The 72,089-nt window shown below is 37.1% G+C and overlaps 5 protein-coding genes across 5 annotated transcripts; 4 read left to right on the top strand and 1 right to left on the bottom strand.

Annotated features, from left to right (window-relative positions):
- The first annotated feature begins 5,632 nt into the window (after nucleotides 1–5,632).
- On the top strand, nucleotides 5,633–6,547 carry LOC140147067 (uncharacterized). The gene has a single exon (XM_072168839.1). It carries the CDS (start codon nucleotides 5,633–5,635, stop codon nucleotides 6,545–6,547), a length of 915 nt encoding a protein of 304 aa, XP_072024940.1.
- Nucleotides 6,548–10,067: 3,520 nt separating this feature from the next.
- On the top strand, nucleotides 10,068–10,646 carry LOC140147066 (uncharacterized). Its single transcript, XM_072168838.1, has one exon. The coding sequence runs from the start codon at nucleotides 10,068–10,070 to the stop codon at nucleotides 10,644–10,646; it is 579 nt and encodes a 192-aa protein (XP_072024939.1).
- Nucleotides 10,647–13,979: 3,333 nt separating this feature from the next.
- LOC140147065 (uncharacterized) lies at nucleotides 13,980–15,626 on the top strand. The gene has a single exon (XM_072168836.1). The coding sequence runs from the start codon at nucleotides 13,980–13,982 to the stop codon at nucleotides 15,624–15,626; it is 1,647 nt and encodes a 548-aa protein (XP_072024937.1).
- A 5,488-nt stretch (nucleotides 15,627–21,114) lies between these two features.
- On the top strand, nucleotides 21,115–25,486 carry LOC140148043 (mitochondrial potassium channel-like). The gene is given in 4 exon segments (XM_072169881.1): nucleotides 21,115–21,491; nucleotides 23,375–23,515; nucleotides 23,517–23,726; nucleotides 23,728–25,486. Coding segments are annotated over 4 exon segments (1,062 nt in total). The 5' UTR covers nucleotides 21,115–21,149; the 3' UTR covers nucleotides 24,097–25,486.
- Nucleotides 25,487–40,156: 14,670 nt separating this feature from the next.
- Nucleotides 40,157–56,809, bottom strand: LOC140148042 (5-aminolevulinate synthase, non-specific, mitochondrial-like). The gene is given in 12 exon segments (XM_072169880.1): nucleotides 40,157–43,400; nucleotides 44,282–44,356; nucleotides 44,358–44,411; nucleotides 45,131–45,270; nucleotides 46,205–46,369; nucleotides 48,324–48,503; nucleotides 50,922–51,106; nucleotides 52,100–52,337; nucleotides 53,150–53,296; nucleotides 56,611–56,745; nucleotides 56,748–56,793; nucleotides 56,795–56,809. Coding segments are annotated over 12 exon segments (1,698 nt in total). The 3' UTR covers nucleotides 40,157–43,082.
- Nucleotides 56,810–72,089: the final 15,280 nt, after the last annotated feature.

Raw genomic sequence — 72,089 nt, 5'->3', positions numbered from 1 at the left:
ACAATTATCTTCTGCTGATAGCACATTACTTTACAACTATCTACTGCTGATAGCACATTACTTCATCAACTATCTACTGCTGATAGCAGATTACTTTACAATTATCTTCTGCTGATAGCACATTACTTTACAACTATCTACTGCTGATAGCACATTACTTCATCAACTATCTACTGCTGATAACATACTACTTCATCAACTATCTACTGCTGCTAGCACATTACTTTACAACTATCTGCTGCTTATAACATACTACTTCATCAACTATCTACTGCTGATAGCACATTACTTTACAATTATCTACTGCTGATAACATACTACTTCATCAACTATCTACTGCTGATAGCACATTACTTTACAACTATCTACTGCTGATAACATACTACTTCATCAACTATCTACTGCTGATAGCACATTACTTTACAACTATCTACTGCTGATAACATACTACTTCATCAACTATCTACTGCTGCTAGCACATTACTTTACAACTATCTACTGCTGATAGCATACTACTTCATCAACTATCTACTGCTGATAGCACATTACTTTACAATTATCTTCTGCTGATAGCACATTACTTCATCAACTATCTACTGCTGATAGCACATTACTTTACAACTATCTACTGCTGATAACATACTACTTCATCAACTATCTACTGCTGATAGCACATTACTTTACAACAATCTACTGCTGATAACATACTACTTAATCAAATATCTACTGCTGATAGCACATTACTTTACAACTACCTACTGCTGATAACATACTACTTCCTCAACTATCTACTGCTGATAGCACATTACTTTACAACTATCTACTGCTGATAGCATACTACTTCATCAACTATCTACTGCTGATAGCACATTACTTTACAACTATCTACTGCTGATAACATACTACTTCATCAACTATCTAAAGCTGATAGCACATTACTTTACAACTATCTACTTAATGATAACATACTACTTCATCAACTATCTACTGCTGATAGCACATTACTTTACAACAATCTACTGCTGATAACATACTACTTCATCAACTATCTACTGCTGATAGCACATTACTTTACAACTATCTACTGCTGATAACATACTACTTCATCAACTATCTACTGCTGATAGCACATTACTTTACAACTATCTACTGATGATAACATACTACTTCATCAACTATCTACTGCTGATAGCACATTACTTTACAACTATCTACTGCTGATAGCATACTACTTCATCGACTATTCACTGCTGATAGCACATTACTTTACAACAATCTACTGCTGATAACATACTACTTCATCAACTATCTACTGCTGATAGCACATTACTTTACAACTATCTACTGCTGATAACATACTACTTCATCAACTATCTACTGCTGATAGCACATTACTTTACAACTATCTACTGCTGATAACATACTACTTCATCAACTATCTACTGCTGATAGCACATTACTTTACAACTATCTACTGCTGATAGCATACTACCATACTTCATCAACTATCTACTGCTGATAGCACATTACTTTACAACTATCTACTGCTGATAACATACTACTACATCAACTATCTACTGCTGATAGCACATTAACTATCTACTCTCGTAAAATATAACTTCTTGTAAAAAGGAATGGGGTGTCCAACGGGAAATAGCATCTGATGGGCTGATATAGTGGACATTTTGATGTAATGTTTCCTGTAGGTGGCTTAAAAACCTAAATGCAAAATGAGGTTTAAAAAATTATTTTCAGAGTCAAGCCGCAGCTATCATTATGCCTCAAATCACTTAGGCCTATTTAGTGTCAAATCAATGCAAAGACAAATTCTTGTTGAGATATTATCCTGCTTTGCCAAATGAAACATAGCAAAATCCCAATCCTTAGTTAGGCCTAGTTCTATAAACTGGCAATGAAAGTCAAATTTTAATATTTGGTCAATTTTTCGAAAAGGGCCAAAAACATGCATAGTTTCAAAATAAGGGCAAAAATATGCATACCAAGTCTTAGACTTTTGTGACTACAATAAGAAAACATTCGAATTTGCACGATTTTGGCTCATTTTCCGTCAAATTGAAAAAGTATTAAAAATGCTTATAGGCCTATTGCCAGTTAGAACTAACTATTAAGGATTGGGATTTAGTAAAGTTTCATTTGGCAAAATAAGATTCCAAAAAATAGTGATTTTGGAATAGGGAGTAGGCCAAAATGGAACTAATTTTTGGACCTGTTTATCACGGTGCCGAGTAGGCCTACGCTACTGCATGCAGTTCAGCCTTTTTTTTTTTTTTTCCGGGGGGCAGGTCGATACTACTATAGGCCTAATGGGGGGGGGGGAAAGGTTTTTTAATTTTTATAATAATGGCCTATCGAGAGGGAAACATTGTTGGGATGCTGATTTGCCCACCCGACGGACAAATTCTTGCACAGCCTCTAAAACTTGACATCTCCTCAATGTGGTTTGATTGGATCGCTTGTTGCGACGAGCGATCTTTACAACTTCTCGCGAAGAGGTCAAAGGTCATTATACAGGGTGTTTAGTTGGGAAGTGGAAGTAGGGAAGCTTACTGCTGCTTTCAAAATGATTTCAAACACGTGTGTACGTTCGGTCCTGCGAAATTTGGCAGCAAGAAATAGCATGATATTGTACCAGCACTCACGTCTACGTCCAAATGTAGGCGATCAGTCAGTTATATGCTTAACAACAACTACACTTCGTTACCAAAAAACAACGAACCTGTCGAATTCGACAGACATGGCAAATAAGAAAGTATCTGTTGCAAGCTCAACGAACCAACCAAATGGTATGAAGGAGAAGTTGGTTGAGAAAATGACTACAGGTCGAGTAGGGGAATTGGTGTCAGCATTTGAAGAGTTCTTGGGCATTGGGGATGTAAAAAGAGCACAAAGTAGGCTCATTGAGGTGAGTTCAGCTATAAACATCATACATGATAAAAAAAAAGGCAAACAAAGCTCTTAAAGCTAAAATAATTAATTAGGACAAAGGTCGTACAAAGTAGGTCAAGTAAAATAAATAACAAATTTAAAAACATATATCATCCGAACTTTCTCATAAGTTGGTGAGGGAGGCCCTTACTTTGTTAACTTGTTACAAATTGATGTGACCAGGCATTCATTTCTGCGTAAAATTGCAAAATTTTGCACTAGAAGTTGTCGATACAATCATAAATTTATGGCGCTTTACAAAATATAAATTTTCATATTAAAAACACAAAACATCATGCAATTTTTTTTTTTTTTTTTAGGTCAACCATGAATGATCCTAGCATTTAGGTCTAGGTCCAGGGACACTACAAAACCCCCAAAAATAACTTTTTTTTTTTTTGCAATTTCGTAGGCCTACCCGGGTACCCGCCCGAAAAATAAGCGGGTACCCGGGCACAAAATTACCCGAAAATCCCAACCCTAATTCCGACTGAAGAGGGCGTATTATCAGCCAGGAGAGGGAGTCTGAGGATCATACACATCACTAAGTTACAAAATGGCAGCCCGAAGTCGATCTGCATTCGTATAACACGGAGTGCGTCCTGAAAATAAAAATAATAGTTACAGACAACTTGGAGGATAAATCTATCGGGTGTTCTTTTTCACAAGGCAAAAACCACAAATACAGAACTTGTGTGGCACAGCCGATACAAAGACAAAGTTTTAAAAGTCCAATTTGCCTGTCAACCATCAATATGACTTCCACATTTTTGATATATGAGACTGTACTAAAATAGTCGCCTCCCCATATACATGTACTTACATGAAATTTATATTAAAAAAAAGGAAAAAAAACCGCATTCTGCATTAGGTTTTTAAAGACTGAAGAGGTTTGAGACAAACATAGCCTCCCAATGTCACTTTACATTCAAAGGTGTAACGCATGATCGTTCCCAAAGTCAAAAATATTTTGCACGGATTCAAGAACATTTTCGTCATTTGTTACCCCTACTTTACACGAAAACAGGTACGGTACAAATTAGCCTTAAAAATAAGTACTATTTTTTTGCATTCATGTACACTTTTACAAAAGCACCCTTTTTAACATTTCAAGAACACTCACAAAAAACACTGGTTCTGGATTCACCAAAATATGCCATATTTTTTAATATCGAGTACACCGTCGTCAAAAACAACCCTATTTTTTAAACACCGCGAACATAAATTGTTTGCGAAAATAGTTTACAAATAACCTCTTTTTTTGCGAAATTGGGAACGATCATGCGTACACATACATGTACACTGTGTAGTCAATGTTAAGTGACAACACAGGGTAGGCCCTATAGCCTTAGCAAGTTTGAAATAAATGCTCCTGTTTTGAGCAATAACATTCCAAAGTTTTGTTACAGACGTTACAAAAGGCATTTTTGGCATGGAATTGGCCAAATGTGTAATTTACAATCATTTGTAGAGCAAAGATTTCTTCGTTCCGATTTCTATAAGTATGCATGTGAATGCCTTTAAAAAAAATCTTAAATCCATACATGTACACACTAAGTTTAACTTTCTATACTTACAATCAAGGATGCACCGATCCACCCTTTATCTGAATCAGCCGAACACCAATCAGTTTGTTTTCTAAATCAACTAATCGGATACCAATCCCTACCAGTACTAGACCAAAAGTAATGCGTACGTCCTACACGCCTTGTGTAATCGGCGATCACCAATTAGGATTGATGGCAAATATATTCATAGTTATGCACAGGCAATGCAGTTTAGTTCTGCTGTCTTAGGGCAGATGGCTTGAATATGTGTTTAATTCCAAATGATGATTGAAAATTTACCCAAGGTACAGACTTTCCCTCTGAATTTTTGTCAGTTTACCAAGACAAAGTCAAGGAATATAGTGCAAAATTGGCTAATCTCCTTTTACCCGAATACATCCGTATCATCGACAATCTATCCTTAGAAATAGATCTCGAGGTTCACGAAGCTGAAGACTCTCTTGCATCCATCACCGACGAAGAAGAACGAGGAAAGGCCATTGAGCTTTTCGGCATCAAGCACAAAGGGGTACTCCGTCGCCTTGAAGATCGCCGTAAAAAGGCAGTAGCTGAGAAGAAGAAAAACAAGAACAGCCGCCATCCTTATCGCCGTCATCATCACAACCGTCATCATCGTGCTAAACCCTTTTAGCTAAATAAACCAAACGGCTCTTTTCAGAGCCACCAATACTTCAAAAAAGAGATATTGCTTTGTATGTCAACAATTGGTTATTATATATATTTAAATAAAATATCATCCTAATAACCTCTTGATTGTATCACTTATTATCCTTTAAGTTCTAAATATCATATAAATATATCAAAGCCACCCATCTCTGATAGTTAATAATGGCTAGAAGGGAAAGAATAAATCTAGACTTGCTTATCATAAAACTAGAGTTGATGTCAACAAAACATCAACATCAAATCATATATCTAAAGCTAAGGCGAATATCAAAGCCAAGGCTGATTTGTGTAAGCGGTTCATCTATAATTATTCAGATTACCAATTATCCGATATGCAAATCATTGCACTATCTAAAGGCTTCAAATTTATACCTCTGGGCCGTAGACCACCACGTACTCAAATTTTGCAAGATTTTCATCAACTTACACGTAAAATGAGAATGAAATATATCATGCGTGGAAAGTCGAAAAAAAGACCATTATTCAAATTACCATCTACGTGGGACCCACGATCCTCTGATAATATCAAATTAGAGGAATATCTCGATGAAACTAAACTTGAACTCTCGAAGTTAAAGCGCAGAAATCCTAGTGAAAACATGTCTAAAGCTGAAAAAGCTGCATTAAATCAACTCAAAAACAACAAATCTATTGTCATTAAACCCCTTGATAAGGGTAAGGCATGTGCCGTGGTCTCTCGTGATCAATACATCAAAGAAGCGCATAGACAACTGTCGGCGTTTCAATACCAGAAAATCGATCATGACATGACAGCGGACACCGCCAAAATGGCGGATGAAATAGTTGAAGATTTGTTTGCTGAGAAATGCATAGACAAACATGCAAGAGAATATCTACTTTCTGATAACAATGACATCAAGGTACCAAGCCTATATCTACTGGTCAAAGCCCATAAACCTAAACCCAAAGATAGTGATTTTTGTGGCAGACCAATTATATCAGGATGTCGGTCACCGACCAAACTCTTATCAGAATACTTAGACTATTTTCTACTACCACTAGTCCAAGAACAAGAAACGTATCTCAAAGACTCGCCTGAACTTATCAAAATTCTAGCAAACTTAAAACTCCCGCAAGATATAACATTAGTAACAGCGGACGTTACAAGTTTGTATACCAATATACCACAGGATCAATGTCTTGAGATTGTTGTTGACCGCTTAGAAAAATCAAACAAACGCTACCAAATTCCGAAACCCCCACCACATCTAGTACGAAGAATTCTTGAACTTATCCTCAAACGTAACTGCTTTGAGTTTAATGATGAATTCTATCTTCAGATTGTAGGTGCGGCTCAGGGAACATCCTATCCCCGAAATATCGGATTTGGTCATGTACGTTATTGAGAAAGAGTTCATTTTAACCGACCCAAACATAGTGTTCTATCGTAGATATCGGGATGATATTTTACTCTTTTATCAGGGTAATTGCAACGAGTTACAGAACTTAAAGGCACGCATGAACAATGCTCATCCTACTCTGAAATTTACCTTTGAGATATCCGACAACCTTGTCACATATCTAGATCTTCAAATTTACAAAGGGAACAGGTTCCTAGAACACGGCCTACTTGATCACAAGATCAACATGAAAAAGACAGAAACTCATCAGTGGTTATGCCCCGAATCGGCGCATTGCCCATCTGTTTTTACAGCCTTAGTTCTAGGGGAAACGATTCGCTACTGCCGCGGTCATACATCCGAATCCAATTTCGTTAACAAGGTCAACTTCTTCACAGATAAACTTGTGGAAAGAGGTTATGATCGGCATTCAGTTAATGAAATAACCAGCAAGGTTAAATTTGAAGATCGGGACACATATCTCAATAGCTCAAAGGAGAGTAGGCCTGACATGAACAAGAAAAATATCCCTCTTGTTTTAGTAACTACGTACACACCATATATCAAAACCCAGGATCTCAAGAAAGTTCTATTAAATCATTGGCATAAAATTGAGCAAAATCCTACATTAAATGCTCTTTTTCCGAAACCACCATTACTGGCTTTTAAACGTGCCAAAAACTTGGCAGATACCTTAGTAAAGTCTAAGCTACCACAACTTGATGAGCCGGCTGAGATCAATCAAACCGCGCTTCCTAACACACCCCAGGAGGCCATGCCGCTCATCGACCGACCAGCATCAAGTAGCCAGATTAGCACGGTGGATTTCAATGCAAATGATCATGCATTGTTACAATGTTTATATGAACTAATGGATGAATAATTGGTTTATTTACACGCCCGTCTAAACCAGATATTACTGGTTTTTTCCAGCCTACATCTTATATCGGAGGCCAGAAACAAGGCCCACACCTTATTGGTTTTAATTAATTAATTAATTAATTAATTAATTTGTTGCATGACGCATATTTAATCTGAACTTATATTTTGGTTCACATCCACATAATTTACAGCTGATGAGTCCCCATGTATCCGAGGACGAAACCGGTCCTGTTATTTAAATTATTATGTTTAAATGACCACTATACTAAAATATTGTATAGGATTCCAATTATATCATGCCTATTAACTAATAGGCCTACTACTTAGCAATTTATCAGCATGATGCTGGGTGTATACCGCGTCCCCATGTCGTTTTGGGCCGTCCCCTTATTCATTTTGATTTCTTTTCCCCTTCTTATTTTATAAGTCGGGGCGACGGCTGCACGGAGGTCATCAGTTATAGTTGATCCGTGGGTTGGCGGTTTATCCTCAAATTCCACTCACCATGCTAGATTCTTTGCTACGCTTTTAACTATACGGTCTATCCTATACTCTATTTTACTGTGTGTGATATCCTACACCATTTTATTATGATTTACCGTAATCTACATACTATACGTTATTTTCTGTACGGCTCATTATGTATATACATAATAATATTATTACCAATATTATTATTATCATTATTTAATGATAACCTATATTGCCTAGCACATGTAAGCACATGCTTATTATTTATATTTTCCGATAATCTAACCGATTGTTGGTAGTGCATGGTTTATATATTAAATTAATATGCAATGCTATTAGCTATATACCCGATATACAGTTACTGTGGCCATGTTTACTTTACGTATTTTTATCTTTAAATGTATTACGTATGGTACACTGTATATGATTTGATTACCCATCAGGCTTTGCGCCCTTTACGTGGGCGGCTCACTTCTGGTAGTTGCTTTCTCTCACGTCCGCAATAACGGCATATTATCCGTGCCGCTAGCGGATATGTGTCACTTGTTCTGTGAGCACATCACAAGCAACATCGCTACACTGACATTATGTCCAAGCGTCCTTCAACGTTCCAGAAGTTTCAGCCACCGGCAAAAGTCGGGAAGTTGGAAGAAAGCAAGAAAATAGACGGCAGTAAAGAAGACGGCAGCAAGAAAGACGGCAGTAAAGAAGTAACAGCGGGCGGTGTAGTCCTATCAAAGGTCAATATCATCTTGGCCCCCGACAGCGTTGGTGCACCGGTAGCAGAGAGTCTCCAAACATCTAAAAAGTTTGAACCTTCGAAAGAGAGAAGCCTCCGTTTACAAAACGAAAACTATAAGTCTGTGTCCAAATTTATATCAAACATTGATTCCCTGATCAGACGCCGTGAGTCAATTATCCAGACACACGAGACGACTGTGACAGAAATCAACAGTGGTGTTGTTCCCAATGTAACGCGCATCCGAACAGAACCCACGCCACCCCAAGGTACAGACTTTCCCTCTGAATTTTTGTCAGTTTACCAAGACAAAGTCAAGGAATATAGTGCAAAATTGGCTAATCTCCTTTTACCCGAATACATCCGTATCATCGACAATCTATCCTTAGAAATAGATCTCGAGGTTCACGAAGCTGAAGACTCTCTTGCATCCATCACCGACGAAGAAGAACGAGGAAAGGCCATTGAGCTTTTCGGCATCAAGCACAAAGGGTACTCCGTCGCCTTGAAGATCGCCGTAAAAGGCAGTAGCTGAGAAGAAGAAAAACAAGAACAGCCGCCATCCTTATCGCCGTCATCATCACAACCGTCATCATCGTGCTAAACCCTTTTAGCTAAATAAACCAAACGGCTCTTTTCAGAGCCACCAATACTTCAAAAAGAGATATTGCTTTGTATGTCAACAATTGGTTATTATATATATTTAAATAAAATATCATCCTAATAACCTCTTGATTGTATCACTTATTATCCTTTAAGTTCTAAATATCATATAAATATATCAAAGCCACCCATCTCTGATAGTTAATAATGGCTAGAAGGGAAAGAATAAATCTAGACTTGCTTATCATAAAACTAGAGTTGATGTCAACAAAACATCAACATCAAATCATATATCTAAAGCTAAGGCGAATATCAAAGCCAAGGCTGATTTGTGTAAGCGGTTCATCTATAATTATTCAGATTACCAATTATCCGATATGCAAATCATTGCACTATCTAAAGGCTTCAAATTTATACCTCTGGGCCGTAGACCACCACGTACTCAAATTTTGCAAGATTTTCATCAACTTGCACGTAAAATGAGAATGAAATATATCATGCGTGGAAAGTCGAAAAAAGACCATTATTCAAATTACCATCTACGTGGGACCCACGATCCTCTGATAATATCAAATTAGAGGAATATCTCGATGAAACTAAACTTGAACTCTCGAAGTTAAAGCGCAGAAATCCTAGTGAAAACATGTCTAAAGCTGAAAAAGCTGCATTAAATCAACTCAAAACAACAAATCTATTGTCATTAAACCCCTTGATAAGGGTAAGGCATGTGCCGTGGTCTCTCGTGATCAATACATCAAAGAAGCGCATAGACAACTGTCGGCGTTTCAATACCAGAAAATCGATCATGACATGACAGCGGACACCGCCAAAATGGCGGATGAAATAGTTGAAGATTTGTTTGCTGAGAAATGCATAGACAAACATGCAAGAGAATATCTACTTTCTGATAACAATGACATCAAGGTACCAAGCCTATATCTACTGGTCAAAGCCCATAAACCTAAACCCAAAGATAGTGATTTTTGTGGCAGACCAATTATATCAGGATGTCGGTCACCGACCAAACTCTTATCAGAATACTTAGACTATTTTCTACTACCACTAGTCCAAGAACAAGAAACGTATCTCAAAGACTCGCCTGAACTTATCAAAATTCTAGCAAACTTAAAACTCCCGCAAGATATAACATTAGTAACAGCGGACGTTACAAGTTTGTATACCAATATACCACAGGATCAATGTCTTGAGATTGTTGTTGACCGCTTAGAAAAATCAAACAAACGCTACCAAATTCCGAAACCCCCACCACATCTAGTACGAAGAATTCTTGAACTTATCCTCAAACGTAACTGCTTTGAGTTTAATGATGAATTCTATCTTCAGATTGTAGGTGCGGCTCAGGGAACATCCTATCCCCGAAATATCGGATTTGGTCATGTACGTTATTGAGAAAGAGTTCATTTTAACCGACCCAAACATAGTGTTCTATCGTAGATATCGGGATGATATTTTACTCTTTTATCAGGGTAATTGCAACGAGTTACAGAACTTAAAGGCACGCATGAACAATGCTCATCCTACTCTGAAATTTACCTTTGAGATATCCGACAACCTTGTCACATATCTAGATCTTCAAATTTACAAAGGAACAGGTTCCTAGAACACGGCCTACTTGATCACAAGATCAACATGAAAAAGACAGAAACTCATCAGTGGTTATGCCCCGAATCGGCGCATTGCCCATCTGTTTTACAGCCTTAGTTCTAGGGAAACGATTCGCTACTGCCGCGGTCATACATCCGAATCCAATTTCGTTAACAAGGTCAACTTCTTCACAGATAAACTTGTGGAAAGAGGTTATGATCGGCATTCAGTTAATGAAATAACCAGCAAGGTTAAATTTGAAGATCGGGACACATATCTCAATAGCTCAAAGGAGAGTAGGCCTGACATGAACAAGAAAAATATCCCTCTTGTTTTAGTAACTACGTACACACCATATATCAAAACCCAGGATCTCAAGAAAGTTCTATTAAATCATTGGCATAAAATTGAGCAAAATCCTACATTAAATGCTCTTTTTCCGAAACCACCATTACTGGCTTTTAAACGTGCCAAAAACTTGGCAGATACCTTAGTAAAGTCTAAGCTACCACAACTTGATGAGCCGGCTGAGATCAATCAAACCGCGCTTCCTAACACACCCCAGGAGGCCATGCCGCTCATCGACCGACCAGCATCAAGTAGCCAGATTAGCACGGTGGATTTCAATGCAAATGATCATGCATTGTTACAATGTTTATATGAACTAATGGATGAATAATTGGTTTATTTACACGCCCGTCTAAACCAGATATTACTGGTTTTTTCCAGCCTACATCTTATATCGGAGGCCAGAAACAAGGCCCACACCTTATTGGTTTTAATTAATTAATTAATTAATTAATTAATTTGTTGCATGACGCATATTTAATCTGAACTTATATTTTGGTTCACATCCACATAATTTACAGCTGATGAGTCCCCATGTATCCGAGGGACGAAACCGGTCCTGTTATTTAAATTATTATGTTTAAATGACCACTATACTAAAATATTGTATAGGATTCCAATTATATCATGCCTATTAACTAATAGGCCTACTACTTAGCAATTTATCAGCATGATGCTGGGTGTATACCGCGTCCCCATGTCGTTTTGGGCCGTCCCCTTATTCATTTTGATTTCTTTTCCCCTTCTTATTTTATAAGTCGGGGCGACGGCTGCACGGAGGTCATCAGTTATAGTTGATCCGTGGGTTGGCGGTTTATCCTCAAATTCCACTCACCATGCTAGATTCTTTGCTACGCTTTTAACTATACGGTCTATCCTATACTCTATTTTACTGTGTGTGATATCCTACACCATTTTATTATGATTTACCGTAATCTACATACTATACGTTATTTTCTGTACGGCTCATTATGTATATACATAATAATATTATTACCAATATTATTATTATCATTATTTAATGATAACCTATATTGCCTAGCACATGTAAGCACATGCTTATTATTTATATTTTCCGATAATCTAACCGATTGTTGGTAGTGCATGGTTTATATATTAAATTAATATGCAATGCTATTAGCTATATACCCGATATACAGTTACTGTGGCCATGTTTACTTTACGTATTTTTATCTTTAAATGTATTACGTATGGTACACTGTATATGATTTGATTACCCATCAGGCTTTGCGCCCCTTACGTGGGCGGCTCACTTCTGGTAGTTGCTTTCTCTCACGTCCGCAATAACGGCATATTATCCGTGCCGCTAGCGGATATGTGTCACTTGTTCTGTGAGCACATCACAAGCAACATCGCTACACTGACATTATGTCCAAGCGTCCTTCAACGTTCCAGAAGTTTCAGCCACCGGCAAAAGTCGGGAAGTTGGAAGAAAGCAAGAAAATAGACGGCAGTAAAGAAGACGGCAGCAAGAAAGACGGCAGTAAAGAAGTAACAGCGGGCGGTGTAGTCCTATCAAAGGTCAATATCATCTTGGCCCCCGACAGCGTTGGTGCACCGGTAGCAGAGAGTCTCCAAACATCTAAAAAGTTTGAACCTTCGAAAGAGAGAAGCCTCCGTTTACAAAACGAAAACTATAAGTCTGTGTCCAAATTTATATCAAACATTGATTCCCTGATCAGACGCCGTGAGTCAATTATCCAGACACACGAGACGACTGTGACAGAAATCAACAGTGGTGTTGTTCCCAATGTAACGCGCATCCGAACAGAACCCACGCCACCCCCGGGTACAGACTTTCCATCTAAATTTTTGTCAGTTTACCAAGACAAAGTCAAGGAATATAGTGCAAAATTGGCTAATCTCCTTTTACCCGAATACATCCGTATCATCGACAATCTATCCTTAGAAATAGATCTCGAGGTTCACGAAGCTGAAGACTCTCTTGCATCCATCACCGACGAAGAAGAACGAGGAAAGGCCATTGAGCTTTTCGGCATCAAGCACAAAGGGGTACTCCGTCGCCTTGAAGATCGCCGTAAAAAGGCAGTAGCTGAGAAGAAGAAAAACAAGAACAGCCGCCATCCTTATCGCCGTCATCATCACAACCGTCATCATCGTGCTAAACCCTTTTAGCTAAATAAACCAAACGGCTCTTTTCAGAGCCACCAATACTTCCAAAAAGAGATATTGCTTTGTATGTCAACAATTGGTTATTATATATATTTAAATAATATATCATCCTAATAACCTCTTGATTGTATCACTTATTATCCTTTAAGTTCTAAATATCATATAAATATATCAAAGCCACCCATCTCTGATAGTTAATAATGGCTAGAAGGGAAAGAATAAATCTAGACTTGCTTATCATAAAACTAGAGTTGATGTCAACAAAACATCAACATCAAATCATATATCTAAAGCTAAGGCGAATATCAAAGCCAAGGCTGATTTGTGTAAGCGGTTCATCTATAATTATTCAGATTACCAATTATCCGATATGCAAATCATTGCACTATCTAAAGGCTTCAAATTTATACCTCTGGGCCGTAGACCACCACGTACTCAAATTTTGCAAGATTTTCATCAACTTGCACGTAAAATGAGAATGAAATATATCATGCGTGGAAAAAAAAAAAAAGACCATTATTCAAATTACCATCTACGTGGGACCCACGATCCTCTGATAATATCAAATTAGAGGAATATCTCGATGAAACTAAACTTGAACTCTCGAAGTTAAAGCGCAGAAATCCTAGTGAAAACATGTCTAAAGCTGAAAAAGCTGCATTAAATCAACTCAAAAACAACAAATCTATTGTCATTAAACCCCTTGATAAGGGTAAGGCATGTGCCGTGGTCTCTCGTGATCAATACATCAAAGAAGCGCATAGACAACTGTCGGCGTTTCAATACCAGAAAATCGATCATGACATGACAGCGGACACCGCCAAAATGGCGGATGAAATAGTTGAAGATTTGTTTGCTGAGAAATGCATAGACAAACATGCAAGAGAATATCTACTTTCTGATAACAATGACATCAAGGTACCAAGCCTATATCTACTGGTCAAAGCCCATAAACCTAAACCCAAAGATAGTGATTTTTGTGGCAGACCAATTATATCAGGATGTCGGTCACCGACCAAACTCTTATCAGAATACTTAGACTATTTTCTACTACCACTAGTCCAAGAACAAGAAACGTATCTCAAAGACTCGCCTGAACTTATCAAAATTCTAGCAAACTTAAAACTCCCGCAAGATATAACATTAGTAACAGCGGACGTTACAAGTTTGTATACCAATATACCACAGGATCAATGTCTTGAGATTGTTGTTGACCGCTTAGAAAAATCAAACAAACGCTACCAAATTCCGAAACCCCCACCACATCTAGTACGAAGAATTCTTGAACTTATCCTCAAACGTAACTGCTTTGAGTTTAATGATGAATTCTATCTTCAGATTGTAGGTGCGGCTCAGGGGAACATCCTATCCCCCGAAATATCGGATTTGGTCATGTACGTTATTGAGAAAGAGTTCATTTTAACCGACCCAAACATAGTGTTCTATCGTAGATATCGGGATGATATTTTACTCTTTTATCAGGGTAATTGCAACGAGTTACAGAACTTAAAGGCACGCATGAACAATGCTCATCCTACTCTGAAATTTACCTTTGAGATATCCGACAACCTTGTCACATATCTAGATCTTCAAATTTACAAAGGGAACAGGTTCCTAGAACACGGCCTACTTGATCACAAGATCAACATGAAAAAGACAGAAACGCATCAGTGGTTATGCTCCGAATCGGCGCATTGCCCATCTTTCTGTACAGCCTTAGCTCTAGGGGAAACGATTCGCTACTGCCGCGGTCATACATCCGAATCCAATTTCGTTAACAAGGTCAACTTCTTCACAGATAAACTTGTGGAAAGAGGTTATGATCGGCATTCAGTTAATGAAATAACCAGCAAGGTTAAATTTGAAGATCGGGACACATATCTCAATAGCTCAAAGGAGAGTAGGCCTGACATGAACAAGAAAAATATCCCTCTTGTTTTAGTAACTACGTACACACCATATATCAAAACCCAGGATCTCAAGAAAGTTCTATTAAATCATTGGCATAAAATTGAGCAAAATCCTACATTAAATGCTCTTTTTCCGAAACCACCATTACTGGCTTTTAAACGTGCCAAAAACTTGGCAGATACCTTAGTAAAGTCTAAGCTACCACAACTTGATGAGCCGGCTGAGATCAATCAAACCGCGCTTCCTAACACACCCCAGGAGGCCATGCCGCTCATCGACCGACCAGCATCAAGTAGCCAGATTAGCACGGTGGATTTCAATGCAAATGATCATGCATTGTTACAATGTTTATATGAACTAATGGATGAATAATTGGTTTATTTACACGCCCGTCTAAACCAGATATTACTGGTTTTTTCCAGCCTACATCTTATATCGGAGGCCAGAAACAAGGCCCACACCTTATTGGTTTTAATTAATTAATTAATTAATTAATTAATTTGTTGCATGACGCATATTTAATCTGAACTTATATTTTGGTTCACATCCACATAATTTACAGCTGATGAGTCCCCATGTATCCGAGGGACGAAACCGGTCCTGTTATTTAAATTATTATGTTTAAATGACCACTATACTAAAATATTGTATAGGATTCCAATTATATCATGCCTATTAACTAATAGGCCTACTACTTAGCAATTTATCAGCATGATGCTGGGTGTATACCGCGTCCCCATGTCGTTTTGGGCCGTCCCCTTATTCATATTCACTATCTACTGCTGATAGCACATTACTTTACAACTATCTACTGCTGATAACATACTACTTCATCAACTATCTACTGCTGATAGCACATTACTTTACAACAATCTACTGCTGATAACATACTACTTCATCAACTATCTACTGCTGATAGCAAATTACTTTACAACTATCTACTGCTGATAACATACTACTTCATCAACTATCTACTGCTGATAGCACATTACTTTACAATTATCTACTGCTGATAACATACTACTTCATCAACTCTCTACTGCTGATAGCACATTACTTCATCAACTATCTACTGCTGATAGCAGATTACTTTACAATTATCTTCTGCTGATAGCACATTACTTTACAACTATCTACTGCTGATAGCACATTACTTCATCAACTATCTACTGCTGATAGCACATTACTTTACAATTATCTTCTGCTGATAGCACATTACTTTACAACTATCTACTGCTGATAGCACATTACTTTACAACTATCTACTGCTGATAACATACTACTTCATCAACTATCTACTGCTGATAGCACATTACTTTACAACTATCTACTGCTGATAACATACTACTTCATCAACTATCTACTGCTGCTAGCACATTATTTTACAACTATCTACTGCTGATAACATACTACTTCATCAACTATCTACTGCTGATAGCACATTACTTTACAATTATCTACTGCTGATAACATACTACTTCATCAACTATCTACTGCTGATAGCACATTACTTTACAACTATCTACTGCTGATAACATACTACTTCATCAACTATCTACTGCTGATAGCACATTACTTTACAACTATCTACTGCTGATAACATACTACTTCATCAACTATCTACTGCTGCTAGCACATTACTTTACAACTATCTACTGCTGATAGCATACTACTTCATCAACTATCTACTGCTGATAGCACATTACTTTACAATTATCTTCTGCTGATAGCACATTACTTCATCAACTATCTACTGCTGATAGCACATTACTTTACAACTATCTACTGCTGATAACATACTACTTCATCAACTATCTACTGCTGATAGCACATTACTTTACAACAATCTACTGCTGATAACATACTACTTCATCAACTATCTACTGCTGATAGCAAATTACTTTACAACTATCTACTGCTGATAACATACTACTTCATCAACTATCTACTGCTGATAGCAGATTACTTTACAACTATCTACTGCTGATAACATACTACTTCATCAACTCTCTACTGCTGATAGCACATTACTTTACAACTATATCTGGTGTGGTGATAACATACTACTTCATCAACTATCTACTGCTGATAACATACTACTTCATCAACTATCTACTGCTGATAGCACATTACTTTACAACTATCTACTGCTGATAACATACTACTTCATCAACTATCTACTGCTGATAGCAGATTACTTTACAACTATCTACTGCTGTTGATAACATACTACTTCATCAACTCTCTACTGCTGATAGCACATTACTTTACAACTATATCTGGTGATAACATACTACTTCATCACCTATCTACTGCTGATAACATACTACTTCATCAACTATCTACTGCTGATAGCACATTACTTTACAACTATCTACTGCTGATAGCACATTACTTTACAACTATCTACTTAATGATAACATACTACTTCATCAACTATCTACTGCTGATAGCACATTACTTTACAACTATCTACTGCTGATAGCACATTACTTTACAACTATCTACTTAATGATAACATACTACTTCATCAACTATCTACTGCTGATAGCACATTACTTTACAACTATCTACTTAATGATAACATACTACTTCATCAACTATCTACTGCTGATAGCACATTACTTTACAACTATCTACTGCTGATAGCACATTACTTTACAAGTATCTACTGCTGATAACATACTACTTCATCAACTATCTACTGCTGATAGCACCTTACTTTACAATTATCTTCTGCTGATAGCACATTACTTTACAACTATCTACTGCTGATAGCACATTACTTCATCAACTATCTACTGCTGATAGCACATTACTTTACAACTATCTTCTGCTGATAGCACATTACTTTACAACTATCTACTGCTGATAGCACATTACTTTACAATTATCTACTGCTGATAACATACTACTTCATCAACTATCCACTGCTGATAGCACATTACTTTACAACTATCTACTGCTGATAGCACATTACTTCATCAACTATCTACTGCTGATAGCACATTACTTTACAATTATCTTCTGCTGATAGCACATTACTTTACAACTATCTACTGCTGATAGCACATTACTTTACAATTATCTACTGCTGATAACATACTACTTCATCAACTATCCACTGCTGATAGCACATTACTTTACAACCTCCACTGCTGATAGCACATTACTTTACAACAATCTACTGCTGATAACATACTACTTCATCAACTATCTAAAGCTGATAGCAGATTACTTTACAACTATCTACTGCTGATAACATACTACTTCATCAACTATCTACTGCTGATAGCACATTACTTTACAATTATCTTCTGCTGATAGCACATTACTTTACAACTATCTACTGCTGATAGCACATTACTTCATCAACTATCTACTGCTGATAGCAGATTACTTTACAATTATCTTCTGCTGATAGCACATTACTTTACAACTATCTACTGCTGATAGCACATTACTTCATCAACTATCTACTGCTGATAACATACTACTTCATCAACTATCTACTGCTGCTAGCACATTACTTTACAACTATCTGCTGCTTATAACATACTACTTCATCAACTATCTACTGCTGATAGCACATTACTTTACAATTATCTACTGCTGATAACATACTACTTCATCAACTATCTACTGCTGATAGCACATTACTTTACAACTATCTACTGCTGATAACATACTACTTCATCAACTATCTACTGCTGATAGCACATTACTTTACAACTATCTACTGCTGATAACATACTACTTCATCAACTATCTACTGCTGCTAGCACATTACTTTACAACTATCTACTGCTGATAGCATACTACTTCATCAACTATCTACTGCTGATAGCACATTACTTTACAATTATCTTCTGCTGATAGCACATTACTTCATCAACTATCTACTGCTGATAGCACATTACTTTACAACTATCTACTGCTGATAACATACTACTTCATCAACTATCTACTGCTGATAGCACATTACTTTACAACAATCTACTGCTGATAACATACTACTTAATCAAATATCTACTGCTGATAGCACATTACTTTACAACTACCTACTGCTGATAACATACTACTTCCTCAACTATCTACTGCTGATAGCACATTACTTTACAACTATCTACTGCTGATAGCATACTACTTCATCAACTATCTACTGCTGATAGCACATTACTTTACAACTATCTACTGCTGATAACATACTACTTCATCAACTATCTAAAGCTGATAGCACATTACTTTACAACTATCTACTTAATGATAACATACTACTTCATCAACTATCTACTGCTGATAGCACATTACTTTACAACAATCTACTGCTGATAACATACTACTTCATCAACTATCTACTGCTGATAGCACATTACTTTACAACTATCTACTGCTGATAACATACTACTTCATCAACTATCTACTGCTGATAGCACATTACTTTACAACTATCTACTGATGATAACATACTACTTCATCAACTATCTACTGCTGATAGCACATTACTTTACAACTATCTACTGCTGATAGCATACTACTTCATCGACTATTCACTGCTGATAGCACATTACTTTACAACAATCTACTGCTGATAACATACTACTTCATCAACTATCTACTGCTGATAGCACATTACTTTACAACTATCTACTGCTGATAACATACTACTTCATCAACTATCTACTGCTGATAGCACATTACTTTACAACTATCTACTGCTGATAACATACTACTTCATCAACTATCTACTGCTGATAGCACATTACTTTACAACTATCTACTGCTGATAGCATACTACCATACTTCATCAACTATCTACTGCTGATAGCACATTACTTTACAACTATCTACTGCTGATAACATACTACTACATCAACTATCTACTGCTGATAGCACATTAACTATCTACTCTCGTAAAATATAACTTCTTGTAAAAAGGAATGGGGTGTCCAACGGGAAATAGCATCTGATGGGCTGATATAGTGGACATTTTGATGTAATGTTTCCTGTAGGTGGCTTAAAAACCTAAATGCAAAATGAGGTTTAAAAAAATTATTTTCCAGAGTCAAGCCGCAGCTATCATTATGCCTCAAATCACTTAGGCCTATTTAGTGTCAAATCAATGCAAAGACAAATTCTTGTTGAGATATTATCCTGCTTTGCCAAATGAAACATAGCAAAATCCCAATCCTTAGTTAGGCCTAGTTCTATAAACTGGCAATGAAAGTCAAATTTTAATATTTGGTCAATTTTTCGAAAAGGGCCAAAAACATGCATAGTTTCAAAATAAGGGCAAAAAATATGCATACCAAGTCTTAGACTTTTGTGACTACAATAAGAAAACATTCGAATTTGCACGATTTTGGCTCATTTTCCGTCAAATTGAAAAAGTATTAAAAATGCTTATAGGCCTATTGCCAGTTAGAACTAACTATTAAGGATTGGGATTTAGTAAAGTTTCATTTGGCAAAATAAGATTCCAAAAAAATAGTGATTTTGGAATAGGGAGTAGGCCAAAATGGAACTAATTTTTGGACCTGTTTATCACGGTGCCGAGTAGGCCTACGCTACTGCATGCAGTTCAGCCTTTTTTTTTTTCCGGGGGGCAGGTCGATACTACTATAGGCCTAATGGGGCCGGGGGGAGGGGGAAAGGTTTTTTTAATTTTTATAATAATGGCCTATCGAGAGGGAAACATTTTTGGGATTCTGATTTGCCCACCCGACGGACAAATTCTTGCACAGCCTCTAAAACTTGACATCTCCTCAATGTGGTTTGATTGGATCGCTTGTTGCGACGAGCGATCTTTACAACTTCTCGCGAAGAGGTCAAAGGTCATTATACAGGGTGTTTAGTTGGGAAGTGGAAGTAGGGAAGCTTACTGCTGCTTTCAAAATGATTTCAAACACGTGTGTACGTTCGGTCCTGCGAAATTTGGCAGCAAGAAATAGCATGATATTGTACCAGCACTCACGTCTACGTCCAAATGTAGGCGATCAGTCAGTTATATGCTTAACAACAACTACACTTCGTTACCAAAAAACAACGAACCTGTCGAATTCGACAGACATGGCAAATAAGAAAGTATCTGTTGCAAGCTCAACGAACCAACCAAATGGTATGAAGGAGAAGTTGGTTGAGAAAATGACTACAGGTCGAGTAGGGGAATTGGTGTCAGCATTTGAAGAGTTCTTGGGCATTGGGGATGTAAAAAGAGCACAAAGTAGGCTCATTGAGGTGAGTTCAGCTATAAACATCATACATGATAAAAAAAAGGCAAACAAAGCTCTTAAAGCTAAAATAATTAATTAGGACAAAGGTCGTACAAAGTAGGTCAAGTAAAATAAATAACAAATTTAAAAACATATATCATCCGAACTTTCTCATAAGTTGGTGAGGGAAGCCCTTACTTTGTTAACTTGTTACAAATTGATGTGACCAGGCATTCATTTCTGCGTAAAATTGCAAAATTTTGCACTAGAAGTTGTCGATACAATCATAAATTTATGGCGCTTTACAAAATATAAATTTTCATATTAAAAACACAAAACATCATGCAAATTTTTTTTTTTTTTTTTTTTAGGTCAACCATGAATGATCCTAGCATTTAGGTCTAGGTCCAGGGACACTACAAAACCCCCCAAAAAATAACTTTTTTTTTTTTGTTGCAATTTGGTAGGCCTACCCGGTACCCGCCCGAAAAATAAGCGGTACCGGGCACAAAATTACCCGAAAATCCCAACCCTAATTCCGACTGAAGAGGGCGATTATCAGCCAGGAGAGGGAGTCTGAGGATCATACACATCACTAAGTTACAAAATGGCAGCCCAAGTCGATCTGCATTCGATAACACGGAGTGCGCCCTGAAAATAAAAATAATAGTTACAGACAACTTGGAGGATAAATCTATCGGGTGTTCTTTTTCACAAGGCAAAAACCACAAATACAGAACTTGTGTGGCACAGCCGATACAAAGACAAAGTTTTAAAAGTCCAATTTGCCTGTCAACCATCAATATGACTTCCACATTTTTGATATATGAGACTGTACTAAAATAGTCAGCCTCCCCATATACATGTACTTACATGAAATTTATATTAAAAAAAGGAAAAAAAACCGCATTCTGCATTAGGTTTTTAAAGACTGAAGAGGTTTGAGACAAACATAGCCTCCCAATGTCACTTTACATTCAAAGGTGTAACGCATGATCGTTCCCAAAGTCAAAAATATTTTGCACGGATTCAAGAACATTTTCGTCATTTGTTACCCCTACTTTACACGAAAACAGGTACGGTACAAATTAGCCTTAAAAATAAGTACTATTTTTTGCATTCATGTACACTTTTACAAAAGCACCCCTTTTTTAACATTTCAAGAACACTCACAAAAAACACTGGTTCTGGATTCACCAAAATATGCCATATTTTTTAATATCGAGTACACCGTCGTCAAAAACAACCCTATTTTTTTAAACACCATGAACATAAATTGTTTGCGAAAATAGTTTACAAATAACCTCTTTTTTTTTTTTTTTTGGAACGATCATGCGTACACATACATGTACACTGTGTAGTCAATGTTAAGTGACAACACAGGGTAGGCCCTATAGCCTTAGCAAGTTTGAAATAAATGCTCCTGTTTTGAGCAATAACATTCCAAAGTTTTGTTACAGACGTTACAAAAGGCATTTTTGGCATGGAATTGGCCAAATGTGTAATTTACAATCATTTGTAGAGCAAAAGATTTCTTCGTTCGATTTCTATAAGTATGCATGTGAATGCCTTTAAAAAAATCTTAAATCCATACATGTACACACTAAGTTTAACTTTCTATACTTACAATCAAGGATGCACCGATCCACCCTTTATCTGAATCAGCGAACACCAATCAGTTTGTTTTCTAAATCAACTAATCGGATACCAATCCCTACCAGTACTAGACCAAAAGTAATGCGACGTCCTACACGCCTTGTGTAATCGGCGATCACCAATTAGGATTGATGGCAAATATATTCATAGTTATGCACAGGCAATGCAGTTTAGTTCTGCTGTCTTAGGGCAGATGGCTTGAATATGTGTTTAATTCCAAATGATGATTGAAATTTTTCTTCTCTTAAACAGCTTGAGGGCCAGTTCTTGGATGCAAGAAAAGATGTCAAAAAAGCTTCTGAAGAAGTAACCAGGCTACAAGGTGAACTACGAATAATACGGGCAAAGTTAGATCGCACACCTCGTGAAGATCCTCATTTCCTAGAGTTAGCAAACCGAAGAGCACCATCTATTGAAGACAGAGACTCGTCAGAGAGAGTTGCATGATCGCACCATTAGTGAAGAAAGAAGTATCTTCCAAGAGATGGGCATAGCATTACGGGACAGTTACGAGAAACAAAGGGTGCACGAAGAGCGTTCTAAATACTGGTCACTGATGCTAGGTTTGACAACCGGTATCATCGCATTCAGAGGAAGCACGATATGTTAATTACCGCAAAATGCGGACACTACAAACATTGGTGTTAGATCAAATAAGCGCAATCACAGGTGACAAACCAGTAGAAGAAGGTACAAATCTTGGAACAGCCTTAGAAAACTTATCTCATAAACACAATGCAAGTCTGGAAGCGCAGACAAAAACATTTCAAGATTTATTAGCAAAGCAGGAGGATAGATTTGCGCAAGAGCTCGGTAGGATTACGGGACGGGAACCAGGTGGTGTAGAGGAAATGCTGAATGAGAATCAGGCGAAACTAGAATGGGAAGTCAAAATGAGTACGCTATCAACAGTAGTTTTAATTTATGGTGCATTTGCATTGACACTACCTATACTGTATACCATATTTAAGTGATGTGTATTGCTATAATGGGCTATTCCAGTTGAAATCCATACACCCCCTGTGGAAGATAACCTTCAATAATCTTCCACACATGGGGCGGAGTCACCCATTTAGGTATACCTCCATTTATAATTCACACTCCCTGTGTGGAAGATTGTGTGGATGAATGGATTTCAACTGGAAGAGTGCAATTCACTGTACCTCATACATGTAGAACATTTAAATTGTTATTTATAAAACTGCAACTTATTGTTGAATTTCTCTGCTTAAAATATCCATAACTTGCAAACAGTAAAATGTTTAGCCACAGCAAAGTGTAACATTGCCTGGACACTTACACAGTTTGATCAATGACCCAGCCACCCCACTCCCCCCATTCAATGTTGTACATGTACATGTATAACCTCAATTTTGTGCTATCATGTTTGCTCCAACACTGGTTGGTATAGGGGTGTGATGAGATTCAAAATAGGTTGGAATCTATACAAATAAAATATCATGTAAAACCCCTATGCATGAAATATGAACAAGTGTCCCAGGGTTCCAATTTACAATGAGTTTTGGACTTTATTGTGGGCTTTACAAATAGTTTTCAAAATGTTTTACCAGTAATATTTAAACATTAAATGTTATGTTATGACAATCATGAAAACAAAACATTTTGTATGAAAACATACTCAACTATATGACAGAATGGACATGGCATTATGTATTCTTGTTAACCATCATGTCATGTCTGTCTGTAAAATTTATTTAGTGCACAGTACCGATATAAATGTAACTACCGGTAAGTAAATTTGACATGATTTATATAATACTGGGCAAGCATAATTAAACATTATGTATAGTATTTTTGTTTAAAACTGAATTTAAGTCCACTTCTGTTTTAATGTACACTTGCATATGTTACATACAATTGGACATTATATCTATGGTGTTATCACATATATAGTACATGTAGGTGAATTACATAGGGCACATATTGTAAACCTATATACCGTATTGTTTGTAATAAACGCCGGGGGCGTTGCATTTTTCCAAAAGGGGGGCGTTTATTGGAAGTGAATTGTCAGTGAAAAAAGCTTTAAAATCGTGTTCAATTTCCCGATGGTGCTCCTATTAAAAGGAGGATTTACACTATACATGATGATGGCGCCCACGGAAAATGATATTTTCGTGGGGAATACAACAAAATTACACCTGTAAGTGCATGGAATTAGTGAAATTCTACCATAATTAGGCAATGAAATGGTTGGGAGTTGAGTCATATTTAGGTTTTGTCCATTCAATTTAGCGATCGTGACTGACATGACGGATGCAAGTTTTAAGCTTACCTACACGATATGTCATGGAAATGTTCGCATTTTTGTCAATTTTTCACAGAAAAATTGGAGGGGGGCGTTTATTATCTGTATCTGTAGCAATACTGCTCAACGCTTCAGGTGAAGCCAGACGAACAGGAAATGGTTGTGCACATGCGGAATGCTATTTATTGTAGTTGCTTTAGGTGGTTGCAATTGGTTGCTTGATTCTTGAATTCTTTTGAGTCTTGTATCGTGGTGATGTGGTAGGGTAGTTTGTTCCAGTCTTGTACTGTCCTTGGCCAGAACGAGTACTTGTAGCAGTCCTTATTTGCTGTTATAATTTGATATGAGTTCTGATGGGAGTGCCTAGAAGGACGTTGGACCGGCCGAAGGAGGTCGTCGACAGGTAGGGGCAGGAGACCCTCTCTAGCCTTGTGGAGGATGGTTAACCTATTGGCTGTTCTACGATCTTTAAGAGAACACCAATCCAGCTCCTTCAGCATGTTAGTGACACTACTAGTTCTTTTGTGGTCATTCATAATAAAGCGCCATGCCGACGCTGCACCATCTCAATTTTGTTACTTAAGTCCTTTTGATGGGGTCCCACACTGAACTGGCATATTCAATGTGGGGACGTACAAGTGACATGTAGGCATTTTGTTTGATTTGTTTGGTGCAAGAGTATAAGTTCCTTCTAACAAATCCTAATTGTCTGTTTGCAGATGATGTGTTGCGTTGATGTGATTTGACCATGAAAGATTGTTGGAAATCTCAACTCCTAGGTAGGGATGGCATTTTGTCTCTGCTAAAATGCTGTCTCCTAGTTTGTAATCAAACATTTTAGTGGAACGTGCATGGGTGATCCTCATGACTTAAACATTTTGGATGTTGAAATGTAGTTGCCAATCATTCTGCCATTTGACAAGTGTGTTTAAGTCATCCTGGAGTTGAACATGGTCATGATTGTGAACTATTTGCCTATAGATAACACAATCATCGGCAAAGAGCCGGACTTCAGACTGTATGTTTTGTGGCAAGTCATTGATATATATGAGGAATAGCAAAGGTCCTAGCACCGTGCCCTGGGGAACGCCAGATAACACATCTGTCCAAGCGAGTGTTCACCCCGACAACGACCCTCTGCTTACGGTGCTTAAGGAAGTTTGCTATCCATGTATGAATGTTATTGCGAATGCCATAGTGTTGTAATTTAAGCAGAAGGCGATTGTGTGGTACCGTATCAAATGCCTTGCTAAAATCCATAATTACAAGATCAGTTTGTTGTCTGTTATTTAGTGAAAGGGCCAGGTCATGAGTTGTTAATAAAAGTTGTGATTCGCATGAGTGGTTGCGTCTGAAGCCATGTTGTTTTGTGGTGAGAACAGAATGTTTATCAAAATGATGCATGATGTGTGAATGGATGACATGTTCTAAGACCTTGCAACATATGGCTGTGAGAGAGACGGGCCTATAGTTCGAGGCAGCTGTTCGGTCTCCTTTCTTGAAAATCGGGCTAATATTGGCACTAAGCCAATCAGGTGGTAGTTCGCCAGACTCTAGGGATCTTTCAAAATCATACATAATGCCGGGCTATCTCCTCGGCTGCAACCTTGAGTATATAGGCAGGAATACCATCAGGCCCTGGGGCTTTGTGAATCTTGATGTTCTGTAAGAGTTTAATGATGCCCTCTTGTGAAATTTGAATGTCTGGTATTGTGGGATAATTACTAGGTCCTAATGTTGGTAATGTGTCATCTTCATTGGTAAAAACAGATTTGAATTGGTCATTGAGAATGTTAGCCTTGTTATGGTTGTCAGATTCCAGAACACCTGAGTTTGATCTCAGGGTAGATATGCCAACAGAGTCGGTCTTCAAATTCTTCATGAAGGACCAGAACTTTTTGCTGGAATCTAGACAAACAGAGTTGATAAACTCTCTGTGAGCCTTCCTCGTAGCTTTCTGAGTGGCCTTGCGCAAATCATGGAAGCGATCAAGAGATTCCTGGTCCCCATATTAGAGGGGGAGCGTTTATTACAAACAATACGGTATGCCAGTAATGTTTGAAAATTTGTGTATCTAAAACGTAGACATTTCCAAAGTTCCATTAAATATTTAAATATATACTTCTCATATGTATTAGATTGCCAAAGTTATCACTATGTGATGATATTAAATTGGAATGATAAAACTACATGTGCATGTATATGTGATGCTGATATTGTGATCAACAGGCCAACTACAAGTAGAAATACTTGTCAAAAGATAAAGCTAGGTTTTTTCCTTTTCACTGAGTTCAATTGTTGAGTTTTTATTGAAAAAAAAAAAAGAAGTTTTAAGCGACCTTTTCCTGATGGACTTTTAACTTCGTAATTAGACATAGAATATTGAAATTGTGAATTATGGTGGAAAGGGTCAAAAAATGATCTGCAAAATGTTATTACTCCATCTTTGTTTAATCATGGCTACCATGGTGCTTTAAATAGTAAACAAGACATACTACAGAGTGCAAAGTTGTATGATATTTCCAGGGGAGGGGAGTGGCAACTTTTAAGGGGGAAAAACTTAATGGCAAAATAAAATCTAGATCATGGCAGTCAGTATGCGCATCCCACAGGGGGAGGGCACAATAGCTCCACTCCTGGCTATCACACTGCCAATGACCTGTTTCAATGCGACATATCTGCATTAAAGTTTTCTAGGCTACAGCACATTGTCATGGAAAATACATGTAACTGTAAATTCACCACGTTGACAATCATCAAAGTATGTACAACATAAGTTTACTATGTTTTTTATGTTAAAGTGCAATATGTTTTGTAATCATGTTTCTTCCACATTGCGCTGTTTTTCAAATGAGTTGATGAGTAAATGGGAAAATGTATTTCTATTGGCAACTCATCTGATGGTTCAAAGCTATTTTATGTAAACTAGGGTAAGGCTGTACTCCATAATCCAAGTCAAACATTCAATGTCACATTGTGTCTGTTTTATCTTATGGTGTGAATGCAAGAAGTCGTATGTGCAATATGACTGCCTCATGTTAGATTTTAAAATTACAATTGCAGAGGAATCCAATAACTTGACAATAATATTAAAGTCATTACGGTATTGAGTTTGAGATTGTTCATCACATTATCAAAGCTGGTTCCAGGAGCATCTCAAGTCATACATACATACAAAAGTTATTTATGACGCAATTCGCCGCAAGGCAACATTGCGTTTAAGTCAAACTACCGTAAAACCCTGTCTACAAGCATATAGTATTTTTTATAAAACCTTAATTAATTCAAAGCAAGCTTTAATATACCAATACAATAGATCGGTCTTAAAATAATACTTGTTTGTAGCACTTGGATCCGTAATTTATTTGCTCAAACTCCATAATGGTGACTGGATTAATGTAGCTTTCATCAGAAGCACACTATATGTATGCTTGTAGACGGGGTTTTACGGTATTCTCAGACTTGACATCTTACAATGAAAGACAGAGATAAAAAGACTAGTTCGCGTCTGAAATTCTGACTAGACAGAAAATGCCGTAAGTACTGCGCATGTCGGCAACCAATCTTTGCCCTGACGTCAGACGCGATTTAGTCTTTTTTCTCCGTCTCAAATAACATTCTTGTTCATTTAAAAATGGCAAAAGGCAGCCATTGCACATTTACAACTTTCTTGCACTCACATGATAATCTGTTTTTAACTCTATGAGTACTAACTGCTGAGTGCTGATTGGTTACAAAGAAGTCTATTTAGCCAATCAACAACATGGTAAGAAGGGCAAAGAGGATTGGATTTTAAAATTTAGCTCTGTATTCTAATTGGTTACTGAAGTGATAATATGTATGTTATAAGATGTACAAATAATAGGGCCTACTAAATAATTTCATTTCAACTCAAAAAGATGAACATTAAGGCAATATTGAGAATATTCACAAATTTAACATTACATGTGTAGGCCAAGTAAAAAAACACTGACTTTTTCAAAAATCGGCCAGGGAGGTCTTTATATTATTATTTGTTATTATGTTATTTTTTTACCATTCATTTCTATGTAAAATTGCAATTGCAAAGTTTGTCAACACATAAAATTGGGGAGGCCCCCTGATATTTCCCCAAAGCCCTACCCCTAGCTTGAAGAAAGTTTTTGCAATATGTTTATAAGGCCATGTGTTTTGAACTCGCCACACAAAAAGGTGCATGGTGGTGTTGCATTTTTCCAGATCCTTCTGCCAAAAATGTTTATAACTTGACAACCACATGTACTACAGACATAAGTGTGGTGTCAATTTAAAGCTGAAACTCCATATTACATGCTGTGCGTAAATTCATTAATGTGTGTTTTAGGGTGTTGGAGACATGTCCATTTGTTTTTGGAATATTCAGGGTGGCGGTGGCTGAGGAAGCGGTGGCTGAGGAAGCGGGCTGTACAAACCCTATGGAATGCACAGCATCATGAGCATTGCAGTTATATTTTTAAATTGCTCCCATTTGCAAATTATAAGGCCCCTCTCCATGTAACTTGGACCCAAGTGTCCATAAGTAAAGAGGTATTAGATAAGCTATGTTTTAGGTCAAAGGCAGGGTCAAAGGTCACAGGTCATTTTCCGAAACAGTAAGAAAATAAGTATATATGCCCTACCCCTATACAAGTATACATTTTCTGAAGGGAAATTTCATGGGGAGTTCAAATATGATGAGCAATTAAAGAGAGGCAGAGGTTAAAAAAATATGTCTTGAAAGATAAAAAATGAAAAAGTAAAATTTTAGCTGACAATTTCAGTCCGGACAACTTAACAATACCCCCTACAATTTTTTTAAATGGCGTATTTGGATTGCTCATGCAATTTCATTTCAGGAAATGTTATTTGTATGGGGTGGAGTGCATATTTAAAATTTTATGTCAATTTCAACCTCAGAAGGCGTAAATAAGCTCAAAAAGGCTGCGCAACACAAAATGGGGCGAGTTCAAGACACATGGCCATAAATGATAACCAAGAACTTCTTAACATGTCTTTTCATCACAACAATTTTAGAAACAAAGTAAGGAAGCAAATAGGAAAAACAACAAAAATTTTTTTTTAAATGTTATTTATTTTACTTGGCCTTATAAGTTTTTATTGCATGTTAATTTCAGTACACTGAAAATGAAGCGTTCTAATGCAAAAAGTAATACTCCATGGCTGCCTTTTGCTGTTTTAATTATTTGATAATTGAATTCAGCTAACTCATAATATGTGACACGGTAAAGATTTCCCAATGTAAGATGAATAGTGTAATTCATAAAAATAGAATAACCATATAAAAACCCAAAATAAACACACAGAAATATTTGGACAAAAAAGAAATTAATTTCAATATTTATAAAACTAACACAAGGCAGTGTACATGGATGTTGCATTTTGCATTTGAACTCATCAAATATTTTATGCACAGATCTGATGTGGCTGATGTATGAATAAGTGTGTGATATCCCCCTCCCATGTAGGCTATACCCTTTTCCTACTGATGGCTCTGAAAAGAGTCCACTGAAGACTGCCCCTTGTGTGGCTCTGAACTAGAGCTGTTTACTGGAGATTGCCCCATGTCAACAGAACAGCAGATCTCGCCTATCTGCTAATGTAAAAAGTTTTAGTGGCTCTGAAAAGAGCCATTCACTGAAGAATGTCCCTTGTCAGCAGAGAAGAATTTAGCAGACCTCGTCTATCTGCTGATGCAACTGCAGAGAGTTTGCAACAAAGTAGGTTGTCCTGTACCTCTTTGTGTGATTATTAAATAAATAGACTGCCCTTTGCCTATGAGGTCTGTGATCATACAGACTCAAATGGTCAAATGATGTATATAATAATAATAGTCGCCCCCCTCAAATAAAGGCCCCTTCAAATAAATGCCCCCACCACTTTTTTCAACCAAGATGTTTCAAAAATGCCGATATTTCCATGCTATCTTGTGTAGTAAGCTTACCAAGTTGAACACATGGTCGATAATAGCGTCACTTTTTGGCGAAAATCTGGATTGGAAACCCGGAAGTGAACCAGAAGTCAAGTGTTTCTAGTTCATAGTTCGTCATTTTAGCGTGAGTTTTTTAAAACTCAAAACTTAAAAGTTTACCCAATGATTTTAACGGGAATTATCGTTCTAAAATTGACCTTGAATAAACGCCCCCCGTTTGGAAAATGTAACGCCCGGGGGCGTTTATTTGACAAAATACAGTATTTGAAAAATAACTGCTACCGTACTATAGAAAGTTTTTACAAGAGTTATCATATTGAGCTAATTCCAGTTTGAAATTTATGGATGATGTGACCTTAGGGGCTGGCATTTTCTTCGAAGGGGGGTCCCAAATATGTTGGTGACCGAGTCAATTTTTTATGACCCCCTATCTCGGGCAAATTTTTTTTACTACCCCCCCTATCGCTGGTCGAAAAATTTTATGACCCCCCCCCCTTTCAACTACGCAGACTCAAGAAAAATTATTCATTGCTGGAACTAAGGCGCGGAGCGCGTCAAAACTTAAAAGTGAAGAAAGTGTGTGGAGCGTGTTAAAATTTTTATTGTAAGTGTAAAGAAGGCGCGCGGAGCGTGCGATTGAGTCACCAGCCCTTAATAATTCTATAACCCCCTATTTTGGGTGTTAAAAAATTATAACCCCCTATTTTTGGTCTGAAAATTCTATGACCCCCAGTATTTTTGGGACCCCCCACTTCAAGAAAATGCCAGCCCCTTAGTCTCCCACACAGGGGTGCAGATTTCAAATGGAGTCACTCATTCAGGTTACCCCATTTGAAATTCACACTTCCTGTGTGGAAAATTGGAAGATGAAGGTTATGTCTTCCATAGGTGTATGGATTTCAACTGGAATAGCCCATTACTATTGGCTCAAAACAAGCTTGTTTCCTGCATGCAGTACACATTTCATTTTTAAGAGCAATTTTACCACATTCTGGTTTTCTATGAGAAATCCAGAAGAAATGAAATTTTAAAGCAGATATTTAGGGATTGAGTTTTAAGGCGCAAGTGTGATCGCACACCATCACACACCATTGCCTGTCCGAGTGCGATTTATAGCACACCTCAATTCCTAATCTTCTTACAGAGTGCAGTTTAATAATAGCACGTACATCTGACGGCCCTTAACATTTCTAGAAGTGCAATTTGTTGCACGCCTGTTATTTTTCACTAAATATATAATTAAACTATCGGTAATCGCATCTATATACCGTAAGGATTCGCCTAATGGTGCTGTGCATGCAGGCATCCTTGACATGACTGGAATTTAGGCACAAACTAAAAGTGCCCTTATCCCAACAGCAAATAAGGGCACAGACCTCAACTCTTGTTGGGATTTTCAGAGGAGGAATTTCTCTAGATTTGTACACAAAAATTAAAGGAGTTAATGTGCGCCATTAGGCAAGTCTTTACAGCATGTATAAAAACAGGAAACAACTTTTTTTAGGGCTCCTTATATATCACTTCGTTTTTGAAACTTGTTTTAATTTTTTCATACTTTTTAAAAATGACGTGTTTCATTTTGCACCAATTATTTATTTTTTAGTTATACCAGTGCCAAAGTTTGCTGTCCTGTCTCAAGTTGAGAGTAACGCCATGTTGGATTTCGTAGTGGCAGAATCCCGCGGGGCGTATGCACATGCGTAGAAGGACGATTTGTCTGTACGCTGAGAGTCAAATCTGCAACTGTGAAATCCAACATGGTGTCACACTCAACTTACGACGAGACACTATAGTAAGCAAGCATACAATAAAGACGGTAAGCACAAAAGCAATATATTTTATTATACTCCCTGTTCTTAAACATTGAGGAGCTGTGCAATAATTAAGAGCTCTGGAGTATGGTAAATTTGGGCAGCAGGGTGGTCAAGGATTTTATGGCAAGCCAAAGGGAGAGAGCAAGTAATTGTTTTGGCAGATTGAAAGGGAGCAAGTGATTTTTGGCACACATTTATTGGGCACCTTCAAATAACACGTTCTAGGAAAATGGTACAAAAGTTGGTGAAATATGCAAAATTTCCTGATCGCTACGCACACATTAAGTTTGCAAATTGGGAACCCAAAATTTAGCATGTGCAATGGGGAGCAAAGATTTTATGGTAGGCTGGGGGGTAGGCAAGTGAATTTCGGCATGCTGTTTGGAAGTTTTTGGGGTTCATAATTATTGCACAACCCCTGAGGCAGGTATACTTGTGTGGAACAAGACAAGGGCAGTGGAAGATTGAAGCTAGGTAGCAAGCAAAATATTTAAGAACAGCGCCAAGAAAAGCAGCGTCTCTATAGAAAGAGGGCTAGCTGACTTGATATATAGCTTAACTTCATTTGCAGTCAATGCAAACACACACTACACCCCCGTCACACATACAAACCCCACACAGTAGAATGCATGAAAGCAGATACACAAAGCTAGCAGCCCTAGCACTACTTTATATTTATATATAAATGCACTTCAATCATATTATTTGAAAATAGACTAGTTTATATATTTTTGTATTCTTAGTTTGCTCATACCAGTCATGCAATACGAATTTTGTATGCAGATTATGTTGAACTATTTGAAATAAAACCCACCAACCTGATTGGTTTTATGGATTTATAAAAACATGGAATGTGTTTTACTGTTTTATTGTCACTTGTTGCCAACTTGTTTTTCTTCTTCTTCTCCAGGGGAAGGGAGGGAGGGGAATGCTGATTAAAAAAAAGAAGATAAAAAGTGCAGTGATTTATAGCACAATGCCTAGATGTAGATCCACAAGCCTCAGCACAGGTTGTCGCTGACCACTACGGCCCCACATCATTCCATAAACCATTTACCAATTCAGGGACTTTGCTGCTTCAAGAGCGCACACCCTCGACATTCAAAAAATAACCTTCGCAACCAGCATCAGCTCCCCGAGTTTCGTACGGGTTACAACGAGACAAGTAGCAGCAAGTTCCTTGTCCAGGGGAATTTCAAGCTTACTCAATTTTTCCATGAGAGCGTACTATAGGCACTGCCAGGGTTCGAACCCGCAACCTCTCGCACCATATTCGAATGCCTTATCGATTGAGCTAACTTGACTTGACTGATAAATCATCCCGTACTCAGAATCATCCCTTCAGGGAACACGGTGGCCTATAACATTATAGGGCATTGGAGGTTCTAATCCCATGGCACGTATGGCAAGACACTTTCTTAGTCTAGATTATCCACTCCACCCAGGTGTATATGGGTAGTCATACCTGCGCCCTTCTTGTTGGCAGCCACATTTGGCAGTGGAATAATTGTACACCACTGTGAACAAATTGAAAAGGCGTTATTAAATGCTGCCATTAAATTGTACTATTTTCAAAGGAGTCGGATGACCTTTTACGTGCCATGTAATTAATTGCTCTCTGCTGTACATGATGAGGCCAATGGCTTAAAATTTTACTCGGATTTCGACTTTTTGCCTAATTATAATGCCCAGTGGTGTACTAAAATACCACGTAAAAGACTAAGCCTGAAGTGCTTTAATAACAGTAAAATTTAACTTTGTATATTAAAATTGGGTCGACCCGGTTTTATTCAGAGTTCATCAATTGACTGCTTGCTAACATCTCCGTGGATGCCAGCTTACGTGTTCAAACATCGAGCGCGATGCTCCGTGTAGTATTACATGTTACGATCGACGAGCGTAGTACACGCATTGTAGGTGCTGGAATGAAATCGCAATTTTCTTCGTTATACCTCATTTAAATGTTGGCTCGAAATTAAAAGGGGATAATGTGATCAGTGAAAACAAACATTTAAATAGGAATCTATTCTTTATGCAAATCACACATTATTGCTTTAACATGCCTATACTTCAATCAACAGTCTGAAGGACGCATGGGGAGGCCTAAAAAAATAATCAGAATTTATGGCTAAATTTTACCAACAAGCATTTTGGTTTTCGACCTGATATGGGAACATTTTGTTTTGAAACTAATGCACTTAAAATGCCAATCCGAAAAAAGGTCCACTTGACAGAATACAGTTCATATTGGTGGGATGTGATTGCCAGGTTACATCAAGTGCTGTTCTCGGTTGTCTTGCGTAGCAACCGTCAAGCACCTTCCTGAACTTTGATGTAATTGACCAGGTTTCTGCACACCATATATCAGCCTCAGGACTGATTCAACTGTAGTACTTACTGAAAAGCTTGGTTTTCAGCTGCTCTGCCAGCTACCCCGTAGGACAGGGGTGTTTTTCACAGGAAATGAGTCGAGGAAGCCAACAATCTTGTTTACATTTTCATAGGTCTTGCGGTTCTTGATTTACAGCCAATAAATTATAATATAACAAAATGAAAGCTCTGGGCATTTTCCCCTTGCAGGGGAAATCAAGTACATTGGGCAGAAATGACACCCATTATAACTGTCAAGCCTTGAGATCTTTATATATCGTTATGAACACGGCAGAGTGCCGAATACGCAAAATTGCTGTTCTGAGTAAACAGCGTTTGAAAATCTTGGTATCATTCCATTGGTCCTTCTAAAAATTTAGAACATTCGTGAGCACTCATTTGAAATGCATATTATAGAAGTGAATGTACGCAAATTATTGGCAATACTTGCATGTTCTGAAATAATCGATATATCCCTCAAAACGCGTTTTAACAGCTATTCGGCTTTATGCTGTATCCCAAATGTCTCTACCCTGCGCAGAGAGAGGTCGAATACCCATTCAACTACGTGTAAACCATAGCACGCATTCTTGATTTGGGGCTTTTGTGTAGAAATTGCTGGTTGTCCTAAGGCTATGTAGACTTAACTTGCTATATAAGTTATAAATAGTCATCCCTGTTATATTTAACAAAAACTCGAGGATTTTCAAGCAAAAATAACAATATTGGCCTATATTTTGCATATGATTTTCCGGGATTTTCCTATTTCACGGGCACACATTCACATTCTTAAACCACAGCAACATCATGTGGGAAATGTTTGTATTTATTTTGGTATCACTGGATAGAAGATACCTACAGCTATACGTTTGTATCAAATATATTAGTATAGGACATGTAATATAGAAAATTCGAGGTTTCCCGCTATACAATACTATAGATCAACATGATATGTACAGCTGTATAGCTAAGTATTATGGCACTCAGACGCGATTCGTCCAAATCAAAATTTCAATAACTACGTCGGTGAGTAAGATTTACCATTAATTTTTGGTGGAAATAAAAGATAACCTGAAACATAATCATAAGCATACAAAAGCTCAATTTGCTCAAAATGCTCGATTCGTCACTCTGCCGAATTCATAACGATATATTTGCTGTCGAGTGTTGCGTTATAATATGACCGTTGCTAGGCCAACTGGATCACGCTTTCTTTGTTACGAACCACTGATCGTAATGATCACAACACAAAGCCTATGGCATATCAAAATTGAACAGGTGTATGGACCAAGGCTTGGAGCAGTAACCAATAGCGTGCACTACGACAGCGAATAATACTATTCCTCTTGTGTGTCAGCTTTATCTCAATATTTGAGTGCAAATACCAGTCGGTCATGCTCCCCTCCGACCCCCTAACATTTTAAAATTAGTTTCGAGCATTACTAGTTTAGTTTGTGGTACAACAATATTCCTTCTTAACCTACTTTGTCACTGAGGAATAAATATTTAAAGAAAGTTTTTTATGAACCTTGGACTGATTTTTATCTTCAGCAAAGAAAATCACAAAATCACAACACCAGTTCCCCATTGTTTATACGAGGGGCAGTCAGTATGTTTTAAGAGTTGTCTCGTGACGTCATTTATGGATTGTTTTCATGGCATTTCTCAATGATTACATAAATACTGTACCTTTGTCTTTCATACAACACATGTAAAAATTATATCATACACATTATTACGTAACAGCATTAGCATAAAATCAATAGTCTAGGGACACTGCCAAATCACGCAAAAAGGCGGGCCTTTTAAATTATAGAAAATACACATGTTTACAATGTCCGAGAACAGCAAAAGTACAAGGTGCACATGGCTAGTTTTGGGCAGGAATAAAAAGTAGGTCCTCAGTTTGCATTTGGTAAAATATGAGACTTGTCATTAAACTTTGGTGGAAATGGGACGTCTGGAAACTTCAACAACTTTAGGGCTTGAATGGAAGCGAAATTATTCTGCAAAAATGGCGAAAATGAAAAAGCAGTTATTACAAATGACATCAATTATCTCCAAAATTAAACATACTAAAATATAATGACTGGTCACGTGTGAGAGCTGGTACTCGGTGCGATGATAACTGGTGCAAATCAAACAACAATCTGCGCATGCGTAAGTGGGATGACCGATACGACATGGTGGAAATGCACGAAAATTGCAAAATTCCGTGTAAATAGGGCCTAAAATATTACAAAATGCTATGAAAATTGTAATTTAAATATTCATATGAATTTTTATGGATGATCTCAACCTGAAATGAACAGAAAAGTTTAAAAAATTAATTTCTCATTAAAACGATGGTCTCTCTCTTTGTACCACTACTTTTTGTATAAATGTAACAATGGTAGAATAACAGTTATATTTTAATCACGGATTCAAATATTTTCTAGGGAGACTCCCGTTTAAATGTTTAGAGATTAGTCAACAGAACTGGTAAACGTTTGCTATTTTTGGCAATATCAAGATTTTTAAAGAAAGGAAAGCCTTGTCTTTGTCAAAAATAAGACATATTTGACCACGCATTTTAAATAAACTAAAACCTTTCGAGCCCAACAAACATGGTTAATGAACTGATAGTTTGTGTTCTATTACTGTTCCAAACGGCAGCATTCTGCATTCTTTAATTCCCAAGAAAATATAGAAAATACAACAATACCTCATTTCGCCTCTTATTTCCCTTAACAAAACGACTCAATTTCACCAGGTGACTCTAGACCATTGATTTTATGCTAATGCTGTTACGTAATCATGTGTGTGATATAATTTTTACATGTGTTGTTTGAAAGACAAAGGTACAGTGTTTATGTAATCATTGAGAAATGCCATGAAAACGATCCACAAATGACGTCACGAGTCAACTCTTAAAACATACTGACTGCCCCTCGTATAATTTATTATGTGCATTCTCAATCTAAATTGAACAACACTATAGTTATATTCCAATTCATACAAATTTTAATATATAAATTATAATAAGCTTTGCTGATTTACCAATAAAAATATATATTTTAAGTATTTTTTTCAACCACTTCCTCACACTTTAAACCTTGTCTTATGCAAGCGGGTTACTTGCAACCCAGCTTCATCTTGTAGTCCCTTACTTTGCATATAATGTAAGTGCTAAATCTGACAATCACCTTTACACAATAATTATTGTCAATCTTAATTTCCAAGCACATTTAAGAGAAGATGGCCCATAAGCTTAAATGATATAAGTTCATTTTAGAATACACTCATTTACTTTTTTTTTTTTTTGTTTAGGTCTTCTTCCAAATTTACTTAATTTTATATAATTTTGACCAATTCAGCAACAAATAACAAATCCATTCATTGGTCAGCCATTTACTCCAAGTGATACATAATATTGCTTTTTGACCAATGAACTGAGTTGTACTTTTGGTCACAAGGAGTGATTTCACCTCATTGGTCAGATATTAACAATGGTAACAATTTAATTACATGAATTCAGCTTTAAGGATGTTTAACATTTTATTTTCTGGCAGTGACGTTAAGGTAAAAGCATTTAAACTAAGTAATCGTAAAATAACATGAGCCATACTAGCTCTTTTGACCAAGTCACACACATAAAACCATCACAAACCATTTAAAATAAACCTTTCTATCATAAAATACAACATATTACATTAACTGTGTCATTTTTGACAATGACAATCTATTTATATAATTTTATTTATTGCATATAACCAATTACATCTTGCATCCATTGTAAGTCTTACCAATCTATATGCTAACACTTGACATATAACCATGACTATGTGTTACTTGAGAAGGTGCAGTAATAGTAAATGCATCACATGGGTGATTCCGTACACCAGGGTTGTCACTAGACTGAATTTAGTGCCGGCTAAATTTCCATGATATTTGTCCAAAATACTCTCATGCGCCACTTTCCAGCAGTTTTTAGGGTAAAAAGTACAATTTCTCTACTTTAGTGCCGGTTGGCAAGTCCTCATATTCCCTTGAGTGCCGGTTGGTCTGCCTGAGTGCTGGTTACTACCGACCGGCACCGACCAGTGTAGTGACAACCCTGCCGTACACCCAAATGGAATAAACTACCTTAATCTTCCACACAGAGAGTGTGAATTTCAAAAGGGGTTACCCGTATGGATAACTCCATTTGAAATCTACCCCATCTGTGTGGGAAATTAAGGTTATGTCTTCCATAAGGGGTGTATGGATTTCAATTGGAATAACCTGAAGCAACCTATATCCAGTAAAACTAATTACAGACAGATTCTTACATATTAATTATGTAAACTATAAAAGACTTATAAAAATATGCCTACTAATACCCATGGACCTTCACACGGTCCTGCCCCTGAAATTTGTTTTGCAACCATAATGGGCTGCAGTACCACTAACCCTTAGGGTTAGGGTTAGCGTATCCTTGGATTTCACCCATTACTAGCTCCACTACATACACAGTACAAGTCCTAGACCATTTGTTGACAGTGACACACTAAGGCCACCAAATCCTAGTTTATGATTTTATTTGATACTATTTTAACAATGAACCAACAAGACAACAGAGACCTACATTTCACTTCATCAATGTAAATTACTCCACTGGATCCATCCCCTATAGAAGACATGCCCTTAAATAATCTTCCACAGGGGGTATCTTCATTTGTAGCTACAGCCTGTGTGGGAGATTACGGTCTATGTTTTCCATAAAGTGTATAGATTTCAACTGGAATAGCCCATTATTTTTGGTAGATAAAATCCTTAGGATTCTTATTTCAGTTGCCTGCAGGGTTGCCAAATATTTCATCTCAAATCATCAAAAAATTGCCCAATTTTTTTCTTAACCATTGGTTTGTATGGGACACTAAACTACTAAAAATCGCTGGAGCCAGTGTGAAAAGTCAAACAATTTGCTAGGAAAATCGTAAGTCCCATATCAAATAAATGTTAAAAACTTGATCATAAAGCCATTGCCATATTCCATCTCTCCACGATTTACAACTGCAATGCAATGGGCAATTCCATTTGAAATCCACACACCCCATATGAAAGACATAACCTTAATGTCCACACAGGGGGTGTAGATTAAAATGGGGTCACCCATTCAGGTAAGGGTGTATGGATTTCAACTGCATTAGCCTAATGTTTAATGTCTGCTGGTAAAACTAATAATATCACCATCATTATCCTGATACACAAATGGATATAACACATCTGTGATGTGATCAAGTTAAATAAGTTGTTTGTCTTTGATTTTGAGATACATCCAATATAAATAGTGCTCAACCTCCTTTGTATTTTATTGTTCTGAGCAGCACCAAAATGACATATCTCTGGAACCGTTGTGATGGTGTTTCATCAAAATAAAAGTCTGCAATTGATGGCCCATATGATGAACCTGAAAACCGAATTTTGCATTTGCCCGACAATCGACTGATTTTGCTTGATCGCATCTCATATGCTAGCTGCATGTACAACATAATGCTTTGCAATTTCACTTTTCTTTTATAACAAAGTATATAATTGAGCAAGTATACAAGCCTGTGAATATTGAATTTGCCTGTTGCATATGTTACTTATAATTGATATATCATATATACTGCAATATTTGTTTTACAAAAGCACCAAATAAAATTGAATTTGCTGGTTTTAAAAAGCTTTGTTATATTCTTTTAACCATTACTGTAATTAATTACGGGTAATATAATTAATATATCATATTTAAGCATACTTGTCTTACAAAGCAATGTAATTTAAATTTTATTTTAAATATGCTTTTAAAAGCTGGTTTTACAAAGCACCATTTTATTTGTGTTTTCTTTTAACCATTAATAATATTTTACATTATGCACTAGAAAGTACATGTATATAATTTAGCAAGTTTACAAACGTGTATATTTAATTTGCATCTTGCGGTTACTTGTATTAATGTAATATAATTATCATATCATATATACTACAATATTTCTTTTACAAAGCACTAAATAAAATTGAATTTGCTGGTTTGGAAAAGCACTGGTTTATTCTTTAAACCTTTACTGTAAAATGTAATATAATTAATATCATTTATTAAGCATACTGCACTACTTGTTTTACAAAGCAATGTAATTAACATTTATATGCTTTTAAATATTGGTTTTAAAAAGTACTGGTTTATGCTTCAAACCATTACTTTATTAATATAATTAATATATCATATCATAATATCATGCTTTTTAAAAGCCAATTTTACAAAGCACTGTTTTATTGTGTTCCTTACAACCATTAATAACATTTTATATTATGCACTATATAAATGGATTGATTTGACTGAAATTTTTGAAAAACTATGTTTGCACAATTTTTAGATTTTTCAAGCTTCCAGTGATTTATTAAGGCAATTTAGCCTCTTCCAGAAAACAATTCTGATTGACTCTACTTGACAAGTCCATCCGCCTGGAGAACAGGGTTTAATTTTTCGTCACATAAGTGTAAGGTGTTATATAAGCAGCATTTTGAGTACATTTTGGTCAGTGTCATGTGGTGTTCCCTATTGCTTCCATCAAATCAAAGGCTCATATAACTTCATATTGGGCTAATCCAGTTGAAATCCATACACCCCTATATAGAAGACATGCCTTAATCTTCCACACACACATGGGTGTAGATTTCAAATGGATTCACTGATACAGGTAAACCCCATTTGAAATCTTCATCCCAGTGTGAGAGATTTAAGGTCATACCTACCGGGGGGTGGATTTCAATTGGAATAGATCACATTGCTTACATGCAAATTACGTAAAGTAAATATGTAGTAAATATGTTCAAATATGTAAACTGAATGGAGTTCTTATAAGTCCCTCCCTTTAATGTTAACTTTGATAGAAAATAAATTACATTTCTGTTTTGATCAGTACACTTTGCACGTACATTACAGCTTAATTCTGTAACGCAAGACACTGTGACATGTTTACTTCTGTGTATTTAGTATGCAACTGGCTATTCCAGTTGAAATATTCATCCCCTATGGAAGACATGACCTTTATCTCCCACACAGGGAAATTTCAAGTAGGATTACCTGAATGGGTGACTTGATTTGAAATCTACACTCCCTGTGTGGGAGATTAAAGTCCTGTCTTCCATAAGGGATGTTTGAATTTCAACTTGTATAGCCCATATCTGTATGATGTGCACTAATCAAAACAAAAGAACTTATATTTTCTTCTCATATAAAATTAAATGTTAATTGACATTAGAAAGACACTTAAATTAAATATATTGGTTACTCTTAGTACATGGCACAGATACATGTAGGATAATTGCTATTTAAAATCCCTACCACCAAGTCACTCCCTAAATAAAATAAAAAATCATAGGCCTGTTTAAAACCAAACCTTCCACCAGGGGTTTTCAACCTTTCTTGGAACACAACCTATCTTCTTGAAAATCAGAATGACCCATGTCATTGTATTTTGCCATTTTTTCATTCTTGGAGTGTTTCAAACCCAAGTTTTTAGATTGTGAACCAAAGGTTGAGAAGCCCTGTTGCTAAGCAACACCTACTGCCATTTCTTTGGCCCCACAGGATTGATGGTTATGCTGCAGAGACGACGCTTCTTCAAAGTTGAGGGTCTTCTTACAATAAGCACATTCATTGACAGTGAACGGCAAATCGCAAGACTTCCAAGAAGCTGTTAAGGCATCCACAAATTGATCCATCATCTCCGGCTTGTGGAATGGCGTCGGTGCAATGCGTAGACGTTCCTCTCCTGGGCCAACCGTTGGCGGGTTGATAGCTTGCACATAGAAACCATGCTTGCTTAGCAGTTGATTGGCTACCTCAGTGCAGGCTTTTGGGTTGCCAACCTGAAAATGTAAATAAAAGGACATGTCAAATTGTAGATATAAAGGAAAATTGAGGCCGATTTTGGAATTTTAGCCATTTCAGATTTTCAGAAATACGAATTTCAAACCAACAGGTCCCAAATTGGGTAAAATTCAAATGGATTTAAACATTGGGCTATTCTAGTTGTTATCCATACACCCCCTATGGAAGACATGACCGTAACCTCCTACACAGGGAGTGTGAATTTCAAATGTGAACCTGAATGGGTGACTCCATTTGAAATCTTCACTCCCTGTGTGGGACATTTATAGGTTATGTTTTCCATAGGGCGTGTATGGATTTCAACTGGAAAAGCCCATGTTTTCAGCTGCTCGAAATAAACCACCTGCATTTCAAATGGAATAGCCCAATAATGACATCCTCTTTGAAAATTGAATAACTAAATGGACACACCTAAGTTTTATAACAGAAATACATCAACAGCTACATACAGGCTGTCTGTGAGCTCAAAGGATGATATCTGTAAATTCAGGGGTGTAATTAACAAAGGTTGCTTCCTAGGAAAAATATTTCATGGGAAAATCGGGTCGAAAACAATATAATAATGTAATGTTTAATAAGTTCTTTTTATGACTCTGTTTCTCTTCGAAACTGCGCAAAGTTCGTAACAACCAGGATTTTGTCCCTAAAGGCTGGTTATACAGGCATGTGTAATGTGTAGTGACATCAATGCTTTTTTGTCGTTGCACCGTAAGCGTGCCAACAAAGTGCTCTTGTTCATTGTTGCACACGTTTGTGTATGCTATGCGCGATAGTCTTAACATGCACAATTTGGTATAGTGATGACACATGCGCCAATGTCACTACTGAACTTGAGGTGAACCCAGTATTACAAACTTACATGCACAGGAATGATATGGCTGGGAGTGTGTATCACTGGTATACCAACAGCCTGGAGCTTGCCATACAAGGTGCGCGACTCTACTTTGGTGGCGCTCTCTCAAAGAACGACCTTCATCACCCATCAGAACCTGTACACAAAACACATATGTATATAATATATTGAATTTATAGTGATATATTAGGCACAAAATCAGTCAATTATAGATCTTATTATCTAGTCAATATAATACTGCAAATCTAAAATGATAGCCATGATTGTAATTCAAGCAGCCAACCCTAGAACAAGCTGATAACCAGACTGGCTATGATATCTGTATAGAAATACGACAAAGCTAATGATCTCTTTTTACTACTAATATTTTAGGGTTTATGAATGGACTCAATGTTTCTGATGAAATGAGGTGCATGCTGGTGACAACTCATGCTGTGCATTTTTTATATCATATAGCTGTACACATAAGCAGAATTTAAAGCAATTTCATCAGGTTGCTTTTATTAAAATATCCAAATGACTTAATTCCCACATAATGGTTTTTTTTGGTTTGCATTCGATTAAACCAACCCTGCCCGTTTTATGGGTGGACATTTCAAGTAGGGTGGTCGGTCACAATTTTTTTTCTTTTCTGGAGGCTAAAATAACCATAAATTTTCAGTCAAAACAATAAATTCCCACCAAAAAATGGCTGATTTTAAATGATTTTAAGAAGATTTCAAAAAAAAAAATTCTCCCAAAACAAAACATCTGGAAACATTCAACATTCAACAAAAATCTGTGTCACTTGGTTGAGTTTTTTTTGTTGCCTTATCTACAAATTATTTTCAAATATAATCAAACCCAGCCACATACCTTAATTGAAGCCATTGCTCCAGCTAACACCATTGGAGGTAAAGCGGTAGTAAAGATAAAGCCTGCTGCATAACTACGCACCATATCAACCAAGTTACTGTTGCCAGCGATGTAGCCACCTATCATACCAAATGCTTTTCCTACAGGCAAAGACACATACATTTATGTTAAAGGTGGGTGCAATGGTCTGATTGTAAAGCACTGTGTTTTCTAACTCACATTCAAGCTGAATTTATAGTCCATCGATGAGCGATTGGTATTTGACCAACGAAGTAGTGTACTTTCACAACGCAGCTAAAAGTGCGCCACCTCATTGGTTAGAAACCAATTGCTCGTCGCTCTAAAATGGAGTATAAATTCAGCTACTTGTAGCTGGAGATCCATCACCCATACAGTCTTATTCTAAATTCTGAGTTAATTGGATTCTAGATGCAAAAATGTGTATCAAAGTACACAACTTCCAGGGTGAAACCACCAAACTACCCTTTTTTTTCATAAAAGACTACTATAAATGAAAGATATTCAGGGCCTATAAAATTCCACTGGGGTTATGAGAAAAATATGAACTTTCACCGTAATTTTGATGGGGTTAAAGTAGGGGAGGGATGAGGTTGTCAAATCGGGTTACACAACTTTTTCAATGCCTCACAAAACCCAATATTGAAAGGATATTGGAGTATTGGTTACAATTTAAGGGACCGTTTAAATAACCTTAATCTCCCACACAGGGAGTGTGAATTACAAAATGGGGTTAACTGAATGGGTAATTCCTATAAAATCTACAACTTCTGTGTGGGAGATTAAGGTCAAGTCTTCCATATGGGGTATATCATATATGTATTTCAACTGGAATAGCCCAATCTATATACATGTTTCAGTAAAGGAACCATTAAATATCAGTTTAACCTTGGGGCCCATACCTATTTTCCAGTGCGCAGCCTTGCACAGCCAAACTGCAGGTTATAACTGCAGCCACAATTCTTAAGCTCCTAAATTGAATGCCCAGCCAAGCTGGCTGCAGGAAAGCTGCAAACTGGTATTTAGGTAAGAGTGGGCCCTTAAGTTTATACTTACCAAGGGTTCCTGATATAATGTCCATATCAGCCAGGCATTCATCTCGTTCTCCAACCCCAGCACCATGGCGCCCGTACAAGCCAACAGCATGAACTTCATCTACAAAGGTGATAGCTCCATACTTATGCGCTACATCACATAACTCCTTGGTAGGGCAAATGTCACCTATACAAAAGAACACAACCAGTTAGGTACTTCCTATAAAATTCTATTAAATCTATTAAAATGTTTCCATAATTGTTCAAAGCTATTTGCTATGCCTTGAGCCTCAGTGATGCATACATGATCATATTCATTAGTAAGTAACACCATCATATTTACGATTTACCTTTTACCAAAAGTATTATACCCAAAGATTACAAATTCGTAATGCTTTGGTGAATCCGCCATGGAGGGCAGATAATGTACCTCCAGCATTCATCGGCAAGAGCCCAAAATCAAACAATAATTTGCATCTTAAGCTTGAGCATAACAATAGTTGTGTATGCAATGCTTAGCATGCGTTTTTTTTGCACATCATGTTACACACAGAACAAAAAGATCCACATACTTAAATTTGAATGGAAGTTTGCCCGTGCATCTTATTCCGGAGACTACATTAAGAAACCTCCATGAGTGACATGCAAACATATTGGAGTCGGTACTCTTTGATTCTACATGTACCTCATTGCCAATAATATTGACACTATTAATATTTACCTGCCATGGAATGCACATTAGGCAACAATTGTGGGCATGACTTATCTGATTTTTTCAGCAGGTCCTCCAGCCGTTGGAACTCAATATGGCGGAAGGTGAACTTTAGAGTTGAACCAATACTAGGCTTGTTTGTACTTATTTTGCATGCTGATTCCAAATATGTGACATGATCAGGGGGAATGAGTCGCATGTCGACCCTGGTCGAAAATGAGTTTCACAAATGTTTCTAAAGAGGACATTTTGAGCTTTCAGAAACTGAAAACCCCATGTTGATACGACTTTTCTTTGCGAAGTTTTGTCAATTTATCAATCGCTGTAAACAATATAAAACAAAAGAATTTTAACACTTTCTTTGCCAATATCTCAAAATCAATATTAGCGACATCCGACTCATTTCGCTTGATTATGTCACATATGGTCATTAGGGTGCATCAGATGCCCCTCATGTCAATGGATTCATCTGTCCCTAGTCTTAAAATGTTCCTATTGTCACAAAACTAACATGTGCCAAGTTTGAATTAATTCGGAGGTCGGCCTGGGGGGCCACCGAGAGCCTAAAGTTACAATGTGTGCTCCTATGTAGTAAAGTTCATTGACCCCTGTACAATTCCAATTAGAAGCCGATTGAACAATTTAAAGTAGCTGCCATATCAAAACCGTTAGGACTTAGAAGCTCAAATCTTTTGCGCTTATAGTACTGATAATCATCTTCGAATCGGTGATAAAAATTAATCACCAACAAAATGAGCATGTGTGGAATTGGCACAAGCGCCCTCGATACAAAATTTCAGTGAAATAGGCATTTTGTGGTAATTTTTACCTCAAATTTTACAAATGTTACAAATGTTGATGTCCTGGTTGTCATTACACTTTTACAAAGCAGATTTCTGAACTTTAGATCAATATATAATACATATTAACAACTTTCAGTGTGAAATAAAGTATTATAGCACTTGGTTAAGACAGAAATTATAGATTTTCCCAAGAATATGGACTGTGGGGCGCTTTGACAATAAAACACACACAGTCATTTCTTTGGAGATGGATTTTCATCACAGATTCAAAGATGATTATCAGTACGCTTAGCTCCCAAGATTTGAGCTTCAATCCAAACGGTTTTGATATGGCAGCTACTTTAAATTGTTCGATCGGCTTCTAATTGGAATTGTACAGGGGTCAACGAACTTTACTACATAGGAACACACATTGTAACTTTAGGCTCTCGGTGGCCCCTCAGGACGACCTCCGAATTAATTCAAACTTGGCACATGTTAGTTTTGTGACAATAGGAACATTTTAAGACTAGGGACAGATGAATCCATTGACATGAGGGGCTTATTCTGCAATTTTTGAATTAAATAATTTTTTTTTAACTTGTCGTCTGCAGTCGACACCCGTGTGGAGAGATTCAATTTTTTACCTGTCATGGAATGCACAGTTTCGAAGGCAACAATTTTGGGCGTGGCTTTATCCGATTTCTTGAGCAGGTCCTCCAGATGTTGGGGATCATTATGGCGGAAGATGAACTTAGGCACTTTAGAGTTGCGAATACCTTGGATCATGGATGCATGATTACCAGAGTCAGAATAGATCTCACATCCTGTAATATAGCAATGACAATTATACATATAAGACAAGTGTGAACAAAAATATGATAATACCTTCTTAAACATCAAAATTAAAAGAGAATGTATGATGTGCCCACCTGACGAGGGGTATCACATTATTAAACCTTAATATACCAAAACAATACATTGCACATATTACCACCAACAGAAATTAGACACACTAAATTAGACACTAAATCAGGAGAGACATGACTAAGATTACTTAAATATTCAGTTTATAATAAGAAGCACTGCCACCAACCCAAGAGATTATAAGTGTAATTATAATAAATGGTATGAAAATCATTTTATAATTTTCTTATAATTTGTATTTTCATATCTAACCATACTCTACACTGATTTCACATTAAATAATTGTGATTTGATGTTACCAAAAATACTGACTCTTAAAATAAACCGCATGCTGCATTTTGGTTTATGGGCCACCTACAGAAAACAAACTTTTTTTAAACCTCCTCCCGAGATCATCAAAGTTTGATATTAAGGTTTGCAATCAAATGTTTCAGTTCCGGTATGAGCTATGAACTTTTTTATCTTTTTAAAATCATGGCAAATACGGAGTTTACCTACAAAAATGCAACAATTGAATGATGTTTACAAGCAGCCACGCCACCCACCCAGGCATGGATATATAATTATACCAATTTATTTTTAGGATTTATGTTGCAATGCAAAATAAGACTACATTTAATGATTTTATATAAAGAAATTAATATGCACACATAGCACTTATAAGGCTATTGTGTGTTTACCAGCTAGTTTAAATCCTAAAATAGAATATTGCTGTGGCCATTGATTGATACACAAATCAGTATCAGTTATCTGATCTCCAGATATGCAAAAGGCTATTCCAGTTGAAATCCATAGACCCCATATAATGGAAGATAAGACCTTCATCTTCCACACAGGTAGTATGAATTTCAAATGGGGATGGTGACTCCAATTGGAATCTCACACCCCTACAGGTAAATTAAGTAATTCTTGACCAAGCTTTGCATTCATGTAGCGTACTAAGCCTGTACGTAACGTAAGGTGTGTGTATGCTTTCTTATGTACATCGCTATGTGCATGTGTGTTTATCACAGAGCCACTAGCGTTCAAAGTGTTCAAGCATGGCCAAGAATTACTTAATTTACCTGTAGCTTTGTGTGAGATTAAGATTCCACAGTGGGTGTATGGGTTTCAAAGGGAATAGCATAATATACAATTTCAATCCCTCTGGTGATAAAATTATCTATTTCAGTTCCATTCTGGTGATAACATTATCAACTGCATGTCCCCTTTACTAAATATAAAATAAAATTATTTTCAAATCTCTTATCAATTTGGCAGCACTAACGTCATCTACATAGGTGTGCATGTTATTGACACACCAACATGTCCTTTTTAGAGGTCAGTATACATGTGATCATCAAGTCAATGCTAATCATAGAGATTACACATTCTGATCAAACAACTGATGTATGTCATATCCTGCTCAGAGGTCAAAGTTCACACAACCAATTACTAATTGTATAATACAAATACTCTGTTCAGGACAATGTATGTACAAGGGGTGCAAAAAAGCACACACTTTTTAAAGTTCATGAACATCTAGACCAACATGTAGTGTTACCTATATCCTTCTTGGAGGTCAGGGTTAGCACAACCCAACTAACCATATCCAAGTATTCAGTGAAGGACAATGTATGTGCATGCAAGCATGCATTGCATTTTGACAGTTCATGAATATCTAGACCAATTGTCTATATGTACCTACACAATCCTGTCAGAGCGCAGAGTTTATACAACAAGAGTCAACCCTACAAAACAAACACTATATAGCATAGCGGGACATTTGTGCTAGGTTTTTATTTTCACTCTTTCACTGTTAATTTATAAAGCCAAGAAAATATTTCTGACCCACAGGCTTTTAATGTACAGCTGTTTGAAAATGTGAATAAAACTTAGAAACTGCAAATTCTTCCAAAGAAGATAAAAATGGATACCACTAAATATCCTTACAGTATTCTGTTCAGAACAATGTATGTCAAAGTACAAGGCATGCAACCACACACTTTTAAAGTTTATGAGCATCTACCTAGGCAAACATGTAGTGCATACAAACTGAAATTAGCCACTTCCATAAACTTCAGTGTTATGCATTTTACATGCATCATGGGCAAGAGAGTGTCATTCTTCTCTGCCAACTATTGGAATTCCAGTTGAAATCCATACACCCCCTATGGCAGACATACATTAATCTCCAAAATAGGGAGTGTAGATTACAAATGGATTCACCTATTTAGGCAACCCCACTTGAAATTCACACTCCATGCACGTAGGGTAGATTAAGGTCATGTCTTCCATAGGGGGTGTATGGAGTGGATTATCCATTATAGTATACATACCTGGCAATGCCTTAGCCAGGGTGAAGAGAGTTGAGTCATTGGCTACGTAACATGACGTAAACAACAGCCCTGCTTCCTTCTGATGTAGTTCAGCAACTAGTCGCTCCAATGATTCATGATACGTGGTATTACCAGCAATGTTACGAGTTCCACCAGCTCCGGTACCATGCTGCTTTAAGGCATTCCTGAAAGAGGAAGAGTATATCGAATAAAGCAAAATGCTATTTGAAAATGTACTTGAGTGATGCTGCTCCTGAAAGAGGAAGAAATTGTGAATAAAGCAAATGATATTTAAGTGTGTGTGGGTGGGTGGGTGGGTGGGTGGGTGGGGGGGGGCGGGTGCGTCAGTGTATACCTGCAAACGAGGACACACACAGGACTTACCTGTAACCGAGGACAGTCTCAAACTGCTGCAATAGATCTCAAATGCATGCTAAATGCATTAGTGTGATACTTGTAAAAAATACAGTCAGCAGTGGATGGCTAAAATTCTGTTTCGTATCATACACAAAAGAAATCGGCCATTTTAGTCTGTGGTTAGGCGATGAAAACACGATACACACGTCCATGGTTAGCTAGCAATACACATAGTCCTCGGTTGTTTTGTGTGCGGCTTTTGGGGGATACGGACAGCATGCTGAGTCAAAGTCATCTGGTCATATTAAAGAGGCCTTGTCCTTTCCAAGATTGATTATGGCAATGGGCTGCTTCTTAGTTGTTGTAAAGCAAGAGGGTTCTAAAGTCACATTTTGTTTCCATAGATTTTGTAGCCTTTCACAGGCAGTCCGCAGTTCTCATTTATTTTTTTCTTCATGTTCTTCTTTTGCTTTGTTTTGAGCGCTTCGTTCTAAATGTAGTAGCGCTATATAAATATTTAAAATGTATGTAAGGTCAACTATCAGCAATGGCTCAAGACCGATGTAGCTGGAGGAAACGTGCACCGCAGCCGAAGGATGATGATGATGATGTATAATAAACCCAATATTGTAGCAGCATTAGTTATGAAAAAGGTTTGACAGACTATGAGACAATTAAAAAGTTCTGTGGCTTATGAGGGGCATGCATATTACACATTTTAAGGCTTGCATATTTATAATGTGGAACCCCATTTGAAATTCACATTACCCGTGTGGACGATTAAAGGGTGTATAGATTTCAACTGGAATAGCCCAACTTACGAGACAGCAGTAGTAACATTTGGGTGACGACTCATACCCAAGTAATCATTACTACACCAAACAGACACAGGTTGACCAGGAGGTAGGGAATCCTTGGAGTCCAGCTTGGCATAGTTCTCACCATAAGGAAATTTCTCTGCAATGCGGTTGACCTTCTTGAAGATGCGGTAGGTATGGTCAGCTTTCTTACGATCCACCTCTCCTTGCATGAACTTGTCATAATCAAAGAAACCATCGTCTGTAACAATAAACCAATACCCAAACTTTGAGAAACAATATATCTATGAATATTTATTATTTTGCTATAGCCATTGTTTTGAAAAGTTTAATAACCATTGTTTTGAAAAGTTTTCATTTTACTTTTTATGGTGGCGTGTTATGAGCAGCAGGGACTGTCTTTTGGACTTTCCAGGAGAGCATTAAATAGCTCTTTTGGAGCCTTCAATGATTAAGAGCATTTACAATAGAATGTAAGGAGAGAATGGTCAACTAAGGAGAGCAAAAATCACTCTCCTATATATCAGATATAAGGAGAGCAGTAGAGCAATTGCTACACTACACTACACTGTGGAAGATTTAGCTCTAAAATCTTCTTCTAGAGGGAGTATGGGTTTCAAATAGAATAGACAATTTGGTAACTCTCATTTGAAATACTCACTCCAGCTGCAGAAGTACATGTATAGGGGGAGTAGGTGTTTGAAAATAATTAACTTTACCCAATTCCATTTGAAAAACATACTCCCTCTATGGGACACTACTTTCCTTAAATCTTTCACACGGGTATGGCAAATTTCAAATGTAATAGCCCATGTGACCTTGATGATCCAGCATAACTGTCCTTCACTTTAACTATAACACAGAGCTTGCCCTGACCTTTGACAAATTCTTTATCAGCTATAAATGACTTGATCTTTAGTGTTCTATGGACTCTGATGGTGTTAGGATCAGTGACTGCCTTCTGAATATTCAGTTTCTTCAAGGAGCCACTTGCTAACATTACATTACCACTGCCGCAAACAAAGTTTGCATTTTCACCTAACTTGCACTGACCTTTGACAAATTCTTTATCAGCTACAGATGGCCTGGTCTTGGATGTTCCATTAACTCTGATGGTGTCAGGATCAGTGACAGGCTGTACATTCTTCTGAACATCCAGTTTCTTCAAGAATGGACACTTGAAACTCTGGGCTTGCCCAGCTGCAATAAATAGAAGATGCAAAGATAATTACTAAAAAGTTACAGGCCATCTAATTGCAAATTATCTGCTTATGAAGAAGATACCTACTATGTAACTGAAATCAGGAACATATAATAAAACTTGACGGTCCGGGTCTGAAGTTAGACCTGGTCTAAGTGGAATTTAGTTCCATCAGGAATGGTCCTTTACTCTTATTTCCTTCCTAGAGCAGCTAGCAAATTCTAAAGATTTTAATGCAAAGTAAAAAAATAATACAAAATATCTTAGAAAATGTCCTTTCTCCTTGTAGGACTAAATTCCACTTAACTTTAGACCCAGTCTAACTCTTTTGTGCATACCGACCACAAGACCAAAGTGTAGCTTGAGCACTTTGCTGAAGCCTCTTGAAGGTCCATCAAGACCCAATTACAGTGTTTCAGCGATGACCAACAAGTTTTACATAACAAACAAACAAATGCATTTTGCATGAGGCAGCTATATACTCTACGATCTACATTTATTTCAAACAACCAACATTCCCATGATCTTGAGGTCACACCTAGGGCTGTCAAGCAACAATAGGGTATTGTGCTGTTTATTTAGCAGGTTTTTGGTGTTTTGATTTGACTTGCATGCTACTGCATGTACATGCAAATGCATGTACTACGTGCAATACAGGAGTGTCTGAAAGCAGTGATCCAAAAACTAGTCTATAGCTCTGGAGCCTGAATTTAACCTGGTACAATAATATCTGCACACACACCCATAATTTCATGCTTGGAGAATTTATATTTTTATGTTTACAAGCTAACTGTAAAATTATGCAGGTACAATGTATACTGCTTTCATATCTGTAATACAAATTCATAGTTCATAAAAGTTATTAGCTTATATTATGAAATTTATTAGTTTATGAAAAACGTTTTGAATGGAAATTAAACTAAAATAATTGATTTTTTCATAAAAAGTGTGTTATTTTTTACTTTTTTGGATGTTGTTTTACAATGAGTACAATCATTTTATAATCAGAAGAGACTGATGAGAATGTCTCATGAAAAACCCCCATACTAAAACAAAAAGCAGGAAAAACAGTTAAATACCCCTTTCAGACCTGCACACTTGTTTTAAAGGGGGGGGAGCGGTCGAAATAGGGCCGGTCAGCCGACAATTGGCCTGTAACTTTTTGGCCTGGCCGGTAACTTTTCTGACTAGCATCTAGTTGCCGGCCCGGCTGGCGGTAACTTTTAAGGTCAAGCCCGGCTGGCCTGTAACTTTTGAGGCATATTTCAAACACTGGGGGGGGGGGGGGGCCACACAAGAAACACCATATTAATTAATCTTTTGGAATGTTCAAACAGGCACTTTGATATATGTCTAAACTGGTTTCAAAAGGAAAAATTTTAAATTCCTATGCATTCAAGTAAATAGCATGAACCAAAGGTTAGATTTAAAGGGTGCATGAACTTATTGTATGGAAACCTGCAAAGTCACCCAACTGATATTATGCTCTGTACTGTGAACTTTCTTATGTATTCAAGGTTGGTTTGCTTATATTGCACAGACATTGCTAGTACTATAATAATACCACCCAAACAACTCAGCTTGTTAAAATGAATATTGTATATCTTTTATGTACATGTTGACTCATCAAGTTTTTGCTTTCTCATAATTTTTAACTTTGTTATTTGTTGGCAACACAACAACCGTAAAATAACTACATTCAGCAGCAACAGAAACAATTAAAGCAACAACAATAAAAATGGCAATTTATATTCATATCTTCCATTATAAAAGTAACTTAAGTCCCCGCTTAAGTCGTAGCTCTAATAGCATGAGGGAAATTAATTGATATGTGTTTAGTATAATTGGAAGGAAGTGGCTGGCAAGAAAATACATCTGTAGTGGGAAATGCATCCTATGGAAATAGCAGGAAGTAACAATGTTACATCCTTGTTAGTTGCATGGTTGAGTGAATAATCGAGTGCAATGACCAATGAGCACTCTCATATGAACAAATTCTTTTTAAAGCAACATACCGTGCTGACAAGGAGACCAAAATTGAGTATCAAAAAAGGCTCTCTCAACATAATTTGTAGAAGTGTGAAGCAAAAGACCCCAAATGTGACCCACTAACATAAAAGTAGTACAACAATCGAAAAAATTTACACGAGTGGGTATTCATATAGTTGGTAGATAAAATAATTGAAGAGTTTAACCTCAACACTACCATATTTTTTTGCTCAACTGGAACGTTTTCACTAGTTCCGACTCCAATTTGCTGAGAATCCCGCTAAAAGCCGCAACGAGACTGGGTAGGATGTATAAATAGTATTGTCAGCTTACCTAATATATTTGGTAGCTTGCCTCTGGACACCTTCCAGGAAGCGTTCGAAAAAGGGCCGGTCAGCCCGCCATTGGCCTGTAACTATTTGGCTTGGCCGGTAACTTTTCTGACTGGCATCTAGTTGCTGGCCCGGCTGGCCGGTAACTTTTTAAGGTCAAGCCCGGTTGGCCTGTAACTTTTTGAGGCATATTTCGAACACTGCTTCCAGGCACTCAACATTGTGTCCAGAGGCACCACTCTTAAAGTTGTCCACATCCAACTTAGTTTCGTCAGCAGACATTGACTTGTACCATACTGACATATTTTAAAACAGAATACTAAATGTACTAGCACGATAGACACCCAAATGATAAAGGACCGAAAATGGGATATCTCACTAGTACCACTCCAGAGGCAGAGCTACCAAACTCAAGATCACTCCTGATCAGGGCAATTTTGTCTAATTTTGAATTTCAATTCCAAGATCTTTAATTTTTAACAGAACTAAATTTAATGTTGTTCATGAAATAGTCAAAATGAAATGGATTTTGTTTTGAAACTTGGGAGGGATGAAAATTTAACTCCCAGGTGCTACTCCAATCAACAAGCGCATTAAGATCACTTTGGAGCAATTGGCAATCGTCAAAACTGTCAATAATTCAAAAAACAATTAGCATCATCAGCAAACAGCAAAAACATTTAGCATCATCAGCAGCAAACAGGGCAACTTTGGTATTCTTGGCAACACTGCATGGGCAAGTCATTGGCAACACTGGGCATGTTCATAACTTTGCAACCAAGTATCACGAGACCTGGGGCTTCAACATCAGTTACAAGTGAAGGTATACTGAGCAAGTTTTTTAAATAGTAATTAATGGTAATAACATAACTCAATTGTCAACATATCTGACTTTGGCTTGAGTGGATCAGATTGGGTCATTGTACATGTACATGCCAAATACTGACTGTTTTTCTGCTGTAAAACATAAATATCTGTTAAAATCAACTTACAGGGATTTTTGCTGGGTGATTGAGGCTGGCTGGCAGCAGTTTCAGCTTCTTCTGCTTTAGTGGAGGCATGATGGGCCAGCAATTGAGACATCACCGGGCAGTTTTCAGAGTAGCTGAACAGCGATGCACCAGCTTTTTGGTCAATTCAGCTGGAATACGCCCAAGGAATGGACATTTGAGACGAAGCGATATGAGCCATGTCTAATATTTCTGGAAAAAAAACACAAACGTGTTATAAAAACTTCAAGGTTGTAAGTGTGGTCTATCTGTAAATTTACAGGAAGGCCATTTGATTGAGAAAGCTATCTACTATCCATGACACGATAGTTACTGTGTGGATATAGAGTGGAACTACAATCATCGCTAATTTTCAAATGTATAAAACAAAAAATTATTGTGAATTTACTGAAATTCATGTACCTTCAGAGCAAAGTTTGATAAAAGAGAATAACCATGCTAACAATTCACCGAAGTGTCATTTGAGCAAGTTTTTTGCATTCACAACAACATTATAGAATATTTATAAATATGAGTGGATATTCATACACACACACCCCATGCCCGCACACCCCGACACACACACACCCCATGCCCGCACACCCCGATTTTGGGGGTCCCCTGGTGCCAAAAATATGTGGTCATATTAGGGGGGGCACACATCAGTAAATTTGTGTTCACAAATGGACTCAGAGCTGAATACTTGTCATTTTTGATTTTAAACACAAAATATTTATTTTGAGCATTTCAGCAGACTAATCTTTTTTACATTAATAATCAACATGTGTAGATATATTAATAAATGTTTATAAAGGTAATTAGCCATTTAGAAAATTCCATGATGGCTTTTAACAAGGTAAGGAGTAGGGGAGATTGGGGTTAGTTGAAACATTTTTCACAAAATCATCTTTTTAACGCAAACCGATTACTTTCAAGAAACACTAACCATATCAGTATAAACATATACATACATGCTACAAATACAGCCTTAAACTTTATTGGACCTGCTTATGATTATTCATATAATCCAATTTGAAAATTTGAAAAAAGTGTTTCAACTAACCCCACCCTATGTTTCAACTTACCCCAGGGGTGGGGTTAGTTGAAACACAGCTTGTAAAAATTTCAAAATAATTAATATTATTGTGTTGTTAGGGTTATACTTCCCTTGAAGGCACCCTTTAACATACAATCAGTGTGAAAAAATGAATAAATAAGATATGTGGGAGTTCGGGTCAATACTTTGGACACAAGGTGACGAGTGTCACCATGGACCAAAATATGAGAAGCCTAAAATATTATAAAATGTACTTTCTGTATGCAGTTTTTGCTTGTATTATTGCTTTTTAACCATATTAAAGCAATATTGAAGAAATGGTAAACATGTTACAAATTTTTAAAAAGTCAAATTTTTAACCATATTTTTCTATGCAATTTTCACGTGTCAACTAACCCCACCTCAAAAGTTTCAACTAACCCCGATGCCTATTTTTACATTTCAAAGTTCATTACACAAAAGAAGAAATACAATAAAAATTTTATTTCACATTATTCTGGGACTTACTACTAGTGCTTATGATACTCAAAAAATAATCACCTGAATCTTCAAACAACATGGAGATAACGCATCTTTTCTGAGGGGTAGAAAAATTAGTCAGTAAGTCAAAAAACAGATATTCCTTTCCCAAGCCAACACTGGTGGGGCATCAGTGCTGTTGCTAATTTGGTGGATGACCCTTACTAATACCTATTACGGTACTAGGTGCCAGTATTTTACCAAATTAATTTTTTGTGTCAGAAAAAAATACAATGTTTCAACTTATCCCGCGTTCCAACTAACCCCAATCTCCCCTATAGTATCTGTCAATACGGATATCAAAATTTGTAAGAAAATTCTCATTTGGTCACTTTGGAAACTGAATTAGCCTCGTTCAGCATCAAATGCAATCTATTTCTAAGTTGGTATTTCTGGATCATGAGTAACATATATATATTCTTTTGACACCAAAACTAAATTTCAACGATCAATTTCAAATTTTAATATTTTTTTCCTCAAAACATATACATGTGCGTTTTCCCATAGGAAATGTCTTACAAGAGTGAAATTCTCATTTGGTCACTTTGGAAACTGAATTAGCCTCGTTTAGCTGTATGCAATCTATTTCTAAGTTAATATTCCTAAATTTTGAATAAAATATCTTTCTTTTGATACCATAAAGATATTTATACAACGTTTGGATTCCGAATGGTAAAGTTTGTTTTTTAAGGCACTTTCCCTTAAAACGTGTGCATTTTCCCATAGGAAAAATGTCCCTTATTTAAGTTAATTAATATTGAGATTTTTCCATTTTTGGAGTGCAATTTTCAAAATATTGTGATATCGCGCATTCTACAAAATCCGGTGCCAATTAAGGCTGGCATTTTCGGTCGGGTAAACGGGTACCTACCGAGATTACATTACCCGGTAGGAAATACCTCCCGGGTACCAAATTAAAAAAAAAAAAAAAAAAAAAAAATGCGGCGGGTACCCGGGTACAAAATTACCCGAAAATGCCAGGCCTAGTGCCAATCCACTATAAAAATTGAAAAAATAAAAGTTGTTCAAAAAGACCTGCTTTTTGTGTTTTTTAAGAGTGAATGTATCACTACTTTCAGATGTAAAAAATTGCCAACACCACTTGCATATTTTTCTTTCAGGAAGTCATGATGTTTTTTAACACTAAAACTCAATGTAATGTGAGCTACGTTACCGACTACAAAATGGGCTGGTTTTACTCAATCCAAGGTCATAAAAAGCAAACTAACGATCACTTGAGTGAAATGTAAAACATATTTCACCATTTCATAGAAGTTTTGAAGATGCCTAAATGAGTGTGTAACGTAGCTCACAGTAACGTAGTTCACTGGTTTTTAATGTTTTTAATGTGATTTGCGAACGTTAGAATGTTATGTCGGTTAATTCTAATATAAATGGGGTTCGACCACTGGTAGCTTTCATATATATATTATTAAGAAGTACATGTAATACAAGTGCATACTATAGAATCCTGGTAACGTAGCTCACCAATCTTAACATGGTCGGTCGAAATTTCAATGTTTACAACATTTCTATGCCAAAAATGCTACAGCATCACGATTTTTACTGTGATTTTAAAAACCTATGAGTGTTTCCTTTCAAAAACCGCATAAATTACATTGATACCTCTGTTTTACTTCTTTCCAATAACGTGTGTTAAAAAGGGGTAACGTAGCTCACAGCGTTTTGGTGGAAAGTGCAAATTAATTTAGAATTACACAAAGACGTTTTAATCACTAAAAAATAATGTTGATACGATGGTGCGTTATCTAATTAAAAATCAACAAATATGTAAAGAAATCGCATTTATTCAAAGAAAATATTCAGGGTTAGATGTGACACTTGAGCAGTGGAAATGCATTTTTAGCGATTTTTGAGCCTTTGCAAGGGTTTTAAATCAGACTGAAGAAAGCATTTAAAGTATGGAAAACTATATATGTCCGTGTAGATCTCGTTGAGTTCTACCAGAAAAACAACATATTTGATGCCCTACATGTAAATGCTCGACAAAGGTTTTGTTGACCAAAGAATGGAAAAAAGGCTATTGGCACCGGATTTTGTAGAATGAGCGATATACCTGATGCTTTTTGTTCTTTTAGTGGTTTATCTTCAAGTCTAAGAGTTGTTTTAACATGAATGGACATTAACAATTCATATTTATAATCTGAGGGCATCCTAAACTTGCTATTTTGCTCTGTGAAACCACTTTTTGGTTAGTTTTGCGACAATTGTTGAATCATAAGTTTTCTTGCATTTTTGGAGTGCATTTTTTTCACCAAACTAAAGCAAATGGTGTGCCTTTTGATATTTCAGTAGCAAGTAACTTTAAATGAAAATTGAACATTAGAATCATATAATTTGGAATTTTCAGCTCGCTAATGATTAAGGCTGGCATTTTCGGGCGGGGTAGCTGGTACCCGCCCGAGATTACATTACCCGGGTAGGAAATACCCTACCCGGGTACCCGAAATTCAAAATTTTCGGTTTTGTAGTGTCCCTAGACCTAAATGCTAGGATCATTCATGGTTGACCTAAAAAAAAAAAAAAAAAAAAAAAAAAAAAAATTTCAAGATATTTTTTTTTTAAATTGATCATTGTATTCATGTCATAGTCTATTAATGATTTCAAAATGCATTGAATTTGAATGCATTTTGAAATATCTTGAAATTTTTTTTTTTTTTTTTTTTTTTTAGGTCAACCATGAATTATCTTAGCATTTAGGTTTTTTTTTTACAATTTGGTGCCGGTTACCCGCCCGAAAAATGCGCCGGGTACCCGGGTACAAAATTACCCGAAAATGCCAGGCCTAGTGCCAATCCACTATAAAAATTGAAAAAATAAAAGTTGTTCAAAAAGACCTGTTTTTTGTGTTTTTTAAGAGTGAATGTATCACTACTTTCAGATGTAAAAAATTGCCAACACCACTTGCATATTTTTCTTTCAGGAAGTCATGATGTTTTTTAACACTAAAACTCAATGTAATGTGAGCTACGTTACCGACTACAAAATGGGCTGGTTTTACTCAATCCAAGGTCATAAAAAGCAAACTAACGATCACTTGAGTGAAATGTAAAACATATTTCACCATTTCATAGAAGTTTTGAAGATGCCTAAATGAGTGTGTAACGTAGCTCACAGTAACGTAGTTCACTGGTTTTTAATGTTTTTAATGTGATTTGCGAACGTTAGAATGTTATGTCGGTTAATTCTAATATAAATGGGGTTCGACCACTGGTAGCTTTCATATATATATTATTAAGAAGTACATGTAATACAAGTGCATACTATAGAATCCTGGTAACGTAGCTCACCAATCTTAACATGGTCGGTCGAAATTTCAATGTTTACAACATTTCTATGCCAAAATGCTACAGCATCACGATTTTTACTGTGATTTTAAAAACCTATGAGTGTTTCCTTTCAAAAACCGCAAATTACATTGATACCTCTGTTTTACTTCTTTCCAATAACGTGTGTTAAAAAGGGGTAACGTAGCTCACAGCGTTTTGGTGGAAAGTGCAAATTAATTTAGAATTACACAAAGACGTTTTAATCACTAAAAAATAATGTTGATAAACAATATGATGGTGCGTTATCTAATTAAAAATCAACAAATATGTAAAGAAATCGCATTTATTCAAAGAAAATATTCAGGGTTAGATGTGACACTTGAACAGTGGAAATGCATTTTTAGCGATTTTTGAGCCTTTGCAAGGGTTTTAAATCAGACTGAAGAAAGCATTTAAAGTATGGAAAACTATATATGTCCGTGTAGATCTCGGTGGTTCTACCATTAAAAAAAAAATTGATGCCCTACATGTAAATGCTCGACAAAGGTTTTGTTGACCAAAGAATGGAAAAAAGGCTATTGGCACCGGATTTTGTAGAATGAGCGATATACCTGATGCTTTTTGTTCTTTTAGTGGTTTATCTTCAAGTCTAAGAGTTGTTTTAACATGAATGGACATTAACAATTCATATTTATAATCTGAGGGCATCCTAAACTTGCTATTTTGCTCTGTGAAACCACTTTTTGGTTAGTTTTGCGACAATTGTTGAATCATAAGTTTTCTTGCATTTTTGGAGTGCATTTTTCACCAAACTAAAGCAAATGGTGTGCCTTTTGATATTTCAGTAGCAAGTAACTTTAAATGAAAATTGAACATTAGAATCATATAATTTGGAATTTTCAGCTCGCTAATGATTAAGGCTGGCATTTTCGGCGGGTAGCGGGTACCGCCGAGATTACATTACCGGGTAGGAAATACCCTACCGGGTACCAAATTCAAAATTTTCGGTTTTGTAGTGTCCCTAGACCTAAATGCTAGGATCATTCATGGTTGACCTAAAAAAAAAAAAAAAAAAAAAAAAATTTCAAGATATTTTTTTTTTTTAAATTGATCATTTGTATTCATGTCATAGTCTATTAATGATTTCAAAATGCATTGAATTTGAATGCATTTTGAAATATCTTGAAATTTTTTTTTTATTTTTTATTTTTTTAGGTCAACCATGAATGATCTTAGCATTTAGGTTTTTTTTTTTGTTTGGTACCCGGTTACCCGCCGCCGAAAAATCTTGGTACCCGGTACAAAATTACCGAAAATGCCAGGCCTACTAATGATGCCATCTCGTGCAAAATGTACGATTTTACTTTTAGCCAAATTTTGGTGAAAAAACAGCCATTTTCCGGAACCTTTAAATTGCTGTAACTCGAAAACGATTTGTCCATTTATATTGCAATCTTCTTCTATTTGTAAGAATTATCATATATTAGCTAAAAATCAATAAGATATATATTACAGTTACAAAAATGGTGACTCATGGACTGGGTTGCTCGAGAAGTCTAGCCAAGAATTTGCTCACCGATAGCTTCACATCCTACATTGTACATGTAGGCTAGAGACCGTAGCATTCAAAATGTAGTCGGATTCGCTGAAGCATGACACCGTGTAAAGCAATGGAAGTTCAGAAGTAAACACAGCCGATCATGACAGGCGATTGCATCTAAAATGTTGCTAAAATTACACTTCAGCAAAGTTTTTGACTGCCCAAAATATGCAAATCTTGCTCAAAAGATACAGTTGACTCATCGAAATAACTTTCATCCAAATTTCAACATTACCAGAATAAATTAACCTCCGGTGCAAAAAATTGCACCGCTGTCCGACCGAAAAACCATAGCAAAGCACTCCAGCTTCGAATGCGTAAAGTTCTATCGTGTGCAAAGTCAAAGCTAGAGTTCTCGAGTAAGGACTGGGTGATCAATTCAATTTACAATTAATGAATTACATGTATGATATTAAAGGAGGATTTCGTGATCCCAGACCTACAACTGTAGCATCCTCTTTTTATGACATTTTTCAGTAGAGATCCACGAAAAAAGCTTATTCCCAAAATTTCAGTTGATTCCGATTTTGCGTTTGCGAGTTTTGCATGATTATGTGTATTACACTGCCCCCAGCCAGCTCCCTCATTACCCTGAGTAAAGATAGTCACTTGTGCTGAGCATGAAATTGGTCACTTATCGCTCACTGTTCAAAATGTGACATCTACACCAATTACAGTCCCCGAAACTGTCTACTTTTTAGCCGACCTCAATTCCGAAACATTTAGTGATAGTTAAAAATGCGATCCCCAACCCTTTGGTTACCTTTGGACGAATTTTTGAAATCTCCATGAGTCTCCGTGTCTGAAATTCCCGGTACAAACATCGAAAATGTCGCAATTCTCAGTTCTCGGTGATGATACTATATCCGCATCGCTGTTTTCATACATGAATATGCATATCTCTGACCCCTGTAAGGTCAAAAGCGTGGCGTTGATTTCAACCAATCCGATCCACCGTTTAATAAGCAGCTTGATACTGACGTCATATCTGAGGTGACCAGGAGGCAGGAGCTACCATTTTGGTAAACTGAACTCGACTCGTGCGTTCTTTTGGTTCACATAAATCGAACAAAATTTTCAATAACGGGTAATAGTATGATTTCAATTTTTATTAATGAAGTTACTTGTAGTTTTGAGGAATGACAAAGTTGTTTTGGAAACTTAGATGTTTGTTTCAACTGATGATGTAGGATCGCAAGGTGAGTGAATTCGTGAAGAGATTTGCTTGTTTGAGTGATAGTAGGATACGGGATGTAGGCTAGTCCTCTGTGTTTGACCGGCTCCGGACGTCTCAATTCACGACGTCTCAATTGCACCTGCTTACCAGACAGCAATACTGCGTATTGCTGTATGGAACCAGATATACTCCATCATGTCCATCGCATAAAGCCACTGTTCAACTGTTGTAATACCAGAACGAAATTCAAATTTCGTGATATTTTTGCTAAACAAATTAATCTGCAAGAAATATTTGGTACATAACATAAACATGTAGCCAGAGGTATCCAGAGTCTGCCAGTGGTATAAAAATCTCAACTATTTTAAAGTAAAGTGGGGGGAGAGGCTGTGGATCAAGAAAAGCCCTTTTAAACTCAGTTGAACATGGACTGGTGCACGGTGTCGATCAACAATAACTTGGCAATATGATAAAACTGAAAAGCATTGGAAAAGAACATTCATGAATGATGAAAAAAAGGACTGCATGACTTCATCATGACTTACCTTCGTTCTCTCCTTTTTTGTTCTGGATACAAAACGGCTTCCAAATTGACTTTCAGCTCTGGATTAAAAGCAACGATGAGATTCGACACCAGGTCTAGACTAGTTCAGTTTTATTTTGAAAGCTTATCAAACATGCAAACCAGGTTTTTAATTCAGAAGATTGTGGCAAGAAGATATTATTGCAATAATGACATTCGTGTTCTGCACTGAGAACGACGAAAACGTTGATATAGCTAGACGTTGAACAAACCCGGAACTTCCTCACACCATTTCCGTGACCATAGCAGAGGAACACAAAATTCTGTTTGATAACGGAAAATTGTATAACACAAACAGCAAACTGCAATCCGTCACGTAAATTCAAGGCCATCAACAATTAACACAGTGTACAAGAGTATAGTTCGCAAGTCTCGAAATAAAGCATATTATGTAAAGAACCGTGCCTTGTAAATGAGGTTATTACAAGGCTCATTGCAGTAAAAGGAAATTTATTAGGGATGGGCGAAATTCATACATGTGTATCGGTGCGGTGCACAGCGGTGTTACATACAGGGTGTCCTCAAAGTTGGTTTTATAGAAATTCCTTGGGTGTCCCTGATAGACCTGTCCCATGGGCGGAGCCAGCATTCTTGGTCGTGGGGGATTTTTTTTTGGGGGGGGGGTCACTGACGAAAAAAAAACCCGGTTGCATTCCTTTAGGCCTAGGCCTATATCATTTTTTTTTTAGAGAAACTCTAGGCTATACCTACAAATAGCCGATAAGCCCCGATAGGCCTACTGATAGTATACATGTAGGGTAAATTTGGGTAAATGGACCGGTGGGGGGAATGCTAAGAATAAAATTTCCTCAAGAACAAAATTGGGCAACATCATACCGAGTGTTCCATTTACCCCAACGCCAAACGTTCTGCTATGATGATTTTACTCAGGATAGTGGAGTGGAAGAAAAGCTCACTTAGGCCTACGGTACCATGAAGCGGCGAGGCAGGGTATTGATTCCAAAATAATTTATTTGAATAAATGTGCTGAGAGTTGTCATACAAAATTGGCAATCTACAATAACAGAAATAAATGTTTTACACATGCAAAAATAGCAGATTTTAATGATTTAGCTAATTAATTAGAGACTAATTAGTTTGATGTTCTATTTACCCCACAACAGACCCACTTGACGTGAATGGAACACTGACTTTAAATATAATCCTCTTTAATACCGGTAGTATAACATGTTAATATTTTTTGGCTAATTGGTTTAAATATTATGATATTATAATACTACACATAAAATTACTAATGCATGGTAGATTAGGCCCCCCTATTGATTTTTATAAAATCTGAAAACCATCTTTTTCTGTTATGTAGGCCGCCTACCAAGAGAAAGTGGTATTTTTACGTGGTATTTTACCATGTTTATAAAAAAAAACATGAAAACAAAATTATTGTTGTTATTCTTTTGTTTAGTCACAAAATATATGCTAAATAAAATATTATGATGTCTTTTCAATGTTTAGCTATGAATGTAGGCTACTTGCTAGTAATAGGCCTACCCCTTCAAGTGTTCCAATTACCTACCGTTGTTCCATTTACCCCTGAATTTGTAGAAAGAAAATTCTGTTAAACATGTTAAAACACATTCAATGTAAAAGCATACTAGTGGCAAATGGTGGTCATAGACCACAAACCTAGCTGGGGCGTGTTGGAGTTGTGGAGGTATCTGACCCCTGCAAAATGTTCCAAAATGTTCCCCCTGGTCATGATGTCTGTTGTCAATGAGTTTGAGTCCCGTACTCCTTACAGATGTCCAGAAAATGCAATTCTAAGATTTGACCCCTAGATGACCTTTGACCTGACTCCTGCAAAATGTTTCAAAAATGTTCCCCTGGTCATCAAGTTGTTGTCACACAATTCTAAGATTCGACTCCAGATGACCTTTGACCTGACCCCTTCAAAATTTTCCAAATTGTTCCCCTGGTCACAAGGTTTGTTATCACCGAGTTTGAGCCCCGTACCCCTTAGAGATGTCCAGATAATGAAATTCTCGGATTTGACCTACGATGACCTTTGACCTGACCCCTGCAAATGTTTCAAAACTTTTCCCAGGTCATGAAGTTTGTTGTCACCGAGTTTAAGCCCCATACCCTTACAGATGCCCAGAAAATGCATTTCTAAGATTTGACCTCTGCATGACCTTTGACCTGACCCCTGCAAAATGTTCCCCTGGTCATGAGATTTGTTGTCAATGATTTTGAGCCCCATACCCCTTACAGATGTCCAGGTAATGCATTTGTAAGATTTTACCCCCTTAATGACCTTTGACCCCAATTCTGTGTACAGGTTATAGGCACTGGGTATAAACTGTACATATGTGGAAGTGACATCATTGTGCTATGTAATTTGTGGTAGAAGAAGCATTTTGAAAGTATTTGGTTATATACCGGTAATACCCCCTTAATGATCTTTGACCCCAATTCTGTTTATACCTTATGGGAACTAGACATAGCCGATACATATGTGCAAGTTACGTAACTGTAGGGTGTAACACGTAGGAGGAGAAGCATTTTGAAGTTTATTGCCAGAAAGAAGAAAGAAGAAGAAAGAACGGATAGAAAACAGGACCTAGCTCGGGGGGTTGTAAACCCCCCAGCTAGGTAATTATCTACTTGAAACAAAACAATGTGGATACCCTCCCGTCACGACCACAGAAAGTGATTTATTCCTTGCGTTTCATTTCCCCAAATGGGCAAAGCGTCTTGATTTGTCATGCTGACATAGTATGGGTGCTAACTGGTGCTTGATCTTCTCTTTTGGTTGACTGGCCTGTGCCACCAACGCTCTGCAGGGTCTATTGTTCTATTGTTTCCGATTAGAGCGCTGACATATTGGAAAATATTGCCAATCAATATTCATGAGAGTGTACATTCAACGTCCAGTTTGCGAAATTGGGTGAGCTGTGTTAAGGTGTGAAATACATCTGACTGGGCGTTTTAATTACGTAACGAATAAAGGCATTGGCATCATCGAATGGCTGCCCAGTGCTGTTATGTGTTTAGTTATTATATAGGCCTAATAATTATTATTACATGTATTCATCATTCCTTTCTTTTCCCTTCTTTGTACTTATTCATTCCTAGGCCTACACTTTATCACTCCCTCGCTCTCATTGTCCCCTCTCACCCTCCCTCTCCCATTCCCATAATTTTCCTTATATTTCTATTTATCTACATGTCTTTATTATATCTTTTTATTTATCCCTTCCTCCAGCCCTCTCGCATTCTCCATACCCCCTCCTCCCCTCTTCCTGCCTCCTCCCCTCCCAAGACTTCTCACAGAGGTGAATCTGCCCTCCCCAACCCCTCCCCTCTTTGGGTACGCCACTATTTCTATACCAATCTCCTTCTTAAAATAAAATTAAATGGAAATTTCTTAAAAACAACCTCTATAGGCCTATACTTATACTTGCATGTATACGTATAGCGATTACCATTATAGTGTAATATAGATATATAGACTGGACATGGCAGCCTTCATACATTCTAATGTGTAATCGATCACCAAGAGCATTCAATTTATTTAAATGAAACGCCTAACGTCAGGTGGGTGGTAAAGATGATTGCATCGACAGCTAAAGCCTCCTCATAGACTTCAGACCCACACAAGCACACATTTGGGATACGTGAGTACAATGGTACCACTTTACACACGACTGCCCTTACACATGACTGTAGTGTGGTCACTTATTGATACTCGCCTGTTGTGTAGAGCGTTAATATGATGCCGGATCAGTGACCAATTTAATGGCGGAACCCTTTATTCGAAACAATGGTACCACTTTTATGAATAGCCTGTCGCAACTTCTAATCGGCATCAAACGAACAAAAGATTATATAATCTATTGCGACTCTATTTCTATTTAAAAGCTCTTTGTGTGCCACAGTGTCATCGTCCCGATATCTTCATGGCAGAAAATGCCATCATGGTAGGGTGAATCCACAGCCACGAATGGGTGTTCCCACCTGTTTATAAAACACATAATAGGCTGAAGGACATCCGACTAAGGCTAATGACATTAGCCTGTGACTGACCTCTGTACGGTCAGCTAGCATACATACGCCATTGTCATATGCTTTTAACTGCCTTTACGATAGTCTCCTACACAGTCAGTTTGTGTCAGTCGGTCTGACACATGGAGCTATTAAAGATGGAGAAGAAATAGGGGGCCTAGATTACGTAACGCATTGAAACCTTGTGCCGATTTGAAATCTGACAAGCTATTCATCGAAAGGTACCTTTTGTTTGGGACAAAGGGCTTCCGCCATTAAATCGGTAAGCTGACCCGACAGTGTATTAACGCTTTACCTAGCAGGCTACTGTCAATAAGTGATCAAACGAAAGGCGCGTGAAAGCGACGTCTGGAACGAAAAGTACCTTTTGTTACCATAACACACAAGGATGTGATTGAGTAGCCCATGATGCAGTCATGTCTGCAGTAGAATTCATCTCGACCTTTGCAGGACTTAACCCCATTAAAAGCTATTAAACCAAGATAACACTCATTGAAACAGCTCAACTGATTAAATCGGATCTTCTCTGGTTGTGCACAAGTGACTGTTTTCATGTGCGATATCGCAATAAAGCTGGTATTCATAGCTTCAGTTGAGTAACCGATTATAAAGGAAACGAAAGGAAACAATGTTATGTGTGGCTTTGTTCACGAAATCAGACAATGTCGTGCTTTTTGTAAACCAGCATTCTTGAAAATGAGCAACATAATGATTTTTGACTTAACACGGTTTGGAAATAATTTCTTCATATTTTTGGTGTTATCTGTCGTTTACATGTCCTTCCTAAAACACAAAAGTACGACCCTCTCCAAACACCTAAATTAGCTAAAAATTTAGGACATGTTACAAAACTATATTGTCTAGAATTTTAGAAGAGTACTTTTAATATTGGCCGGTTATTTTTCACACAGCGACGTTAACTAGGCAATGTACTATTACCTATAACATTAACTAAAACACCAAAGTACGAATATTTCCAAACATCTAAATTAGCTAAAAATTTAGGACATGTTAAAAACTATATTTTCTAGAACTTTAGAAGAGTACTTTTAATATTGGCCGGTTATTTTTCACACAGCGACGTTAACTAGTCATATCCCCATACTGTTAACGTAGGGCTATTTGTAAAGGTCACGCGTCAATGGGAAAGAGCACTGTGTATTGTGTATAGGAAAACGGACAGTAACTGCAGTGTGCGTAAGCACAAAAAGCACACATTAACCGCTGAGTACAGTTCGTGATCACCCCACTGACTTCAGGTGCTTCATTTAAATAAATTGAATGCGCTTGCTGAATGATTACACATGAAGGCTGCCATGTCTACATGTCTATAGTACTGTATAATGGTAATAGCTATACGTATACATGTAACAAATAATAAGTATGTACCGGTATAGGCCTATATAAAAGTTGTTTCACAAATTTTAACAAGGAGAATGTCATAAACAGTGGTGTATATTGAAGGGGGGCAACTCTTCTGTGAGAGGTCTTGAGAAGGGATGAGGGAGGAAGAGATGAAAGAGGGGATATGAAGAATGAGAGGGGGATTGGAGGAAGAGAGAAAGAGGAAGAAATGAAGAGAAATAAATAAATAGAAGTAAATAAATAGAAAGGTAAGAAAAATGATAGGGATGAGAGGGGACAAAAAAGTAAGAGGGGATGGAGAAGGAAGGAGATAAGAAGAGGGAGTGATACTTCAAGGAAAGAATAAGTACAGAGAAAAGAAAAAGGAATGACAAAATGTAGGCCTTATAATAATTATTATAGAAACTAAACACAGCCCCTCCCACATAGGCCTAACGCTAACAGCACTATAGGCAGCCATTCGATGATGTCATGCCTTTATGCGTTACGTATTTAAAACGCCCAGTCAGATGTATTTTACACCTGCCAAGCACAAGTCACCCAATTTCGAAAATTGGACGTTGAATGTACACTCTCATGAATATTGATTGGCAACATTTTCCAATATGTCAGCGCTCAAATCGGACACAATAGAACAATAGACCATTCAGTGCGTTGGTCTGACACTCGTCGATCCTGTATGTTCGTGATAGCCACATACAGTCTGGGCCGAGACTACCTCCACGAGGGTCTACGCTGTATATAAAATCTAATGATTTTGGTCAGTTTTTCAGCTCAAGACGCACGCTGGTTTTTCAAAGCGCAACCTAACGACGATAATATATGTTGATATATGTTCAAGTGCAAGGAACCAGATCTGGTTTCTTTATACGAAATCATTTACGGGAGATATTCATCATTTTCCATCCCGGTATCAAAAGATTTATCGTCTGAATATCAATCGTGCATAGCACATTTACGTGTATCGATCCCGTGTATTCATTTGAGTGTCTCTGGCTGTACTAATGTAATTATTAACCGGGCGATGTCGGTGTGTGTGTGCCTGTTTCTGAGAAGCAGATTATTTATTTTGCAACAGATACTAGAAGCATAGTTTTAGTTTTATCAGTAGCTCACCAGCTTGCAGCGGGAGGTGGTGTTTCTTTCACTGTCGGTCCACCACCTCGAGGGAGTCTTGATTATAAGAGCGCCGAAACTCCCCAAGACAGGTGGCAATCAACTGATGATAAAGCACAAGACAATTATTTCCATCTGTGGTCTTTGTGTATATTTAACTTGTATTTTCTGGACACCAGTGACTGTCAGGAATAGTCTGGCTGTCAAACCAGGAATAGACTGGTGACAGCTTGTAAAGACAGCGGACAACTAGGAAAGACTCATAGTAACAGGGGGTGCCGGGATTGGCGGTTCGGGCACCAGTTCTGATAGTTTTAGAGCACCCATTTCATATATTGCTTGTAGTAACTATAAGGAACCATACCCCAGGGTCTTCTGAGACGAGGGAGGATGATAGACCTGAAAGGACGGACAACAAGAGCTAACAAGGATAACTACCGGAAACGGCTTCGACCACGAGCGTTTCTGAGTGTCCCATCTGTTGGTGTGGCAGAGTATTTAGCAGCGTCAGCGGGCAATTCACCAAGCGAGAATGAAGTTTTATGCTGTTTCTGCAGCAGCAGAGGAGAGTTCTTCCCTTCATCAATCACATATAATTTGCTATCCGAAGCGGATCGCTCTGGAGGAAGTCAACAGCCTCCAGGTCAGACGAGAGATAACCAAGGTCAGGTTTCAGACCAGATCTCCGCAAGGAAGTAGCGAGGAAGTGGTTGAGAGGAAGAAGAAGGTCAAGACTAAGTGGCCAACAATGG

Source organism: Amphiura filiformis, chromosome 3, assembly GCF_039555335.1.
Source record: "Amphiura filiformis chromosome 3, Afil_fr2py, whole genome shotgun sequence".
In the NCBI taxonomy this organism is placed as follows: Eukaryota; Metazoa; Echinodermata; class Ophiuroidea; order Amphilepidida; family Amphiuridae; genus Amphiura; species Amphiura filiformis.
This window is presented reverse-complemented; position numbering and strand designations above follow the sequence as displayed.

Coding starts and splice junctions, on each gene's coding strand:
- LOC140147066 (XM_072168838.1), top strand. CDS start 10,068: ATGGCGGATGAAATAGTTGAAGATTTGTTTGCTGAGAAATGCATAGAC.
- LOC140147065 (XM_072168836.1), top strand. CDS start 13,980: ATGTCTAAAGCTGAAAAAGCTGCATTAAATCAACTCAAAAACAACAAA.
- LOC140147067 (XM_072168839.1), top strand. CDS start 5,633: ATGCGTGGAAAGTCGAAAAAAAGACCATTATTCAAATTACCATCTACG.